The following is a 72,089-nucleotide window of genomic DNA, read 5'->3' on the forward strand; positions in this document are numbered from 1 at the left end:
TTGCTAAGCTAACGCTCGCTACAATAGCATTTGCAGGCTCCATCAGAAACCAGCTCTGGCTCCATATCCAAACTCCAGGCTCGGTGGAGCTAGCTAGCTAGCTAACAAAGGCTGAAACTACACTATATCCAAAATCACAGGCGAAGCGAGCACTTATGAGCACTTATGAGCATTTATGAGTGAGGAGTGAGTTGAGGCTCAGCACTGTACAAGAAAATGCATCAGCAAATAATCCAACAGTTTAAAAATAATGTTTCTCAATAAGAGTTTGCAAGTATTTTGGGGTTTTTCACCCTCTAGAGTGCATAATATGAATAAAATATTCGCAGAATTTCTGAAAAAAAGCAAGGCCGAAAGCCACAACTGAATGCCTGTGTCCTTTGAACCCTCAGATAGCTCTGCATTAAAACAAGCATATTGTGATTTCTGGAATAAAGAAGAAATTTGTGGTATTTAGTGCACACGAGGCATCACATTTGGAATGAGCACATATTTACAAAAAACAGAAAAGCTCATAAGATAAAACATCAAATATTGTGTCTTTGTATTGTTTACAATTTAATACAGATCAGACAGAATTTACTTATCCCTGCATTCTGTTTTCATTGGCATGTCACACACTGTCCCAACTTTTTTGGAATTAGGTTTGTTTTAAGTTAAATTGTTATACTGTATTTTTTGTGAAGAGCCCCATTTGTACATAAAATGCCACTTAATTTGAGTTGGTAAGAGCAAAAACTGCCCCACCACAAAAAGAAACTACTTACTCTGTAATGTAAGCCTTTCACTTTAAGAGCAATGAAACTTGAGACATCAGACTACCTCCACCCACAGTCATATCAGTGACACAGGCACTGACAGGATTTCCTTATTCCAACAACGAAACTTAACAAACATTATCATCCTATATTACAAAGTTTTCTTTTGTTGTGCATCTATAAGCTTGCTTTTAATATGGAATTACTTATTATAGGCATTGTTTCTGATGGACAACTTGAGGGCTAGGGCTGGAATGGGTGTGCTTTGAGCTGGCTACTCTAAATGACTGGTAAGGTTGTGATAAATGTATTATCATATTAATTATAAAATTTGTTATCTTCTATAATAACCAAAACCACAAATGTTGCTTACTTGCAGGCAGGCATGTGCTTGTAGTTAAATGTTGGTTCTACACAAAATTTCTGAAGTTTCCAATGATTTATTCTTGTGTACATAAAGGATAATTTATTGGTGCTTATATATCCCATCACTATGTTATATGGCAGTGCACTGAAGATGAAATGTTGACTTTTTAGCTAATACTAATTTTGTGAGTTCGGCACGTGGTGGTAGTATGTGGGAAGAATGATTGAGGGAAAGGGGAGAACTCGGGCTAGAGTTAAGGGCAGTTTTTGCCTGTAGCCAGAGTTTGCACACTTCGTCACAGGAACGGAAGGTGAGAATATTATTTTTAATTAATTTATAGGGCGTTAGATTGGAAGAAGGAGGCATGTTCCTCCCCCCAAAGTTCAGTTATAACATAACTACATTTACTGTACATTTACTGGTTGTTAAATAAAAAAACAAATAAACCAATCCGGCATTTCTGCTGTCTGCTGTCTGTTGAGCAATAGTGACTAAAACAGAAAAACAGTGAGCTTTTATGCAAGTGCAAGGAAAGATACAAGCTTTGGACTTTCAATCACAGTCCAGAAGTCCAAATACAGTACAACAGAAACAAATTAACATAGATTAGGCAAACATCATAGGAATAACAACAGAAAAAAAGAATTACAGAAGTTGTACACGTTTTTGAGGGCTGCTGGAGCCTGGTGGAAAAACATGCTAGGCTCAGTGGTTAGACATGGAGGGGAAGGCAGGCCCAAACCAGTCAACTTCACCAGTCATACTAACTAACCTGTCTGAGGGTGAGTGCATCTGGGAGGCAACTCCTTATTAATGCCCATGGTTTTTGGAATGGCATATCCACCAAGCTCATATGGGTGTGGCGTATAGATGTCCACATACTTTTGGCCATAAAGTCTGCAAAGTCTCTATGTATGTATATACATATACCAACTATACCAGATGTCATAACAATATTGAAATAACATTGATATAGTAACACTTAACAATAAAATGATGTTGATATATCAACTCTAAAGACAAATTGAAAACCTAATGTCTTAACAACAATGAATTGATGTGGCCAATGTGGAGACAAGATTTCAAATTGATTTTAATGTTGTGACAGCATTTTCCTGTTTACCACAACAAATGGTGTAAATAACCTTTAAGGCACTTTGTGTCATTCAGTACCCCAGCTGATTTGGAAAGTAGAAAGTCGTTAAAAGAAAAATGGTTCATGTCTGCAGCACAACTTGAGTAATTGGGGAGAATGGGGTAAGATGAGCTGATGGGTAAGATGACCCCAAGTATCTTAGCAACCATAAACAAGTTTAACTATGAGACAGCATTTTCAAACTAGTTTGTTAAGTAAAACCAAGTTGATTCATATTAACAGCTTTGGTGGTCGTCTCCAAAATAAGGACAAAATTACACCATATAGCTAAAAACTTAAATATAAACATGAATTCATATAACAGTATGCATTTCAACAGGAAGTGATCTCTACCAAGGGATGTCACCCAAGTGCAAAATACAGGTGGTCCTTAGACACCTTGAATGTCACAAAATCAAGAATTTGGGGGTTCCCTGAAAATAAACTTATGACTTTCTGTTTTCCATTAGGGTAAATTATATGCTCAATTAGAAATTCAGAAGAAAAAAAAATCATCGTTTAGCCTGCTTCACCCATGAAACGACAAGCTTCTGTTTGTGGTATTCTTAACTACTAGAAATGCAGCACTGGTCTGCCTCAGGGTGGTGCTGCAGCAGATTTGGTTATATCTTAGCAACTGTAACTATGCCTGGGATACCTCTGAAAAGCTTTGCAATATGACACGGTGTATTGTTAATCTGAAAACTTGCCATATTTCCCAATAAATTGGTGGAAATCGTGAACTGTTACACATTTCCCAAACCAAAGACAAAAGCGGAGATTTGTAACATCTCAATTAATGTGGAAGTGCACATTACCCAACACAGAACCCCCCCTGAATAGGAGGGAGTGTATTGCACACTGTCACCACATATCATACAACATTGAACATAACCTTTTTTGGCAGTATTGTTTCAGTGTTTTATAGCTAGGCTTAACAAAAGCTTATTGGTTTTAAAAGTAGTCTACCATGGATTCAGAAAGCATTCAGATCTATAGACTGTTTCACTTTGTGTTGTGGATTTGATTTTGAGTAAATATAATTGCAGTCATACGCCTTTTACCCAATAGTGACTTCTTGCCACTCTGCCATAAAGGCCTGATTTATGGAATGCTGCAGAGATGATTGTCCGTCCAATAGGTTCTCCCATCTCTGCACAGGACTTTTGGAGCTCTTTTAGAGTGACTGATGGGTTTTTTCTTATCTCCCTGACCAAAGCTTTTTTTGGTTGGATGCCCAGTTTAACCAGATGGCCAACTCTAGGAAACTTCAAGGTTGTGCTAAGCTTCTTGCATTTTAAAATTATTGAGGCCACTGTGGTCCTGGGAACATTCAAAGCCTTAGATTTTGTTTAATATCCTTGCCCTGATCTATGGCGTGGGGAGCCACAAACAGTTCTTTAGAAGTCATGACTTGGTTTTTGTGGGCCCTTATAGACCCAGATGTGTTCCTTTCCAGACAAATCAATTCAGATTGCAACAGGTGGAAGGATAATTAAAACAAACAAGATGCACCTGATGACAATTTGGAGTGCGATGGCAAAGGATGTGTATACTTCTGTGAATTAGAAATTACAGTTTTTGATTTTTAATTAATTTTAAAAACTCTAAAAACATTTTTTCACTATCGTTATGGGTGATGAAGTGTAGATCGCTGGGTAAAAATGGCAATTATATCGCATTCAAAATCGCAATAAATTGTGCAAAAAGTCAAGATGTCTGGATACTTTCTGAATCCACTGTATTAATAAAAAAAAAAAAACAAAAGACAAACTTTTTTTCAGATTGAACATCCAGTAAATTTTTAACTAAATAACAAATCTTGATTGCAAAGGAGGCACAACACCAAGTTATCACAAACGCTGTTAGCATGTGTAGCTGTTTGTTGGTTTTGATGACCCTGAATCTTTTACTAGAGAGAAGTGGCTGGAAGAAGTTATGTCCAGGGTGATAGGGGTCATCTGTAATTTCATTCTTCAACACCCTGCTGTTGTAGATGTCCTGAAATGTTGCCATACTACATCAAATTATCCTATCTGCCATTCTGAATGAGTTTGGCTCATGAATGGAGTGGAGGAACCAAAGCAGATGGATATGGATGATGTGAGGATGGACTAGATGATCACTGTGTAGAAGTGGATCATTAGACTCTGGCGCAGGTTGAATTTGTTTCAGTGTCCCAGGAAGAACATTCTCTGTTGCCCTTTCTTCGCTTTCTTGATGGAGACCGTGTTCCTCTCCCACTTCAGGCCCCTGGATATGGTGGTGCCCAGGAATCTGAGTGACTCCACAATGGAAACCACAGAGCCAATGATGCTGAGGGTGGGTAGGGAGGGGGGTTGCACCTGAAGTCCACCACTATTTCCATAGTCTTTTGCATGTTCAGCAGCAGGTGGTTACTGTTGCACAAGGACATTGTCTGCAAACTTGCTGTAGAGAATGAAGAGAATGAGTAAGAGCACACAACCTACTACACCGATACTGAGGGTCCAGGGGTTTGATATGTGTTTTCCAAGCAGCACCTGCTGCCTCCTGTCAGGAAATCCACAATCCAAAAAAAAGATGGAATCTGGCACAGATAGCTCACACAGTTTGACCTGCATCAGCTCTGGCACTGTATTAAATGCCAAACTGAACTCTACAACACAGAACTTTAGTGTAAGTCCTAGGACTATTGAGATGCCATAGCATGAAGTGCAGGGCCAAGTTAACTGCGTCATCGACAGACCCATCAGCTCCTATATGCAAACTGCAGGGGATCTAGCAGAGGGTTTATAATGGCCTTCAGGTGGGCTAGGACCAGGTGTTCAAAGACCTTAATGAGTACAGAGGTTAGGGCTGCTGGCCTGTAGTCATTTAGTTTAGTAATGTTTGTACTTTGGAGAATAAAATGACTGATGTTTTGAAACATGAGGGAAAAGCAAAGTTCCTGTGATGTTTTGAAGATGTTTGTGAAATTGCTTTTGTTTGGTCAGCAGTAGTTTAGGGTGGATAGAGAGACTAAAACTCACTTTTTGTCTGTTGAAAATGCTTGACGTCCTGCTCATTGATGGTGAGATGGGCAGAGGTGAGAGAGCCAGGGTGGGGGAGGAGGGCAGGGAACTGGGAGACAAAGGTTGAAGTGTTGCGGGACGGCAGGGAGGCGGACCCGAGTGCAGAGAGGAAAATCTGTGAAAAGGGTCTTAAATGAACTAATGAGACAATGGAATGATTCTGCACTTTCGGGTTGAGGTGGCTCAGAGCCAGGCTCAAACCGCCTATGTACTGAATGGCGGTCTGAGGAATTATAGCTGCGCCACCAGGAAGCACAGGCAAAAACGGGAAAACCACCTCAACGAATAAAAAAACGCCAGGAAAGGGCAAACAAAGGGGCGCTGAAAGCAGTGTGCTCAAACAAAGGCTGAGATAGAAAAATGAAAAAGATAATCAGAAAACAAAAGACAGTTCCACTGTGATTATGAGAGGAAGGTCAGCTTTATGTTTCAACTGTTCTTCTTTTTCTTCTTTCTGTTGTTTTGGGGCAATTTCTCTTTTTTCCCAGCCCTCTTTTCTTTTCTTTTTGTATAAATACCCACCTGGGCTAAACACCTTACCGGTCACCCCTCTACAAAGGTGTGACACAGGGCTGCTGTTTGCCACAGCCCTAAGTAGAGGAGCCCACAGATGTGCCAGGTTGGGCCTAATCAGCCCAAGGGCTTCTGGGAATTGGAGTTCCCTGAACTTGTGGCACCTCGCCGCTGTCGCCCTCTGCTAGTGGCCAGCGGCACAGGCTGGGCCTTTACATGAAGATTGTCCTTTGTGTATTCAAATCTGTTGTAGAACTGCTTTAGAACTCAGCTTTTGTCATCTTGTAGCTGGGGATCTCTTGGAGGCCTTTCCAGACTGAAGTTGGGTCATTAGCAGCAATGTGGCTTTTCAGCTTTTGCGTATTTACTCTTGGCTGCTTTAATTCCTTTCTCCAGCTACTCTGGCCTCTTTGTAGAGAGTTTTATCCCCACAGGATTTCTGCCTCCTTTTTCCCTCAAAGTTGTCTGAATTCAGTTGAAACTATTATTTGTCATTGCTGTATTTCAGCTGTGCTTTCGTTGAAATGCAGCTGTGTTTGCTAAAAGTGATATGACATTATTGTGTCTGTGTTTACACACACACACACACACACACACACACACACACACACACACACACACATATATATTCCCATTATATTTTTGTATTCACAAATGCAAGAAAATCTGCCACACTTTATAGTACTGTTAACTGTGGTACTTGTTGTGCCTGGAAACATAATAACCTGGTTCAGAAACTGATGGAAGGGGCAGGCTGGAAATATAAAAGCGGTAGATAATGCTATGATTTAATTTGCAAATTAAAGAAGCAAAAGACAATTAAACAGACAAACTTTCAACTACTCAGTATCATCAGTGTGAAAGCAACTCAGTAGACTTACTGATGGTAGCATGTATCTGAAACATTGAAGAATTTTCTTAACTTGAAATAAGATGCTGTAAGATAAGATTTCTAAATTAAGATTTGCTTCTGTAAAATCTAAAAAAAACTTATCTTGACCTCTCAGATCTTAACTTAAGACAAAAAGATAGGAAGCTTCTGTAATATAGCCTCAGAATCATAATATTAATTATTAGCAAATGAACCTCTAGCATGGCAAAGGCAGAGATTGTAAAGGTGTTGAAGGTAAACTGTGAAAATGGTGTTGAAGGTAAACTGTGAAAATGCAGTTTGATTATTTCATGTCTTGTTTATTTGACATACATTTTGTGTGAGCACTGTCTTACCACATGTGTAAAATGGTTAATGCAAAGTACAATGCAAATCAATTCAGTTCATGTATGTGTAATTGTATCTGTAACCTTGGTTAAAACTACATATAACTGAAAAAAATAATTAGAACAAATACAAATAAATGCATTTTAAAAATATATTTAACAAATACCTTTTTGACCATTTTCATAAATTGCAAAAAATATTTGATATACATTTGGAATATATATTTTTCCTGATGTGATATAAAAGGAAAGGCACAGTCTTCTATGAATGTGGCTGGGTTAAGGCTCAACACTTTGCCAAAAATGCATCAGCAAAAACTCCAGCAGTTTAAAAATAACATTTTTCAGCCAGAAATTTCAAGGACTTTAGGTATTTTATCCTCTACAGTGCATAATGTCATCAGAAAATTCAGGGAAAAAAACAGGGAAATTCCTGTGCATAAAGGAAAAAGCCAAAAACCACAATTGAATGCACTTGACCTTTGATCCCTCAGACAGCACTGCATTCAAAACTAGCACGTTTCTGTGATAGATATCACTGCGTTGACATCACCACGCAAATACTTTGTTAATAAACACGGTCATCAGTAAACCATTGTCAGTGAACTTGGTATGTCGCTGTATCCGCAAATGTAAATTAAGACTATACTATGCACAGCGGAACACGTATGTCAACAGCGTCCAGAAACGCTGCTGACTTCTCTGGGCTAAAACTAATCTGAAATGGACTGATGCACAGTGGGAATGTGTCTTGTGGTCTGACAAGTCCACCTTTCAGAGTGTTTAAAGAAATAATGTACCTTGTATAACAGAGGAATGGCAGACAAATACACTTTCAAAACTGGATCAGTTTATTAGATGTTGTTAAAAGAGTAGGTAAACGTGAGTGGTAAACATGCTCCTGTCACATCTTTGTTGCTGATATCAAATTTGGAATGAGCTTATATTTACAAAAAAACAAAAAAATAAACTAAAACAAAAATTATGTTTTTCTGAAGTTTTAAATATACTGCAGATCAAACAGAATTTACTAGTCACTGCTCTCTGTTTTATTAGCATTTCACATGCAGACTCAACTTTCTTGAAATGAGGCTGTAGAAAAGCATATTTTAGGAATTGTTTCTTTTTCTTAGCAGGCTGCAAGCAATACTATCTTACTTCATTTTGACACACAGAAAACACCAGTTTGCAGGAAGCAGTCTTAAATTTGCAAAGCATATTCTCAAAACAGGTTTTATGATTTAAAAATGTAATAATTCTGATAATTGTTGTAACTGACAACTGTTTTGTGTTTGCTGACAGATACTTCACCTACAGTACTTATTTATTTATTTACTTACTTATTTATTTATTTACCTTTTTCTTTATGTCTCTCAGAACAAAGCTACCATGTCTGACTACAAACATCATCCAATTGAAAAATGGACAAAGGAGCATGTTCAAGCATGGCTTTGTAAAACTGTTCAAGTCAAGCAGAAATATGCAGACATGTTTGTTAAGCAGGAAATATCAGGTGAATGCCTACTATGCTTTGAAAAGCAGGATATAGTAGACATGGGAATAGAATATGGCCCAGCTGTTAAGATCTGGTCACAACTAAAGAAACAGAAGGCACTGTCAAACACTGCAGCATCCTGCAAACAAAAGAAGCAGAGACAAACAAGCAGCACACCTGAAGCAGATGCCTCCACTAAGACAGTGAGTCCTCCACAAAGACATCCTATTCAGAGAGCAGAAAGAGACAATCAGGTATGCATATTCAAGTTGGTAATTTCTAGGCTGTCAAATGATTAAATTTTTTGTAGTTAATCAGGATGAATCACATTTGTCTTGTTTACTCAAATTTAACCATATTTTTATTTCTACTTAAAAGCAGTGCATTTTGTTATAGCTGTATGAGTGGAAAAATAAGCTTCATGAAGATGTATTTATTACTTTCAATAATTAAATAACATTATTTTATCATGTGAACCCAGCCTGAAAATGGAAAACATGTGTCCACACAAAATGAACCCAGTTTCTATTTTCATCACTGACATACAGTGATAGCAACAGTGTCTGCATGTACCAACATGTTTTTTTGCTTGTAAACACACATCAGGCTTACAGCACGGCAGTAGCTGGACATAACTTGGAACAATATGAACCATTTAAAAGCTGTATTTGAATAAAAAGGCTAAAGCCATGAGAGCAGCTGGGCTGCACTAATATGGATAGTTCAAAGGGTCGAACTAGAAGAATGTGTTAACAGAGTTAAGAAGATTTGTGGCGTTAATAAATGTAATTTATTATATATAATTAAATATGCATATATATATATATATATATATATATATATATATATATATATATATAAAAAATTAAAAATAAGCATTTTTATACCACCATTGCTAGAAAAAGATGTTCTTTTGCTGCTTTGTAGCCAAACTAATGTTAGACTTCTTACCCTGTTAGTTCATGTCCTTGGTTATATTAAGCATGATTCATCATACCATACCATTTAAAAGTCAAAATTCAAAAGTCAAAGTTATATTCTAAATGACATGTTCAGTAATTACCAAAGTCTTTGCTTGGCATGATGCTTGGCTTTGGAATAAGAACACTTGTTACTAGTAACACAACATTTCAGACTGATAACAAATACCAAATTCCCTTCTGTTTATATAGATGCCAAGTATTTTTACATTACTTCTTCATTGTCTGGAGGATCTCACAGATGAAGACTTTAAGAAGTTCAGAAGATACCTAAAGGAACCTATACTGAATGAGTGCAACACGATTCCTACATGTCAGTTGGAGAACAAAGAAAGAACAAACATTGCTGACTTAATTATAGAATATCATGGGGAAGAAAATGCCCTGAAAATCACCGTCTGTATACTGAAGAAGCTTCCACGGAATGACCTTGTGGAAAGCCTTACAAAAAATGTTGGTAAGATAAATCAAGAAATGAGCTTTGGTTCCATTTTAAATTAGGCTCTGATCCTTTTTGCTGCTTACTAATTTGCATAGTTGTTTTGTATAAACAGTCCATAATATTGCATCACTATTGAGCATTTAATGCATATGTGTACTTGTATTTGTAGACCAACTCCAAGTTTCAACAACAGACTCAAAGAGAGAAGTGAAAAGGGAAACAAATCAGGGTGAAAAGCTCAAGAACCTGCTGACATGTGGAGCATCAACACTGGGTCACTACAGCCATTTTATCATCATCATGAACAAAAGTGATCCTGACCAGCTTGAACATCTACAGTTCCTTTGCAAACTAAATTTGTTTTGTGTTTTGGACTTTGATCCTAGTTCAAACACTAATGGTACATGCAAACTGTACAGAGAATCCCGTCATGCAAACCTGCATTTCCCAGACCTTTTCCAGGGGGAGCCAAGTGCAGTGATCAAAAATCTAAACCTCTACAACCAGACCAGTTGGGTGTTTTGCAATGGAAGGCTAGATGTGAACTCTGAATCTAACAGACATCTTGACTACCAAAGCTGGTTGAGAATAACTCATAGGGAAATAGAGCAAATGGTTTCATTTATCTACAGACCTGAAGTCCTTCCTGGTAGGAGATGTCTTGTGATATTCCTTCTGCTTTCTACTGTCCAGTCAGAGAAAGACCCCATTTTTGATACATTCATGACATTTCACAGGCAGTGTGGAGGGGAGGAGAACATCATCCATATTTGTAAAAATGAGCACACATTTGAAAAATGGCAAAATCTCATTCAAAAGAAGTATGAGTTTGATCTCAACAAACAGTCCATTTATGAGTTGGACTTGAGCCAAGTTAATGGACTAATAATGAAACTGGGACCACACTCTCAACCCTGTGAAAAGTTGCTGCCATCAGCTGGCTCTAGTTATGTCATTCTGCAACAGAAGGATGCAGATAGAATGACTACGTTAGACATTTTGTGTGCAAATGAATGTGACAATGTTCAGGTTGAAAACAGCTCTGAATTTCAAAACTTAAAACTTGAGGTTGAGGAAGAATTCTATAGAGGGGGAGAAGTCAAGTGGTTGAACTTCTACTTCTCGGAGAAACAAAAAGCAAAGCCATTCATCAAACGAGACAAATATGAAGCTGTGATGACAATGGTAACATCTCAGATTAAGCGTCCTAAAAGCACATGTGTCCTGGTGAATCTTTTTCACCATCCTGGATGTGGAGGTACAACTTTAGCAAAGCATGTGATGTGGGACCTTAGAAATCAGTTAAGGTGTGCAGTTCTGAAGGACAGCTCTTCAGATGATCAGGTGGCCTCGCAAATAATGGACCTAATGAAGCACGGGAAAAGTGACGAACCTCCTCAAACACCAGTGCTATTGTTGGTAGATGATTCCAAAGACACAGAAGCTGCGGAAAAGCTGAAGAATTGCATTCGCAGGAAATTAGATGAGAATTGTGTAACAAAGCATGAAAAGTGTACCAGCTCACTGGTTATCATTTTGAACTGTGTTCGCACTCATTTCCCAAAGGATCAGTACAAATGCTGTGAGACACAAAGTCAGTACATAACAGCAGAACTAACAAAAAAAGAACAAGATGACTTTGAAGAAAAACTGCAAGAGCTGAGAGAAAATCATAAAAGGCCTGAGAACTTCTATAGTTTCATGATCATGAAATCAAACTTTGACAAGAGGTATGTTAAAAATGTGGTCTGCAATATCTTGAAAGATCTGGACATAGACACCAAACAAGCACAGCTCCTCTCCATCATGGCACTGCTGAACTCATATATTCCTGACTCACATATTTCTCAGTCAGTCTGTGAAGACTTTCTTGGAATGAAACCATTGCTGTGGGGAAAAGAGACCGTTCTTGAAAGGATGGAACCTTACTCAAATTTGCTTATTGGATCAAAGGGTGGTCAGTATGGGGAATACTCTGCCATCCGTATTCTACACCATGACATAGCCTGTGCATGCCTGGAGGAACTGGATTTGACATACAACATAAAGAGGAGTGACATTACTATGGATCTGCTGCACTGTGATTTGTTTTTCAAAACTGGACTGGGAAAAGATGCTTTAATACTTTCCATTCAGCGCATGTTGATTGAGAGGCAACGCAATGTGAAAAATGAGAGAGACACCCAGTTCTCCCTGTTGATTGAAAAAATCCACAAAGATGAGGGAAGACAAAAAGTTCAAGACATCTTCATGAAGGCATCATCAAGATATGAGACAAGTGCTTCCATCCCCCAAGCCTTGGCACGATACCTGTACCTTTATGACAGAGATTTCTCTCAAGCCCTTGATTGGGCAGAAAATGCAACAAAAATCACAGAAAATCCATTCACTGTTGATACAATAGGACAGATCCACAAAAATCATTTGAAGTATAAAATTCAACAAGAGAAGGAACAAGAGATGCCTCATACTCCAGAGTACCTTGATGCCTACCTTGAATTGGCTAAAAAGGCAATCAATGCCTTTCAAAGAGCACAGAAACTGGCAAAGACTGAATATGAGCCTTATGAAGATTACCATCTTGCGAAAGACTCATACAACCAATCTGCAGACATGGGGGTGATAGAAACAGCACTTATAGTCTTTGAAATGATCAGCAGCCTCCCATTTTTTGAAGGAGAAGATCCACTGACAAAAAGGTACTTGCAGAGCTTCCTCAAAGGCAGCATTCCTATTACAAATGTGTATTTCGAGGATAATGTGATAAATCTTAAATATGTTGATGTTCTAAAGAAACACGAACAGTTTGTTCATGGGTTAAAGAAGCAGGCAAAGACTAGTTTTGAATTCCTTGACAGTTATTTTACTTACTTGAAGAGCAGAAAATTTGAAGAGGAGTTAGACCATCGGTGTAGAAGAAAAGTGTCAGAATACTTCAAGGAGTATATTTCAGTTTTCTGCTCTGAAGCTGAATGGTCACAAGAGCAAGCAGGTAAAAGATTTCTTCGAGAAAACATGGACAATGAAGCACGCCAAATGTTTCTGGAAGAACAGAAAGCTGACACTTTTGCTGGGCTGCTTCAACACTTGGAGAAGGAGAGTGCAGAAACCATGGAGAAAATAACAGAATGTTACACATTTTTACATCAGCGTTTAAAGTCCAGAAATCCAAAATTCAAAACAAACTTCATACTGTCCAACTTAATCCTGCACTTCATCAAACCCAAATCAAAATGCACAATGAGGGAACAGGATCTCATCCATCTTTTGAAGGAAATGATGCAAGAAATAGGACTTCAGTACTCATCTCCAGAACCTTACTACTTGGCGTTACTGTTACTTTGGCCATGTTCGTCAACACCAGATATTGATAAAAATATCTTACTCTATGTCAGAGCCATACGCAGTTCCTTTCATCGTCAACTACCCCATTCGTTGCGCAGGAGAGGAGCTATTTCTTATTTTTTGCTGGGGAACAAGTCAGGATTGGAAAAGCTTGTTCCTAAAGCTAAACTGTACGACTCAAAAGACCCAAAAGAAAGCAACAGGCTTTGGCAGAGTGGAGAGATCTTCACTCTGGAGGACATCAAAGACCGCCTACACCGCGTATATGGAACTGTTGAGCAAGGGGAAGTTTACTTTGAGCACACTAAACACAAAATCCCAGTGCATCCAGCCTTGCTTGGTGCAGTGAGGACTGGATTCAGTACAGAAAGGGTGTCTTTCTACTTGGGCTTTTCCATGACCGGTCCACTTGCGTATGACATTCGCTATGAAAGCTAAGTTCATTGAAGAATTGAACTTAGCTTTCATAGTTTTTTGAAGAATAGGAGAGTTTGAAGAATTGAAGAATAGGAGAGTTTACTAATGCAAGAGTGTAGAATTTTGTATTCTACACTATCTCACAGTGCCTCTAAACATGAAGAACTGAGGACAGTCAATGAGAGGAAAAATGCAGTTTAGATGCTGAAAGAAGCAAATTCAACCATAACACAGAAATTAGAGACGGAAATATTTGCGTACCTTCAGAAAATGATAAAAGCTGTGCTAATTGGCTGCCAACTGCAGAATTATAAAGGCTACTTAAGAGGACAACAACTTTTCACCAGCATCATAAATAACATCCCAGTTTTCAACAGGATGAAAAGTGCTGAGATCATTCTGCTGATTTCTGAAACAAAGTTTAACGCAGACAAGAAGACATTGTAATGGGAAGGATAAAGTGCAGAGAAATAAGGTGGGGGGGGATCAACAATGAAAAAAAAAAATCTGTTGATACTATTAGGACACATCCACAAAAAAAGTCATTTAAAGTATAAAATTCAAGAAGAGAGATGCCTTGTACTCCAGAATATCTTGACGCCTACCTTGAGCTCCTAAAATAGCAATCAGTGATTTTCAAAGAGCATGGAAACTGAAACACAGCAAAGACTGAACATGAGCCTTTTGAAGATTACCATCTTACTAAAGACTCCTACAATCTGCAGACATGGGGGGTGAAACAGTGCTCATAGTCTTTGAAATGATCAGCAGCCTCCCATTTTTTGAAGGAGAAGATCCACTGACAAGAAGATACCTGCAGAGCTTCCTCAAAGGCTGCCTTCTTAATAAGAGAGAACAAGTTTCTTCATGGGTTAAAGCAGCAGGCAAAGACTAGCTCTGAATGCCTTGACAGTCACTTGATGAGCAGAACATTTAAGGAGGAGTTAAACTAAAGATGTAGAACGTGTGTCAGACTCCAGTCCTCGCGGGCCAAAACACTGCAGACTTCAGTACACTGCCTCATTAAATACACCTGATTCAGCTCATCAGCTAATCAGCAAGGCCTTCAGGAACTGAATTCAGAGCTTTAGATGAGGGTAAATACTAACAACCACAGCACTTTGGCCTGGAAGGTCCCCAGTTTGACTGGTGTAGAAGGAAGATATCAGAATACTTCAAGGAGTATATTTCGTTTTTCTGCTCTGAAGCTGAATCCTCACAAGAGCAAGCAAGTGAAAGATTTCTTTGAGAAAACATGGACACTGAAGCATGGAAAATATTTCCGGAATAACATAAAGCAACAATTTTGCTGAGCTGCTTCAACACTTCACAGAGTGAAGAAACCATGGAGAAAATCACAATGGGCCACATTCACCAATCATTCATAAGAAGGAATTTCTTAAAATCCACTTCGCATTTTTACGAAGATTCTAACATTCACCAGGGTTTTCTTATTTGGGATTTGTTCTTAGGTAAGAACAGAATCTACACACACTCAAGAGCATAAAGGTGCGAACAGTTCTGCTCTTTAAGAACACGTCATGAATCTAACGTAGACTTTTTCTTAGGACCTTTCTCAAGAACACATTTAAGAAAAAAACTTGGGAATGTTATAAATTTTTGCATGAACGTTCAAAGTCTAGAAAGCCAAAACTCAAAACAAACCTCATACTATCCAGCTTAGTCCTGCATGTCATCAAACCCGAGTCAAAGTGCACAACAAGGGAACTCATCCATCTTTTGAGGGAAATGATGCAAGAAATGACAATTAACAATGTTATATTACTGCATGTAATCTGTCATGACAACAAATGACTTGCCATGATGTGTAAGCCATGGAAATATCAATGTAATGTGGTGTTCAATTACAATGTTACTGGCTTTTTATGGTAGCTTAGTGTTGATTAATATGGATATACAAGATCATGTATTGTGAACTCTTTTTGTTTATGAGTTATAAGAAGCAAAGGAGCCTATTGAAATTTTCACTTTTATTTACTTAGCCTACATTTACAATGTACTTACATATCTGAAAAATCAATCTTTTTTTAGATCATTTTAATTTTTTTATCCAGCTTTAATACTTTTTCATTTTGTACATTGCAATGTCTTAATACAGAAAAAAGAAACAGAAATTGATTTTTCTTTATTTTCATGACAATATTTGACAAAAGTTGCGGATATGTTGTTTGTGAAGAATTCTTGCTGTACTATGAAAAGTTCAACCAAAAAAAGAAAATTTCATAATGTTGTATTGTATTATGTGACATTTTGAGTTTAACATCTCGAGGTCTCGGATGTTTCTTGATCTGCAGTTACATTTAATGTATGTCATTGTACACAGATTGTAAATAAAAGTTTTTTTTTTCAGTAACATATTGAAAGCAACATATTCACTCACCAATTTATTACAATCCTTGTTGGTCCACCTTGCTGATGTATAGTTACAGACTACAGGCCACGTCTGTCCAGCTCTGGTCCTACAAAAGTCCTAGTCCAGCACAGTTTGGTGGTTTTCCCGATCAAACACATATAATTCTTTGCAGCAATTCACTCTGCAAAAAATGATATCTTGGCAGGAAAAACACATCATTCTACTCAATATATCTTGCATTCCTCAGTATGAGATTTGTGGGAATATTATAAAGTTATTCAACTTAGTTGCTTAGATGCTTTTACTCATTTGTCATTTAGAGAAATTGTTTCATTCTATTGGCAGATGATTTTGCTTGTTTTAAAACAATGCAGATGATTTTGAAACAAACACAATGATCTGACAATAGAAGACAATCCTTTATTATAAAATGACTTAAAACAAGCAATGAATGTCTAGAAATAAGTTAACCAATCTCATAACATCCTTACAACAATCTCCTAATGAAAACGCTGTTTATCTGATGGGGACAGTTTTGGCAGTCCACCAGGTCTTCCAGGTGGTTGTTAGAAGTTTTCTCTGTAACTTTTAATCATATTTTTAAACTCTGTTTTTTTTCCACTGATTTTCATTGTCTTTCTCCTTTCTTATACAAGTGGATTATCTTATATCTAATATCTTCAGACATATCTCCTGAAAAGAGTGGTCTTTAATCTTTTAGTGAGTTTTTAAGATTTTAGTTTTATGCATTATTCTGACATATCTATTCGACTTGTAAAATATTCATGTCTTAATCTTTTCACCCCTGCAGTAGTTTGTAATAAAGGGGGTGGTGAGGGTTTATTAAGAATATCCACACAGAGGCTGCACTGACGGTAATGGAGAACTGAAGAGAATGCAAATATGCTTCCACTAGATGTCAGTAGTGCACCAAAAACATTACGTTGTCCTGACTGGTGACAGCCTATGCAGTCTTCTCAGTTCGGCCTTTCTTGTGAAGTTTCATCCTCAGCAGATAAAACATAAATGACACAGAGTGTAGAAATACTGGCTACGACAGGAAGAACCTTCAGAGCAGCCAGGAAACTGATAGGGAGCTATAAGGAAGGAAAACAACAGAAGAAATCCCCACTAAGTGAAAACACTAATTTGGTTCAAACAACTGCACTGATTCAGCTTCTGGGCACAAAGTCTGTTTGAGGCCTTGTTACAGCTAAAGATGTTCAAGCGCCAGAAAATCAATGGCAGCATCCGCGTCAGCTTTATTTGTAAAACATAGCTCAATATTATATTATTTAGCCTCATCAGTTTACTAGAATTCATGATTTTACATCATTTTCATATTTTCATTCATCAGTGTTCTCTAACTACAATACCCAGCATGCATTATGTAAATATGTCATACCATTGGTAATCCCTGTGGTGACAACCAATCGTGACTGCTAGCCTAGCCACTAATCTATAGGCTAATACATACAACCAAGCTAGCATTAGAGTGCCTCTTGGTGGTTGGTATAGTGTAGTGGGTAATGCCTCTGTCTTCTATGCTGAAGACTGGGGTTCAGTCCCCCACCTGGGCAAGGACCCTACACTGTATCAGTAATAGTCCTTGGGCAAGACTCCTAACACCATCTTTGCCTTCCTGTATAAAACGATCATATCGTAAGCCGCTCTGGATAAGAACGTCTGCCAAATGCCGTAAATGTAAGTGTTACCTCAGTCACCAAACAAAACTGTAAAGAAAACAGTGGTTTTATCTTTATTCAGCACAAAATAGACACCAAAGACAAGCATTTGACCCTTTCAGCCATACAGAGGGAAGGTATCTAGATAGCCAGGTACCTTGCAACCTGTAGCTGTTAGCTTGTCCTTATCATTTCTGTCATTTGAGTAATCCATTCTCTCCCTTGTAATGATGATTTGAAGACAGTTACTGCGTATAAAAAATATTCAGCTCCCTAGCAGTTGTGTTTGCTATCTGGCTCCCTTTCTTTTCTTGCAAGTAAGTGAAAAATATATATCAAACAGCCTCCCCTGCAAAAAGCAGGTGTAGTTTTTCAAAGGTTCCTCCCACCTTCAAGATATGTCATTATATGGATTTTTTCAAACAGGAAAATCTCAGTCTACAGACTACCGCCGCTGTAGTAGGTAAGTAGACATGTTTATAACAGATGTAGCAATAGATAACTTACCATAATGGCCGGAGTTTCTTTTTCTGGATCTATAGGCTACATTTCTGTGTAGCCAACAGCCTACTGCCTTGATACTTCTATCTTTAATCATAATCACAGTCTTATCGTAAATCTGGAACTCAACCCGACTGGCCAAATGACAATTCCAAGATAAGACGCCCATTTTTCGGTCCACCAGCCTAGCTCAGAGTAAACCTTTAATGTCTACAAGAGGGGTGGATGAGCCGAAGTTGTCTGACCGTGCTGAAGCCTCTGGAGCCGAGCCAACGCTGCGTCACATGAACCTCTGCACTGGGAGGATGATTCCTTATGCAAGATTGGATATGAGATAATGAACTCGGTGCCGCTATGATGTTCCACTTGACTGAGCCTCGTCTGTCCAGGATCTGCCTGGGAGCTCTTGTTCTTTTCTTCACGGGGCTGGCTTTGTCTTCTTACTGTGGTGCCCGTTAGTGTCAATTAAGTTATTTAGGGTTTAATTCTTTTGGTGTAACAGAGCCAGTTGGGCTGCAGTTCTGAACCCATCAATGATGGATTGAAAAAACAACCCTAGTTCAAGGACTTTTAGGCCCCCTACACTGAGTAATAGACTTGATATTGTGAGAGGTTTGGCTTTAGTATGCAGTATTCATACCTGTTAATTATATATTTAGACATGCTGAATTGCACTGCATATACACTTAGTTGCCAGTTTATTAGGTACATCTCATACCTACACTCATTGACCATTTTGCTAATGAGTGCTTTCCACCATTTAGGTGGACGAAAGTATATAGAATTACTGATTGCAGCATTCCACTTGTCAGCCTCTCTCTACCCTGTTCATCATGAAGGAACCACCATAGGACCATTGCTGACCAGATATTAATTGGGTGGTAAACGGAGGGCCACCCATACTACCTTGCCACTACCATGTCAGTGTCACTGCTGTGCTGTGAATAGTAAACCATGCAAATATCTGGACAGTGGAGGTCCTATGGTGGTCTCTTTCCATTGATGAACGGAGTAGAGGCGGCTGATCAGTTGTGAAGCATCAGATGGGCTGCAGTCAGTAATTGTAAACCTACAACCTACAGTGGTGAGCAAAAGTCAGAGACCACCCTTTATTTTATTAACTTCCAGTCAAGACCACCATTGGCACTGACAGCCAAGTCATTTTTGATTGTTTTTAGTTATTTTTCATCAGATACTTCTAAGATGAGCCAAGACCTTAAATTGAATGTGTTTGCAAGAAGCAGAAAATGCAACCAACTTCTAAGACTGAACTTTGGAGGTGTGGAAAAATATCCCTGCAGGTTTCTTTGAAAAGCTGAAAGTCTCCTGAAAATGAATGGAAGGTGTAATAAGGATAAAAAGTGGACACACTGTATTGAGTGGTCATTTTGAATAGAAATTAAATAAATGAAGGTTGGCATGTCGCTGCTGTCAGACCAAAACCTTGTGTCTCCAAAATTGTAACTTTACAGGAGAAGGAAAAAACATACTTTACTTTTAATGTAAGTCAATGGAACCAGACATTTTTCCAAGTAATTTTGGGCCATTGCTGTTGGTCCATTCATCTTGAAATTGACATATAATATAAAGAACAGTAGGTATTTTCAAAACCTGAAAAAAACAAGATACAAGGTTTTGGTCCAATGGCAGCAATGTACTGGATGAAATAGATGATTTTTGTTTTAATTTCATCAGATTCTTTAAACTAAACACATTATCCACAGCCAAAAATGTCAACCTCTAACATCCCCATTCTTTATTGCACTACCTTCCCCCTCTTTCATATGACCATGATGACCTTCAGCTGACCCTCAGCTGGAGCAAGTGGAAGCCTGGTTTTAATTGTACGCAGCTTGTCAACCTGTGCTGGCGGTTGTTGGTCATGGTGTTATGGACTGATGCTCTCTGTCAGGAGAGACTTCTCCACTGCAGGGATCAGTGTCATTAAGAGCCAGGTTCCTGCTGGGGGTCACTGATCTTCCCCCATCCTGAGGGTCCTGAGAGGATTTCCATAGACATTCAACCTGACAGAGAGACACACTTAAAACCACTGACCTTCATCTTACATCAACGCTGTGGGAGGGAGATCATTCAGCCTGACTGGCGTTTTCTCGCCTCTAAGATTCATTGATCTGTTAGTTATCTTTAATGTGTGGACATGTTCTGTAGGAGGTGGTCAATGCAAGGTGACTGTCAGTCCAGCTAAGAACAGTTAAGAAGAATCGTTACTGTATGTGAATTTACTGAGGTGCTGCAGCAGCACTGATAGGATAGAAGTCCTCATCTGACCTGAAAGATCAATATCTGAGACGATCAAGGCAGATTTTAATGGATCGGTATCGGCTATAAAAGACTTAATTCAATTCCAGTCCTATCGTAAAACTATGTCACCCCAGTGTGCCCTGTTTACGGTAGGGCTGGAAATGTGGGTCGGGATGATTGCTCACATCAGATCAGGGCATCATTTCCCAGACACAGTCATGTGCAAAACTCTGGGTGCCCCAGAACAAATTACACAGTTTTTGTGTTTTTTTTTATTTTCTAAGTGAAAATAGTTTAAAATATTCTCTACAGAGAACACACTGCACATTTCTGCACATGCAGAATGATTGTTTATTTGCTGAATTTAACATATTGGGAAAAAAGCATAGAACATAAATTATAAAATGAGCCATACATTTTGCACAGGGCACATTTTATGTTTTACCTTTGCACCAACATGTTAAATCAGCAAATGGACAGAAATTGTGTATTAAAACATGGCCTGTTCAAATGTTATGGCACATTATATTTATAAATAAATAAATTTAAATTTATGTTAAACTCAGCAAATAAATAGAAATAGGGCACTTAAGTCCCACATCAGGACACAGTCCTCATCAGGCAAGCAGAGCTTTTATAACCTTTAGCTCCATTTGGATATTTTTTTCTCAAATCAGATTTTGATTAATGAGCAAAATGTCATACATCTGTAGGATTTTTGATAAATAATATCTGATATTTACAGTCGAGTTGCCCCTCTAACTCCTTAAATGGCCAGGGCCCAGGTATTCTTACACACTTCTATATCCTGAGAATAGCTCTGCCAGTTTAGACTGAAGTACATGTAGTTACTCAATAATAAGCCTTAGTATGTAATAAACCTGAGGTTTTAAGGGATTAACAAGCTGGTTGCAAAAAAACAAACAGAAAATCTGAAGATCTGTTATTGTTTGCTGTGTCGACCAGAGGAGGATGGGTTCCCCTTTTGAGTCTTGGTTCCTTTCAAGGTTTCTTCCTCTTGCTCTTAGGGAGTTTTTCTTATGTAAATGTGTTTTTTTTATGTAAAGCTGCTTTGTGACAGTGCCTGTTGTAAAAAGCACTGTATAAATACACCTTGACTTGACTTGAAGGTAGAGTGCACAGTGTTCTATTTCTTTTGCCCCCCCCGCCCTTGCCAAAGTCTGTGCGCCAAATCTAACACGAAAAAAAAAAAGTTTAGACCCCATTTTTTTTTTGTTCTCAGAATCGTGAATATCCTCCACTTTGCTGAGTGATTGATTTTATGCTGATACATCCTGTTTGTTTGAAAGGGAGTTGACTTTCAGTTTGGAAGACTGCTTACTAAAAGATTTTTGTGTTGAGAAATGCAGTGTTACATAATGTCCTGCGGCTAAGGAGTGTATATTGTTCTAGCAGATATTGTTTGAATTCTCGCTCAAATATTTACTGAGAATGCGGAAACATCAGACAGCAGAATTGCACTACTTCCATTGTGGATAAACGTTCCCAAATGAAATGTTTAAACATTACTGTCAGTGGGGAAAAGTGGTGAAGGTGACCCTGAAACAGTTCCCTGTGGTTCCTCAGTGAAAACACATTGTTCCCAAAGAGTGCCTAAAGAGTTCATTGGAACAATATCATAGAATAGTGGTCACTAATCCACCTCTTGGAAAGTCTAGCTTCCTGCAGGTTTGCCTACCAACCCAAATCTAACTCACCTCAGTCAAAGATCAGGGGTGGGGTTGATCAGGGTTGGAACCCTTCATTTAACTTCTAATCAAAACACCCAAGTACAAGTTATTCATTTTTCAGGAAATATTTCTGAGGATAGTCCACTTACATAAGGAAGGAGAAACTCAAATAAAAACAGGAGTTTCCAAAACTTAAAAAAATTATTAAAAGCTTCAGAGAAAATGGGGCTCCTAACAACCACCTGGAAGACCTGGTAGACACCAAAACTGCCCCCATCAGATAAAACAGCACTTAAAGCTTTCATCTTTGAGAGAGAGGAGAAAATCAAGCTGCTTCAGATCTGAAAACATCCACAGGTGTTTCTGTCCATCCTTCCACTGTGAGAAGACGACTCAGCACTATGAGTCTGAAAGGATGTGTAGCTGTTCAAGAAGCTCTTACTGAGAAAAGGAAACAGACTCATCAAACAAAGAAGCTGCTGGTGTTCTCAGAACAATGGACTGACCACCCCAGAGTCCTCAACATCACTGAATGTGTTTAGCATTACTTGGATTGTGAAAAGAAAATGTAAAACCAACCTCTAAGACTGAACTTTGGTTCAGGAGGTGGAGGTGTGGCTGCAGATTTCTTTGAGAAAGTGAAAGTGAGTCTCCTGAAAAGAGTGAAAGCTGTAATGAAGGTAAAGAGTGGACACAGTAAACACTGAAAAAATGGCATTTTTATTTTCTTTCTTTTATTTTTATTTTCTGCTTTTTCTCCTCATGCGGAATGTCTTGTACTTAATGGCCATTTTGACTGGAACTAAATAAATGAGGGTTAGTCTTTGACTTTTGCACAACACTGTAGATCTCCAAGTGCAGGGCAGCCAAAGAAGAACCATTGGTTGCCTAATGAATGATTATTTAAAGGACATATGTTTCTTAGAAAAAAAAAACAATTATTATAGAGCATTTACATTATGTGGATACATTTACATGATGTCTTTGACTCTTATCATTAAAATCAGTTCTAAAGTATTTGTTGAGCGTGCATATCCATGTAAAATGGATCAGCTCTCCGTGTTTCCTATCACTGTATAAAATAAGCTCCATGCTGTCTTCATGCGAACTGACAATTCTGTTATGTCAGATAAGAGACACCCACGTTAGCTAGCATCGTACTGAGTCATCATCTTACCACATACCCACTCAGAGAGAGAGAGAGAGAGAGAGGCCAGATATGCTCTCTTGGACTGCCAGTCATAGATGGCTGTGGCATCTCCAGGGATTAAATTTGAGATTTCATCTCATCGATAGGGCCAGTGCTTACATGGTTGCACCACTTGAGAATCATGTTATTAATGTGGAATAATATATTACGAGGTTCAATTACCATCCATTAAAAGGTTCTTTAGGGTAGAGTCCCTCAGGAACCCCCAGACCAGGCGTCGGCAACTGAATGCTGCATGCGGCTCTTTTACTGCCCTGTTGCGGCTCCACAGCAGAATTAGATTTTTAGGTAAAAATAAAATAATCCTCCTTCGCAGTAAAATAAAGCTCTGCTGATCATTCAACACAGTTTTAACAATAAATGGTATTTAATTCTGGAGTTACCCTTTAACCCTGAAGATTGGCATGCAGATTGCTGGTCACATGGCAACGCAGACAACAATCTCACCCAGCTAGTAGCTAATACAAGGCAAAGAGATTTAAGATGAACATTAATAATTTGGAGACAAATGGACTTATTTGCATTTATAATCATTCCAGCTGGTTTCCTGATAAGTTTAATCTACAACAAGAAACTGTCAAACACTAAAAAGTCATAGACTCTTTTTTAAGTTAGTTTCTTGTTCACCAGCTTGTGTTCTTGCTTGAAAATTCTTGTTTGAATTTTCACGTTCCACCTTAAATGGTGCAACAATTAGCTACATAGTTACATTCTGGCACATCAGGCACCATTTATGGTGGAACGAGAAAATCTGAACAAGAAGCTGGCGAACAAGAGGCTGACTTCAACCTCGGAAGAAAATCAAATGTTAGGAGACATTTTACTGTTTACTGTTCTACTTTTGAGGAAAAATTTCCTGCCGGAGATGCGAGTAAAGCGGCTATAGCTGAGCTAAAGCTTAAAGCAGAGCAAAGTAAGTCTGCATTTTTGTTTATATTATATTTTTTAGCTTATACTAGCACATCAGCACATACTGAGACATATTTACAGCCAAAAAACAAGTTTACTTCAATAAAATGGACATAAAGTGTTGTGGCTCCCAAGGTGGTTAGTTTTTTGTTGAAACTTGACAAAATGGATCTTCTTACCATTCTGGTTGCTGACCCCTGCCCCAGACCATCCACATTTTTACTCCAACCCAACTCAGGATCCCTAACACATAGGGATAGTGAAAAAATGTGGACCATTTGGGGGTCCCTGAGGACCGATTTTAGAACCACTGCTTCATGGAACCAAAAGTGTTTTGTCTATGATACCACTCTAAAGAATCCTTTTGGCATCTTTGATTATTAGATTCTTTTTTAAGATGTCTACATCCATGGAATAAAAGATGCAGTTTGGAAACTGGAAATAAAAATCTTTTCAACTGAAATGCGTGGAAACTTCTTAGCCAGTAAAAGCCTATTGGGCCATGGGCTGGCTGGCATGTGGAAGATCTCAGTGGCTGACGTTTCGGGACCAGCGCCTTGTCTTGTCTGAGCAGCAGCCTCACCTCCTCACGCAAGCAGAATCACAGTAGTGCATCACTATGATGTATTTTTCATTTTTCCAGGATGAAAAGTCCAGCCTATTTTAGCATGTGAGCTCTCACAGAGGTATGTTTACTAAAGAATCCTCTCTCCATGAATATCGGACCCATATTCTACTCCATTTACGTCCTTTGGAATGTGTCTGGCTTCAGGCCAGATTTTGTGACAAAGGCAGCGTCAGATGTCTCTGTGGATTAATTAGGAGAATATTGTAATACGGTGGTGCTCACTGGATTTCCAGCAGTGTAAGTGAATTTATCCTTTGAATAATGTGAGAGGAATTTTAATTCGAGCATTTCTCACTCACAATCGAAGGAGAATGGAAATGTAGCATGCAGAAGATAACAGTAGCATAGTCAGCTACGTAAAGATGGGTAAAATGTCATGAAAAAATCTTTTTTTTGCAGTTAATTTGCTCAATCTCACAAAATATGACAGAAATGTTATGTAGATATTCAATTCTGTATTTTCAAACCACAAAAGTATAAAACTATAATATATTTCATCAGCAAAGCCCTTTAAAAAGGATGGAAATTTTAAAAGCAAATAATGTTAAATTATAGCTCATTTAGTTTAGGCATCCACCTCATTTCAGAGAACCTCTTTCCAGGTGGCCACTGAAGTTAAAAGAGCAAAGATGGCTAAGAAATTACACATGAAAGAACTTTGAAGATTATTGGATGATAAGAAATCCATTCCTGGGCAAAAAATAGGCCAAGCCCAAAATGGCAAAACAGTAATGTTTTAATGGTCTTAACAACTAATCAGTCAACAAATAGAAAAAGTAACGTAATATGACAAGGATGAGATTTCTTTAAATTAGTGATGGGCTGATCCACATTTTTTCAGTTCCGATCCGACTCCGATACACAACTGCCGGTACCGATACAGATTCCACTACAAGAGCTCTTTTTACTTTTTTTATTATCGTTATTATTGTTGGTATTGTGTATTAACATTACATCATAAGGCTGAAAATAAGGCCGGAATAGACCACACAGTGCTTCTAGCGCATCTAACTGCGCCGCTAACTGTGATGACAGTTGGTTGTACAGTTCGGGTAGAGCGGTCTCTGAATCTCTGAAATGTATTTTCTGGATGGAGTTTATATCTGGGTTCCAAGTTCTCCAACAAGCAGCGTAATCTGCCATTTTCCACTACAGATAGCAGTAGGTCATAGAGTATAACAAAATTCAGCAACTTCTCTGTGATCTCTTTAGCCTTTAGGTTGTCTGCTGGAAGTTTCTTTCCTGGAAAGCATCTATGAGTGTCGCTGACTGGTAACATCTTCCTGTCTGTTAGCTAGCATGAACTCATGGTACTCTTTTACGTAAAGCCTCTGCAGGTGCTTGATTAAATTGATTAAAAAACAAACAACATTTTAGTCAAACCAACAGCTAATATTATTTGCGAACTCAGTTACAGACTGAACTTGCCATTGGTTCATGGTAAGATGTGGAATGCAATATGGATCAGTGACGTGCCTCATGGTATATTATGTTACGGTGGGTTCATGGTCCAGAGCAAGCGGCTGACTGGAATATGGATCGGTAAGTGATCAGCCCTGTCCTGATATCTGATAAGTGAATGACGTCAATATCGGACCTGATACCGATATAGGATTGGATTGGACCCATCTCTACTATAAATGTTGAAGTTTTGTGTGTAAATTTGCAGACAACCTTTTACAGAAAGAAGAGTCAGTATTTTTCCGCTCAGCATTGACAGCTTCAAACAGCTAAAGAACACTGCCAAACTAGTTTGTGTTAAATCTAAAACCAAATATAGGGTTTAAATCTGGACTCTGACCAGGCCAAAACCATCAGTAAGAACCATTACATGTTGGGCTTGACCCAATTTTTTGCCGAGGAGTATACACCCAGTACAAGATTTATGATAACAGGTTGGTGTGGAGGTATGGCAAGTTTAAATCATCTCAAATATGTACGCATAGTGATGCACTAACCTCTGGTGAGGACAACACTAAACCTTAAACCTGTTTGTTGTGGTGAATTCTGGCAGTGGATGAGGAGGGAAACACCTGCACCAGTTCCAGGGTGGTCCTCCTGGTGTTCAGACGGACCTGTAGCTCCAAAATCTCCTCAATTCCCTACTCCACTCTGTTGCTTGGCTATGACTGAGCTCAACTCACTGCTGCTTTCCACATAAACGGCTTCTATTGCAACGTAATGAGCAAGCAGCTGGGCTTCAGCCTGCACTACTAATACAGCTTCACCGCCAACTGGATGTATTTCCAACTGCAGTAACTTCAGATAATGGTTAATTATGAAAAATTGTTTGGGAACAAGTATTTAAGTACTTGTTTGTAAACAACAACAAGCTGTGAAAGCTTACAGAATGTGATTCAGACCTAAAAAAAATGAAGTTAACTTAGTCTCACCCGTCTTTACCAAAGGTCCTAATAAGAGTGATAGAGTCCATAGATATAGCCATTCAAACTGAACTCATTTTGCAATGAAAGGATTCCAAACAATGAGAAGACTTTAAGCAGATACGATCTGATGTGTTTGCAGAGCAGATATTTATAGACTTATGAATTAATGAAATTTAATTGAAGTTCTAATGATGTGAGTCGAGTGAGTGTGTTTAAGTGTGATTATTAGGGGAGATATTTCCCAGAGCTTTGCACCAACTGAACAAATGTATGCATTCAGTGTACTGTTGGGGCTCTTTGTTCATGACATTTGCGTAAATGAAATCTGATATAAAAGCTAGTGAGCTGACATTCAGTTGACAAAATTCATTTTGGGACGGCTCTAAATGACAACCCAGTCAGTATCTGCAGACCGGTAGCTCTGACACTTTACGCGAGGGTTATCTGAGGCTTTCAGCCATGACAAGGAAATTACATGCATGGCATGTCATCAGCATATGGAGGCCCAAACCCCACAGGAGCGCATGCATTTACACATTAATTGCTGTCATTCCATTCTTCTCTTAAAGGCAGTCATGGTTATGTACGTTATTCCATGAGAAGAACAAAGAGCACTAAATTAACATACAGTAAATGGACTTTGACGTGAATTGTCATATGAATATTGCCATCTTGGCATCCGTCACCAAAACAATAGCCTTTTGAATCTCTTTCTTGCTCACAAATCGATACCATATTGGGCCAACCGTGCGAGACAATCACCCCCGTCTCTTCCTGCCGTGTCTCTTGGCAACCATTCAAAGGACGCGGCAAATTATCCGAAGCAATTAGATGTAGATCGCTGAATGGCTTAAGATGACTCTGATAGGATCTGCACATTAGCATGTATCAGTTAAGGCCAGGATCCATCTTGGAAGCTCTATTGTCTGAAAGGCGGCCGCGTCTCTGCGGGGATTACTAAATCAATATTCCTGGCCAGGGTTTAACTCCTGCCTTGATGAGCTCATTATGGTAGGTGCCAGAATCATATTACAATGCTGACCTCCAAAACACGTCTGAAAGTAATTAAGCTGACAAATTAGCCCCGGTTCCCCTCAGGGAAGGGCACGAACAAAAACATACAAAACGCTCCAAAAAACCACACGTAAACACGCCCTGGCAATGAAGCGGATTTGCATACTCAGATAGCAATTAAACAAGCTCTTTTTAGAGTAATCAAACCTCCTTATCGTTCGCTTTGTGTGCTTTGACGCACTATGAGGTGTTAAATGTTCAATTAATCTGCAATGACAACATGTTCGCTGTGTGCTAACACAATTAGCAGGTATAACACAAGATGAAATCTCAGAGTCAAAGTCAGCTGCATATCATGCAAGGCAAAGTTCAGTGTTTTGTGCATTAGGCTTGTTTTTAATGACATGCTGTTTGTATTTATTCAGTACAGCGCAAGAGGAAGCGTGTTATCAAGAATAATATTATGGTGGTGATTTGGCCGCAGGCATGAGCTGAATGTGAGAACTGTGAATCATCACAGCTGTGAAGTTATTCACAAAAAAACATGACCTTAAGTGTTTCATAAAGCAATAAGCCACTAGAGGTCATGTGTTACTACAATTTTATCACGGGATTGTTTTCTTAAATTGCCTTCCCTGTGATAAAATTGCAGAAACGCACGTCCTGAAGTGGGTTATTGCTTTTATAAAATGGCGGCCAACATAAAATATAATAAAATATACAATTTTAATAAATAATTTAAGTTACTATTAATGATAATCAACATAAACAAGCATTCCACCAAGAAATGTAGTTCCTTTAGAGTACGGTATCATTGCAAAGCAACCATAGACCGCTGAATGCAGAGAAGAACGTTTGGTCGCCCATCGCTGTATATTTCGGTCACTTCATGAATTTTTAAAACTTTTTAAAACTTTTTGTCACATAACAATAGTGATATATATGATAACATGATACATATGATAACACAGCACTGCTTAAACAAAAACTTTTGCTTTATAAGTACTTTTTGGTCACCCGATTGCCACCACAAGTCTTATTTAGCGTCAATCCAGCGACGCCCTCTTCTCACACTGGGGCTGAATCTCAAAAGTCTCCTTGCTCCCTACATAGTGCACTACATAGGAATTTAAATATTGGATCCTGCACCCCAATGGTGCAAAATATAGCTAAGAAATAGCCATTTGGGACTCAGACACATCCATACTCCATAAATAATGCACTATTTGACTGTAGAAGCTAGAATTTCTACACTTTCATAGCTAGCACACTATTTAGGGAGTACAGAGCTGTTTGGAATTCAGCCTTGGTTTGACACTAACGTTACTTCTACTTTGGACATTTGAAGCATGTGATCCATTCAAGTGACTTTTTTTAGACTTCTACACTGCCGTTTTACAGTGAGTCATATCGTGAGTACTTTAATTTAAGCCTGTGATATTAATGTTGGAGCTGTTTTGGCTGTTGGCTATCTTTTAGGCTGTTAGCTAGCTGATCGGCTTAGATCTAGTTAAGAAAATAAGTTGGCAGCCCCTCAGTTGAAACAAAAACCGGTTCTTGCTTCATCAGTACCCTCGGTGGTTCATGCGAGTAGCATTAGACTCAAAGATTATTCCATTAGCAGCACAAGGGTTTGTTTCGTGCTGTGATGTAGTAATGTACAATTCAGTTGCTGTGCGATGGTCATAGGTGTGCCTATATTGTGGCTTTTACAATGGCTTTAAACACGGCTCAGCCAAACAGATTTAGTACCAGAACTGTCTGTTTTATAATTGCTTTTCTGCAATGAAAGAAGCCCTGAAGATTTTACCAAATGTGCTTTAACATTAAATATACAGCGACGCCTTCCACCAAAAAAGGACTACCCTGTTGCCCTAAAACTGTGTGAATATCAGGTTGAGCTCCGCTTTTTCAGTATTTTGTAGATGAAGCTGAATATTGTCTTGTTCGTGTCTGTCTGTAAAGCATTTCACAGCCCATCCTGTTTGCTGAACTGCATTCTGTCCATTTCTGGCCAAATTGAGTTTGTTTAGCTACCATCTGAAAAGCTTGTTTGGGAGAATGACAAGATTTGATGTTGTCCTGTGGTCACTCTCTTCTTCAGAATCTGATCAAATGACATGCAGGTCAAATATTATCTTATAGAAAATATCTAAGGCTGTGTTTAGTCCTCTGTCCTATTCATTCTACATACGAATGATGCAGAAATACAGACATATCATCAAATTTGTGGGTGATTTAGTCATTGTCAGCCTGCTATAGGATGGGGAGAGATCACATGGTCCCATAGTGTTTATGTTTAATGATAGGTCGGAGAAGGTTTTGGCTTCAACCTTTCAGATTTGCTGCTATTTTACCATCATCAACTTTACATATAAAAACTCAGAAGACATGTATGGTGGTTTTGGATAGTAAATAAAATGGCTATATTTGACCCCTGGTTCCTATCACCACCACTGTAAATAAATCAGAGTTGGTAAGTTTCTCTACAATGAACCATTTCATATCAAACCACTCTGAATGACCTGGTTTACATCTCAACCACTGAATTATACAGAAACGTTGAAAAATCAGACCAGTGGAAGGAGTGCAGAGAGCAATATAACTGAGCTCAACTGAGATGCTCACTCATTTGAAGCCTTTGCAATGTCATTTCCCCGATACTTTGTCAAACTGCCTCCATTATGGGTCAATGGTGATGTAGACTAATGCTATCCCAAACTAAATCCACCAAGCATTAGAGCCCATTTACCAGGAAGTTGCCAAGACTTTCAGTGGGACCTATCAAGGCTTTCACTGCATCCTGAGGTCCTTAGAGACTCCTACCATTCCAAGTTTCCCTGAGGCACTGAATTCCATTACCAAGGCACCGTTCATCAATCCAGTCGATGGCCCAGTGGCAACTCAACCCACATGGACGGTGCCATAGCCAAAGGGACTCTCTCCAACAAAGGCCGCCAATACAACTCAGTAGCACTGCACTTACTCTAATGAGCTGTAATGGGAGTTGCTTACAATACCTTAAGGTCTTTCACTGAGTTCTTTTAGAGAGGCACTCTATCAGCCATTTGTCTGCCGTCTTCCTTAAGGGGAAAAAAAAAGGAAAACGAGGCATGTCTCACAACATAAACTTTCAAGGTTACTAGGGGCTTATTTAAGAGTGGTCTCATCAGTCTTCATATGTGGAAAGTGAGATTTGATGACTGTACAGTTCTGGTTCCAAGCACATTTTCTTTGACATTGTAACAACAGCAGAACCCTTTTTGGTGCTATATAGAACGATTTTCAAAAAGGTAAGAGCCATTTAAGAGTGAAATGGTTCTATGTGGAACTCATGGCTTTAAATAGAACCATTTCCTTTACTAAAGAACCCTTGAAGAACCATCTTGCTCAACCTCTGTTTGATTTGAACATTTTGGAAAATAACAACATGTAAAATATGAAATGTGCCTTAATTTTTGAACAGGCCACATTATATGTTATATATTTTCCAGAATATGTTACATTCGATAAATAAACAGTAATTGTGCATTAAAATGTGCAGAACTGTGTTCTCTGTGGAAGATGTGTTACCTTTTTTTTAAATTAGAAAATATTTAAACAAAGGCACTGTAAACAGTTTTGCGGAGCAATGCCACAAAAGAACCACTTTTGCACTACAATCCCACATTTTGTTTTAGCTCAAATAAATTAAGTCTGTTGTATATAAAATTCAGTATATCCCATATATTACTCAACAATTTTAAGTTAAGGGGACGTTTTTGATGATTTTGTACACTCAAATGGCATTTTTAAGTTGAATTAACTTATTGCTATTTTGTTTTGTCTGTTGCTATGACAACTTTGAAACCTTACATTAAAAAATTGATGATGTTTCTGCTGGTTTTAAGTGTTTCTTTCTCACTAAAGTTGCTGAACAAATGTGTGAAACTGAGTGAAGCTAAGTAAGCTGTAAAATACAGTTACATGTTTGTTTTGTTAACACAATCTTGTTAGATTAAACGTATATTTCTTTCCCATTGGCTCCTGGCTCTGTCTATTTGCATATTGAGTGTTTCAATTTGTTTTACTCACCGTCAGTGTGCATTCTACCCAGGCTACCTTTCCTCAAGCGTACGTGATATATATATGCTTTACTCAACTGCCTGACATTGTGTTGTTGGCTAAGAGCGAAAGTTATCGTTCTCTTTGCTAATGATTGAGCATTTGTGTTGATCAGTGACCATGTTCATTGTAAAGGTTAACTCTTCAGTGTTTGTGAAAGTGGTCAGTATCACTTAATTAGAAAAAAATTCTCAATTGCCTAATGAAACATATGGTTAAATTGAATGATCAAGAAGTTAAAATATTTAGAATTTGTCAGTTGCACAAACGTTTTTGTTAGCCTGACACAAAAATTATAGTCATTCTAACTCAAGTTTTCATTACATATTACTTAATTTTTTTAAGGCAACCGGTTTCCTCAAATTTTTTAAGTAAATTCAACTTATCCAGGCTTACAGTGTGGTTTATTAAAAAATAAATGGGTGGTTCTTTAAAGAACCATTTCTTCTAAAAGAGATGTGACAGCTAAAGTTTAAAGAACACATAAAGGTTGTATCTAGACTCATACCTCTAAGCAAAGAACCATTTAGGAACCTTCAGGCCAGTTTCCCAGAACCAGATTAACCTCAAGCCTGAACTAAACAGAATTTCCGATAGTGATTCACCATGGAGACTTCAACATACTCCAATACTAGGCTTAATCAATGTCCGGGAAACCAGCCCTGTATGTTTAACATAAATAACTGAACACGGTTTTGTTATCCATTCACATGGCACGAGCACATTCACAGAACAAACGGCTGGTCAGATGACTTTTACCACGTCTCTCCACCTTAAACCCAAACCATTTCCATTACCTTTCATCTACGGCCAGCAAGCCTGGACCACAGTGCTAGCCTGAAACCACAAACAGTGTGAGGTTGAGCGAGCAGTGAAGATTTCAGCTGATCTCTGAGCCGTTCAAGCTGGCCTGTTTGATCTCTCTGCACTAGAAGGACTCAAAAACTGGATTAAATATTACGACTAAAATGTGTTTCTGTAAGATATGGGCTTCCATTAAAATGTAAAGTGGATTGACCATATTCGCAACATGGCAAGATTTCCTGTGAAGTCCAAATAAATAATTCATTCAAATCCATCAAGGATAAAAGTAAGAGGATGTGGAGGGGCATTTGCTCCATAAATAAACCAAATTATTATTAATGCTGAGAAAAGATAACTTGTTGGCTTTTTAAATTACGGCCTAGCCTTTTATGTGAGAGATTTACAACCTCGAAGAGTTAATGCGTTTATTTTAGCCGTGATCATTTCACACGTTACGTAACCTTACTGGAACTTCGGCTTTGTTAAGACTAACATTTCCCACGTCTTTGAAACGGAAGTTTTACAGAAGAGTCATGAGTGTCTTAGCTCTCCACAATGGTGGCCCATTTCGCAGCTCTGTTGCACTCTGGTAGAGCATTTTCCAGGAATTCTTGTGGCATCAGCATGATGGCTGAGGTAATTACTGACCTCACCCTAATGCTCAGTAACATACAGTGGTCACCATTGTTCATCTGTGGTCATCATACTGGATAGTAGCACAGATCATCAGGGCTCTGTTTAGTTTCCCTTTCTGTATGCCAAATGCCATTTGGCTAGTTCTTCTGTAGTTCCTCTGTAATTGACCATAGAGCTAAAGCAGCCCACATATTGTCCATGTAATGGCTCAAGTGGTCTGCAGCAATACAAATGCTTTGTACCAGACAGTGCTGTATGCATCTTGCAAAACCACAACATATTACTGTATTATTTCAAATATTTAAATTATTACAATACTTTTCAAATGTAATTAAACTATTACATGATTATTACATAGTTATAACAAACGCAAGGTATTTTTTTTGGTTTTTTCTTTCTTCAAAATACAAGACTGTAGACAACAATACCTAATCATGATAAAACATCACCTATTTAAAAACACAATTGTGGTTATCGACGGAATTTCTCCACTTGTTTTAATGAACTACAAGAAATCATTTACATTGAATGAATTACTGAATTACACCATGTTTTGCTATAAGCAATAGCTGTGACTTCTAACGGTTCATAAAATCCAGCTTCATTTTATGTTTAACAGGAATCCATTTAGTCTTAAGAAACTCTCATTGAGCACCTTCAGGTCTGACCTCTTGACCTTCCCTAGATTAGAGGTTTCCTGGTGGGCTCTGAGGTGCGGTTTGGTCACTGAGTAATCAGAGAGCGGCCTGGCTGTCCCTGCATGTGGGTGAGAAGCCGCTGTACGTGAAGACCTTTGAGGCCACCATAATTAAAGGAAGTGTACAAGAAGAGCTTCCTTCCTCGTGCTGGCGGAGGGAAACCATCAAGCAAGGCCAAGGCCACTCGTCTGTCTTCATAGCATCTGGTTTTAAAGAACATGGCCAGATTCCTGGTATTTCAATCCTGGCCGACGTGTATATTGGAGCATTTCATGGAAGTATTGTGATGCTTGCAGTATGTTTGTCACTATTAACCCTTTAACAAGCCATGGGCCTAATGTTATTACACACTTCTATAACCTAAGAATAGCTCCATTGGTTTGCATTGAAGTCCCTGTAGTTACTGAATAATAAGCCTTTGTATGAAATAAACCTGGATTGTTAAGGTTTTTTTAAATAAAGAGTTTGATGTAGCATGTAAAGTAGTGGTTCCCAATCCCAGTCCGGGATGCTGAATACATTTTTGTGTTTTCCCTGCTCTACATACCACACACAAGAAGAGTTGAACAAGCTGTGCTAGATGAGACTTGAGTTGCATCCGAAACCATATCACCATACTAACATACTAAATGGTACATCAAAATAGTACATCAATAGTAGTTCAGTAATGTAACATGTGAAGCATAATCTTGTAATGATAATACACATCTGGGGACAACTTGTTAAACCTATAGTGCTGTGTATGCCCCATCTAAACCTCACCCCCATCATCTGGAATACAATCAGAAAACAAGCAAAACAAGCTAACTCCATTGTTAACTTACAGAACTGTTTTCCACTGCAAGAGTTAACATTTATTTTTACCACGTTTTCTCTGTGCATGCAACACACATCTACTTGCTTAATGGGAGTTTTTGGGGGCTTTTCAGCCATGCTAACTTGTGTCATATTCATGGGATATTGGCACACTTGTTGTCCATCAGACATTGGGACTCATTCTCCAACTGTTATTAAGTAGAAATTTCTTCTTAAAACCCACTCATGCAGTTTTCACAATGATTCTGACATTCACCAATGTTTACTTATTTGGGATTTGTTCTTAGGTAAGAACAGAATCTGCACACACTCAAGAGCACAAAGATGCGAACAATTTGGTGGTTTAAGAATCTGACGTAAACTTTTTCCTAGGACGTTTCTCAAGAACACATTTAAGAAAAAACTTAGGAAGATTTTGGAGAATGAGGACCAACGTTCTCTGTCAGACAATGATCTGGTCATAATCAGAATTCTGCTGTTATCTGATTACTCTAATGGTCATGTAAACAGCACAGTCTGAATTCTCAGATCAGAGTAAGGTCTAGAAATCTGATTAAGAAATCTGTTAAAGAGAGCTGGATTTTAGCTCAGTAATGAGATTTCTCAGCGCATGTAAACTCTTACACTGATTTCTTTCCGATTTCTCAGTCTGCACACAGTCTGCAGTACAGGAAATAAGCAAGCAGTGTTGCTGCAAGAGGCAGCCAAACACTTTTGGGAGCAGCGCTGAAACCAACTACATGCTTGACAAAATGAAGGATTTAAATATTCTTCATCTTCTAGATGATGTAAATTTATAGTTTCAGGTAAAGTGGTGTGATGTTTTTTTAAAAAGGCCGCGATATGAAGCTTGAGTTTTTTACGTTATGTTTACATCACGTCTTTGAGTTGAGTTGAGTTTATTGGCTGGTTGCAAGGCAGAAATCCAATCACTGCCTGACTCATATAGACCTGGACTTTCCCCATTATCTGATTACTCAAGTGCATGTTGATCAGATTACTGACAAAATCTGATTTTCTGCAGTTATCGGATCATTAAGAATTGGATTGAGAAATTTGACATTTGCTTTGTTTCCGCCCCAAAATTTCTCATGATTGTCCCCAGATAATTTCATTATAAGGTCTGGCCCTAAAAGACTAGATTAAGACATCGTTATAGTATCGAAATGTTCTCCATAGGGCCCATGTATGGAAAAACAGCCCATTTTGGTTTTGTGATGTCAAGAACAGCTCACAGATTTACAGCTATCCACCTACTGAGCCTACAGGAGTTTAGCTCCGCCCATTCACACAAAGTTATAAGCAGTGTTTCAGCCTGGACTGCTTTTGGATGAGGTGCCATAGAGTGTAGCCAGTAAGAATAGAGCTAATTTAAATATATTAGTCTTAAAGCAACAAAGACAGTTTGTTTAATTCTAGAGAGGTCAATGAATTATGGCTGTTTTAGGTGCATAAAACCACACAAAGGTTATAATTGGATCTCAGGAAAACAATAAATACAGGAAAAATATACAATATAATTTAAGAACACTAATTACTTGGTGCGAGTGTGCTAGGAACTTCAGGTATGAGGAAAAATGTGGACTGTTGTTTTGGTCCACATCATTTAACCACTTAAAATCCCAGGCTTATTACATACTAAGCCTTATTATTCAGTAACTACAGGGACTTCAGTGCAAACTGGCTGAGCTAATCTTAGTTCTTCTTAGTTATAGAAGTGTGCCATAAAACTTTGGGCCCTGGGTATTTAAGGGTATACCGGACCAGTTTAAATTAGCTTATTCCACTAATATTTGTAATGTAACTCTCCATATAATGAAAATTCTATTTATAATACAAATATACACACTATTTACTGTAAATCTATTCATTTTTACCTGGATGTACATCTTTGTACATCTGCACTTGCTGAATAAAGTTTCTACTTCCAATTAAACACTGCAAGTTTTAAAGCTGGGGGTTGTGCTGTGCTTGCGGTGAGTCCAGTACACAAAATAATATAGTGTTCCTGGTGCGTCAGTGCCGTCCTCCTACTCATTGAGTTAGATGCATCTAAGGGATAGTTATATGTACCAGTGCTCCCTGACGTTTTGTCATTTTGAACAATGAATCACTTAATGAATGCTTCCAAAATATCTGGACCCAATTACCCTCGGCAAAAAGTGAGCAGGCTGTATGCTCACTGTAGGCGATAAACAGGCAGTTTAGCCATCCTCATGTGATGGCCTGACGAACAACACCCACCCCCCCCACTGTCTAAAGGGAGGATGAGGATATCGGCTCCTTCCGACTGTGGAAATCCTCTGAAGTGAAGTAAATATAGTTGCTGAACTCTGCACTCTTCCTCCGGCAGGGGAGGAGGAGGATGTCACTTTTTCCTCCAGCACAGTGCTTGCGAAAAACGGACGTTTTGGTTTAACTTCTACATGATATGACTTCAGGTCAACTACCATGGGGTTAACAAAAGGTCAATGGCCCTTGTTTATCCAAGTTGCATAGAAATGAGTGCAGAGGTGACCGTCCTGAACGATGTTCAAACTACTCCCTGGTATTAAGATTCTGCCGTACGATGATAAAAACAAGCATTGATTTTGGTGCAATTGATCAGTCAGCTTTAGTGTGTGAAAACATGCACACAAGAACCTTATTTATATATATATATATATATATATATATATATATATATATATATATATATATATATATATATATATAATTTACATGAAGCATGCATTAATTTATGCAGGCCAGAGGTACAGTATTAAAATTATAATGATTGAAAAGACCTAAATGTTAAATGAGCAAAATGTAGCCTTTTTTCAGATTGAGTGATTGTGTAGTATGATCATTTTCATAAAACACTGGCAATAATATTGCAATGTATGAACTCCTACTGTACTTGGTAAGCAGTGTTTTGTATTTTTAGAGTTGTAGTTATTTACTGTATCAGTAGCATAAGGCAAACATAGAGCATAGAGTTGCAGCATTTGTTTATATCAATGTACATGAAAAATATAAGTGCACCTACTTTAGTACAAGGATTGTTGTGTGCAAAGTTATTAGATCTATCATTGATATTTTCTATTTTAATTGCTATTTCTGATTTTTTTTTGTTATTGGCAATAATTTTGATTATTTAAATTAGACATTTTTCAGGTTAAGGTACCAGACATGAGTTTGAATGCACATACACAGCAATGAAGAAATGAATGAATTTCAAAACTGCCTGTGGAATTTAAGCTCCTTTTACGATCACATTTGACCATGCACAACTTTAATGATAATACATTTATAATTGACGTTTTCACAAGCCTAGATTTCTAATAGATCTTAACATCAGGTAATGCTATTTTAACTAAATATTAATTTAATTATTCAGAGTCCAGCACCCCTGTGACCCAGGAGGATAAGCAGCTTAGATGATGAATGAGAGAGAGTGAATTAAATTAACTTAAAATATTATTTTTTACATGTTTTTTTTGTTTTTTTTTTTACATTTGTTTATTTGCAGACATGAAAGATCATGAGAAATGTAAAAGGTTCAGAAACCAGCCTCTTGTATGGGGGTCCAACGGCATCTTTCCTGAGACTATAATACAGGCATAACATTTGTAGATTTAGTTTTGGATTGGTTTCAACAGCTATGAACATAAAAAGTCACAATCATAATTATCTAGGTATTTTGTTAAAAATCTGTTGTTTACCATACCAAGGTCAAAAAGGGTCAATGTTTACAAAATTTGGTTCTTCAGAGACCCCACAAGTATTATAAACAGAGACCACTCTAAAAAACCTTTCCCATCAGTTGTGTTCTACTGGCTAAACAGCACATTTTGCTTGGACCCCAAAGATTGCCACTTGGAATGGAAACTAGTCGTCTTGGTTGCGAACAATAATAATGCTCGCTTGTTAACCATTTTCACCCCTCATTTTGAAAGCTACTGAGGAAAGAAATCTGAATATGCAAAACAGAAACACTTTCTTCATTCAAAATGGTGAAAAAGTGACAAGTTGCATGCATGTAATTTTAATTTAATAACTTTATTTATTACAAGATTAAACAGGAATGACAAACATATGTTAAGTACATGTGGACCACTCGTTTAAAACAAGCAGGCCACAAGGGGTGATCATAATCTACCTCAAGCCAACATAGGCCCACAATCCCTGGAGCTATGCTCACTCTATAAACTGGTTTGCTGTCTGTTCCGTCAAGCTCTCAGTATACTGCAAAATATGCCAGTCACACGAGGGCTTTGTAGGAGTTGTGAGTAATGTAGGCCAGTCCATGCTAATTTCTTTTGTGATTCCTGAGCGAGTTCTGTTGTTTAGCATACGGGAATTGTTTTTTTGGAGCGTGAAATAGGTGTTGCAGGTATATCTGAGGGGGAGGTTTGTTGATAAGATCTTGTGAGTGATGCACATGTAGGGGATGCTACATTTCCTTTGCTTTTATCTTGCGCTAAAACAGCCTGAGGCGACAAAAGATGAATCACGTGGATTAAACCCAGTCGATCCTGAAACAGCAGTGGTTTATTTCCGGCAGTGAGCTGGACGCCCCCTGGCAATGAATTACGACGTGAGTGGCAGGTGCTAGCTGAAGTGCGGTAGCAGCATGTGGGGTTTAATTGGCTGGAACAAACTCATTTGGTACATGTTGGAAGTTGCAGTAGACCTCGGAAGACATGTCATCATTTTGTAGTTTGCCGTTAGCATCAAGTCCACGGTCAGCAACTTGAGTCACATGTTGATGCTGCGTCTACATTGCTGTGGCATGGCCAAGCACCACAATGGATCCTATTTGCTTTCTATGTGAAGTGTTGGTTCCATCAAGCACGGCTGCATGATGCGTGATGGGACCACTGTGTCGGATTTAGTGGATGTTGTGCATCAAAAAAGTTGAGTGGAGCTGAATTTTTGCAAAGGAATCCGATCAATGCGATGTGTTTACCCATCCAGAGGGCAGGTGGTGTTTGCATGGTATGTGTCTGCAGTTTATATTGACCACTGACATAATTCCAACCAACCAATCACATTTTAATTTCTAATGAGTGGTGGCAATTTTAAGAAAATGTCTTCTGGAAGTCCTAGCTATATCATTGGGCAGTGAGTACAAGTGGTAGCCTGAAAGCGTTTTGGTCAGATGTTAGAAATGGAAAACAGCGGCAGCCTTAGGGCTTTGAAAGCGATAAAACAGATACAAGGTAAAAAGATATGTTAGTATATCTGTTACAAGCTTCAAATATCAGTGTTTAATCCAGATTAGCCAAACAAAATTCACATGAATCACTGTTAGGTTGGTGCTAGCATACTACTAGAATTCCATAGGGGTGCTAGCAGAAATGTGTAGGCCAGTCAAGTTCTTCCACACCAAACTCACCCAGCCATGCCTTTATGGACCTTGCTTTGTGCACTGGGGCTCAGTCATGCTGGAACAGAAAAGGTTCTTCCCCAAACGGTTCCCACAAAGTTGGAAGCATACAATTGTCCAAAATGTCCTGGTCTGCTGAAGCATTAAGATTTCCCTTCACTGGATCTAAGTGGTCTAGACCAACCCCTGAAAAACAACCCCATATCATTATCCCTCCTCCACCAGACTTTACAGTTGGCATTATGTAGTCAGGCAGGTAACGTTCTTCTGGCCGGATAGAGAAGTGTGATTCATCACTCCACAGAATGTGTTTCCACTGCTCCAGAGTCCAGTAGCGGCATGCTTAAGCAGTGTATGGCTGAAACGCCTGAACTCAATAATTAGGAGGTGTGTCCCAAAACTTTTGTCTATATGGTGTATGTCACATAAATGTCCATATGTGACAAATATAAGTTGGATACGCTGTTCACAAAAATCATTTTTGAATCAAATGAAACCAATGAATCATGAATCAATTCGCTTTGCTGACAGCACAAAGATTCACACCCCTACCTAGCTCTAATATGCTTTGCCACTGCTATTCAGTCCCGGTGCCTTATGTTTCGAACACAAAGAGGGAACTCCAATGTGCAGGAAGTACCACACAGAGTGATGGAAATGTAGGAGAGTGTTATCTATATTCATTAAGCAATATGCAACTCAACTTCTCGAACAGTTTCCATATTGAACTGTGACCCAACATTAATCCAGTGTACAGCCAAAGCCTCAGCACCTTACTGAGCAATCACACTCTGAACTAAAGCCTTTGGAGGTCAATATTAGTCTTTCTTGGACTGCTACCATAACTTAAAAATAGGTTCACATAACTTTATACTGCATCCAGTGGCTGTGTGACTATTCACTGTGTATACATAATGTGTGGACACAGCATTAAAGGGAATAGATCACCTCCCTTCTTGCTTAGACCCACATGTCAAAAGCAACCTGAGTAAATATTTTCAACCTCATTTTGTTCTGGCATGAGGTCAGCAGGGAGTCCCTCACAATGTTCAACAATGGAGATTTATGTGTGTAGACATCTATTAGTGAATGAAAAATATGCTAACATAAAGAGGATGGATATCAGAGGGAACAGTCCACTGGCAGAACATATTATTTCTTCTCCCAGGCAAAATAAATACACTGTATGTTGAATGAATACTATTTTATAATGATACCATTGAAACAAGGTTAAAACGTTCAGCATAGTAATAATAAATTCCATCTTAACCCCAAATGTAGTCAATCAGCTAACAAACTACCTCAAACCACTGTCAAACTGCTTGATTATGTGGTTCCTGACACTGTATGAAAGTATTATGTATAGCTGAAACAGTTGTAGCAGCCATCTTTTTTTCCTATTTTTATAGATACATTATACGGCCAAGGTACGTGTGCACCTCTCCATCACCCCTATACAAGTTGTTGGTCAACCCATTCCAAAACCACAGACATTAATATGGAGTTGCCCCCCTTTGTGGTTATAACAACCTCCACTCTTCTGGGAAGGCTCTCCACAAGATTTTGGAGTGTGTCTGTGGGAATTTGTGCTCATTCAATCAAAAGAACATTTGTGAAGTCAGGCACTGATGTTGGACGAGAGGGCTTGGCTCGCAATCCACGTTCCACTTCATCCCAAAGGTGTTCAGTGGGGTTGAGGTCAGGACTCTGTGTAGGCCACTGGAGTTCCTCCAACAAACTGTCGACACAAAGTTGGAAGAATATAATTGTCTAAAATGTCTTTGTATCCTGTAGCACTGATGTTACCCTTCTAAGGGGCCCAAACCCTGAAAAATTAGACCATTATCCCTCCTCCGCCAAACTTTACTATTGGCACTATGCATTCTGGTAGGTAATGTTCTCCTGGCATCCGCCAAACCCAGATCCGTTTATCAGACCACTAATAGTGAAGCTTGATTCATCACTTAAGAGAACATGTTTCCACTGCTCCAGAGTCCAGCATTGGCATGCTTTACACCACTCCAGCTGACGCTTTGCGCTGTGCATAGTGATCTCAGGTTTGTCTGCAGTTTCTCGGCCGTGGAAACCCATTTTATGAAGCTCCAGACACACAGTTGTTGTACTGATGTTGCTTTCAGAGGCCGTTTGAAACTTTTTATATGCTTTGCGCTTTAGCATTCAGCAGCCCCACTCTGTGATCTGTGAGTTTGTGTTGTCTACCTCTTATTAGCCGAGATGATGTTGCTCATAGATGCTTCCATTTCACAATAATAGCACTTACTGTTGACCATGGCAGATCTGCCAGGACATTAGTGCCCATGTTTGTCTATGGAAATTGCATGATTTTATGCTTGATTTTATACACCTGTTAGTGATGAGTGTTGCTGAAACCCATTGAACTCTGTAATTAGGAGGGGTGTCCACACACAGTGGTGTCCAAAAGACTGAGACTATGAGAGAAAGTGCTTCTATTTTGCATTCTTTTGTAATTTAACAATGTTTTTCATCACAAATTACATTATCTGCATAACAATTTAAGTGAACAGTAGAATCTTTAAAATTTGAACATGCACTTGAGCTGGCATGGACTTCATACCTTTGAAGCCTCTGATGAGTAGATTAGATCCACCTGAGAGTCGTCTGAACATGTGCTTCAGTGGATGAGATAAAACAAAAACTGACCTTTTTTGTACAGAGGCCTTAACATGGTCAATGTTTGCTTAAAATTTGCTTCAATTTGAATAATAATCTAGAGATGGTGCAAAATCTTCAAAATTTCTTCTTTGTTTATCTTGTTATGACTTTTCTTTGTTTGAAATTTTTCTAAATTCTAAAACTGTTGTTTATTTCCAGGCTTAAAGGGAAAAAACCTACACTTTTGGACCTCACTGTACATTTCGCCATTCAGTGTGTCATGCTGTAATGACAGAGGCATGTAGGTCGGTTGCTGGTGCAAGATGGCTTTATTTGGGGCAGTTCAACACTCACTGTCACAACAGGCAACACAGCCAGGCATCATCAGAGGCAGATCCATATTAAAAAAAAACAAAACAGAAAGACAAGGCGAGGCGAGGCCCAAAAACAGGAAAAGCTGATACAACATAACACATCTCGGAACTCAGGTAAGACACAGAGACAGAGGGGTATGTGATAGGGAGTTAATGAGTCCTAAATCCACTGCAGGTGTCCAGGTGTGGTGTGAGTGAGCGGAGCCAGGGAGTGTCCAAGTGGAGTCTCCCCAAAAAGGGGGGCCACATGATATACTTCATGCTATACTTCAAACTGCTAGGCCAAATCTGATGTATGGCATATTCAGATTGCATCCAGATTGATTTTTGATAGTGTGAACAGCAAAAAAACACATGACTCCAGCCGATTTCAGTGTCTTTTGCGCCACTCGCAATGCGACAAACAACGACAATGTCAAATCCAGAGTGCTGGACAGAGAAGCAGCAAAGATTCATGCTTATCCTGGAGGATTTTGCAGAATTTGGTGGGCGAGATGATGCACCTCTCATCTCTCCTGCATCCGTGTTTGAAAACTGCTTCAGCAGCGTAGCTACACAGTTACTGACGCCTATGTTGTTACCATAACAACCCACGCAGATAGGCTGGTTATGTCTGGACACGCAAATCCGATCTGATCACTTGTAAATAACAGTGCGGACAGTCGTCTCAAAAGATTTGCCTGCAGTCTGAACACAGCCTTGTTCACACCCCAAGCAGCGTAACACATTAAGTGTCCATCACTGATGACTCTTAATAATGACTCATCCTACATCCTTTATGCACACCCTTGTCAGCATTCTCACTGTACTTGGCCAAAGATCTAGTCTTGCTTTAGCAATGAAGGCCTTCACTCTTACACAAAACGACAAGCAATTCCACCGAGTGCTAACGAAGAAGAGATGCTCAGTCAGAGTGGGGGAATTCTGCTGGTTTTTCTCCAATGGTCACATTTCGCTGACATATCTGGGTCAACACATTAAAGAGAAACACCCAAAGCCATAAAGTCCACAGAAGGAGTCTCTGACGTACGATGGGCTGAAATCGAGTCATAGACACTCATAGATTACAGAGAATCTAAACACCTCAGCGAACAATGAACAGTCAGTTGTGTAACCGCACAGTTGCGTGACTTTTGTAGATTTGCCCTTATTTACTCGCTTTGCCTTCTGCATAACAGAGTAAACATGTTTAGATGGACACGCTTAACAACATCCTGACAACGAGGACGTGAGTCTGTGTTTGTCGGCCTGCGACAAACAGGAAAACAGACAACATGACAGCTAACAAGGCACAAGGGGAAAAAACAAGCCAGAAATGACAGCGTAGAAGCTGGATCCCCACTGTCAGCTCATGAGGAGTACTTGCTTTATGTATATAAATATAGATAACGGTTGGGAATTGGCGCAGTATGAAAATTTCTTATCATGGTATCGGTTTGGTAGTTTTTGGTATTATTGTGGTGTTGGTAAAGCATGCCGAACATGTTAATAAAGAACTATTTCACATTGAACTCATCTCACCGCAGGTTTATATTAACATGCACCAAGAAATCAACTACAATTGAAATGAGTATGAAATTATCACTAACACTGCTACTGTTACTGTTCAGATTATTATTAGAACTGCAGGAATGCGTGTTGTCCTTGTGCATGCTTTGCAGTGCACTTCCATTTTTAAAAAGAAAGCAGCTTATTCGTGCGAGGTTATCAGAAATCCTGAAATTTGAAATAGTAGGATTACCACTGGGTTTCATTCAGTTTTGAAAAACACTAAATACTAAAATAAAGAGAGCGCTATAATCAACATTTATATCAATATATTCCCAGTTTTTGGTAATGTGCGAGCAACTGGGCTTTAGCCTGGAGCTAAAGATGGCTTATGGGGCAATTTTTGGAAAATATGTAAACAACATTAAAAAATTGTGCCATCAACAATTAATCATGTTAACGTGTTGTTAACACTTTCTCTTTGACAGCCCGATGTTTTCTAGAGGCTAAATGTATTAGGCTGCGTTCACATTACAAGCCTCATTGCTCAAATCCGATTTTAGCCCAGATCCGATCTCTCTGACACGGTGGTTCACATTTGTCAATCTGTCATTAATGTAAACGAACTGGCACCCTGAAATAACCCGCATGCACACATCCTACTCAGTAATGTCACGTGAATGAATCATGTGTCACGTGCATCATCAGCAAACAAACTAACACACAGAATGAGCCTTTGCTGTTATTGGTGCGAGATGGAAGTGAAAACAGTGAGATGTGTTGTTTTCCACCGTTTACAGGCTTTAACGTCTGTTTGGCACTGCTGCCATGGTAACGCTGAATGATGGCGCAGGGGCAGTGGAAAAAAGCACATGAATTCCCATCTGAGCGTCACATGAAGTTCGCATGGCCACGAATCGGATATGTAGCCGATCTAGGACCACATATGAAAGGCTATGTATTCATTACAAGCCTCATTGCTCAAATCCGATTTTTTGCTCAAATCTGATCTCTCTGACATGATGGTTCACACTCGTTTAGGTAAGTGATTCAAATCTGTCATTAAAGTGGACGAACCGGCGTCCTGAAATGACCCGCATGCGCACATCCTACTCAGTAACGTCACATGAAAGAATCACGTGTCATGTACATCATCAGCAAACAAACTAACGAGCAGAACGAGCCTTCACTGAGGAGATAATTAACTTTGATCAGCTCTCAGCTTCATTATTAGAGCAAGATGAAGGTGAAAAAGTTGAGATGTGTTGCTTTTCCACTGTTTACAGGCTTTAACGTCTGTAACGTATGCGCAGTGGAAAAAAGCACAAATTCCGATCTGAGCGTTCACATTAAGGTTGCATGGCCACCAATCACATACATATCCGATCTAGGACCACATATGAAAGTGGCTCAGGTCGGATTTGAAAAGATCAGATTTACGTGTCCACATAGCCCTGAAAACATCAGATCTGAGTCACATTAGGACAAAAAATCTGATTTGTGCCACTTCAACCCGGTAATGTGAACGTATAGCTTAGCCTCTTATTCTCCAGGGTATAATTTGGTTTGTCCATCTGAATTTACATGACCAAATCAGAGGGGGCAAATTATTCAGTAACTGCATGAAATAAATGTACATCTTTATTTTATTGATTTATTTGTAAAAGCTCCCCTCAAATTAACAGAATGTGTTTTATGATCATACACATATTACTATATGCTTACAATTTACTGCTGAAAGCCAAAAATCTTAGACGCTCTTTGTATTATTTTATAAAAATAATTTTTACAGATCAGATCACTGAAGAGACGCCATCTATGTATAGTTTATAGCCCAGATTTGTGGAAAAATGGGTCGACTTTCAGTAGACAAAAAAATTGTGAGTTCAGCTTCTTTTATTATAAGGGTTTAAAATTACATCACCCATCTATTTAACTGGAAAGAAGACAGTTACAGCTCTCATATGACACCACCTTTTGAATGTAGCTTATATTATAGTTATGAACAATATGACGTTATATATGACGAATATATATATGTTGAATATGACGAAGTGCGTTTTGGAACCACCGGTGGTCTCAAAGAGTTGAAGAGGTTAGAGTTTGCTGAAAAAGTGTTAAAATGAGGCAGACTTTTTTTGTCTGATTAAAAAAATGAGTCCATGGCCTAACTTAACTTTATCAGTTAAAGCATTTTATATACTTTCAGACACTTTATTATGTTTAAGTGTCAATACTTTCTCCCTTTCAATTAAATATACATTTGAAAGTATGGATACTTTGTCAACATCTTATTTAGTTCAAAGTGGAAAATTGCACTTTTAACTGAATAGGATTTTGACAAAGTATCTATAATTTCACTTTAATACAGTCTCTCTGCTTTCTCTGCCCCCATAAAGCTGAAGGACATGAAGATGGAGCAGAGCAAGAAAACCTAGAGCCATTCTATTCCCACACCATATTTGGACTTTATTTATCCACAGGTGTGTTTGAGTTCTTCATTTTTCTCACCAACAGCTCCTGCCAACATAGTTATGCCTCCACAACCTGTAAGTATTTAGAAAAAATTACAACGGATTTGTGTGTCAACAGAGTGTGGAAGGAAGCCAGCACATCTGTGTTATGGCCCAGTTGTGTCTCAAGGCTAGAGTAAGAAAACAAATTCAGATATACAGTGCAAAAGTCAGAGACCAGCCTTTATTCATATGATTCCCAGTCAAAACAGCCATTCAAGTTCAAACAATTTATTTTTCAGGAGATATTCCTGAGGAGACTCCTAATAACCACCTGGAAGACCTGGTAGACACCAAACCTGTCCCCATCAGATAAACAGCACTTAAAGCTTTCATCTTTGAGAGAGAGGAGAAAATCAAGCTGCTTCAGATCTGAAAACATCCTCAGGTGTTTCTGTCCATCCTTCCACTGTGAGAAGACGACTCAGCACTATGGGTCTGAAAGGATGTGTAGCTGTTCAAGAAGCTCTTACTGAGAAAAGGACACAGACTCAAAAAAAGAACATTTGCATTGAATTACCAAAACTGGTCATCATGGACTGATGGGCCGACTGTGAGAAGCAGAAAATGCTAAAGCAACTTCTAAGACTGAACTTTGGAGGTGTAATAAAGCTGTAATAAAGGTAATTACTGAAAAATCTGAAATATTTGGTTGTTGATGCCTTTATGTAATTATTTGTTTAATGGGCAGTACTGTGTGCTCATTATGAGTAGAAATGAAATAAATTAAGGGTGACCTCTCACTTCTGCGCAGTACTGTATGGTTTACAGTCTCTCTCTCTCTCTCTCACTCTCTCTCTCTCCCACTCTCTCTCTCATACCCAAAACACACAAACCAGATCAGTCTCGTTACATTTCTCCATAACTGAAGAATTAAGAACCAGATGTTCACCATAAGAATTGAGTAATCTTTAAAACAATACAATGATAATTTCGCTGTAGGCCGTATGCAGTAAAGTCTGAATACTGCTTATGAAGAGGTGGTTTCTTACTTGTTGATTTTTGCCGTTTCCAGAAGTTCTAGAAATTCCTGTCCTGCCTTGCTCTACCATGTCGAAGAGAGCAAAGTATCACAGTTATTACCACATGGAACAGTTTAATGTCTTGTATGAAACTTAGGCCCAATCCCATTTCTTTTTTTCCCATTTTTACCCCTACCCCTTGTTTTCAAGTGTCCCCTTGCCCCTTGGAACTGAGTCACAAGGGGGTAGTGGTTGACATCTTCCCCTATGAAACAGGACAAACCTCAAATAAAAAAGAACATTACTTCATTAACCGGCTACTAGTGCTGCTCTGTAGGCGACTCTGCCTGTCTACAGTGATAGCAGAGGAGGGTAAAGTTCAGCAACCTCACTGCTGGGCTTTAGTTACATTTAGGGCATAATATGGCTTCAAAAGGGGGGATGAGCCAATTATTTATTATTGCCCACCCGTAATTCTTCGGTGACATAAAGCTGAAGTCAGATATTCGCCAGCTTCTTGTTCGAATTTTAGCTAGATAATTTAGCTAGCTACTGAGACATCAGCATGCTACTAGCTTTTTTTATGCTTGTTATGAAGAAAAGTACCATAAAACATTGAAATGACATTAAACTAAAACAATACAATGGTTATCATAATTGTTTAACAGAGAAAATTCTCACATTTGAGGGTTTCTTTGGTCTCTTGCACAGCCATCTTACCATTTTTATCATAACACTCTGTTTGGAGTGCCTGTGAAAAACCTCCATTTGGAGGGCCATGTATCACTAACACTTCGCCCTACCCCTCTATCTCAACAAGAATCACGACACCGTACCCCTAGGCGTGAAGGCACAAAACAGAGGGGTAAGGGCTAAGGGGTAGGGGCAAGAGGTGAAATGGGATTGGGCCTTACTACTACTTTTGGAACTTACATGCTTAAAATTCATTAGGGAATGATCACAAACTATAAATAGCTTGGCTATGCAGTGCAGTGCACTGACTTGACTTCCACGGAAGAACCTGTTCCATCTATTCTAAGGAAAATGCTTGGTGTAGTTGGCCGAGAGTGGGAAAAAACACAAATCCTGGAAAATCTGTCATTGTTGCATCAAGGCACACTGCATTTGTGTAGCTTACCTTGAAATCAGTTAAGATCTTTGAGGCCTGTTTGCTAAGCAAGAAGCATTTAATCACACATGACTTCTCCTAAAGGCTTCCTTTGAGGGAAATGCTTTATTCAGGAGTTTTGAGTCTGGTTGAGGGCACTCTTTTATTTTACTGGACCAAATCAGCTCCTGGGGGGCTTGCTATTGACTGTAGTCTTACTGAAGCATTGCTGGAACGTTACTCAGACGTTAAATGACAAGTCGTCATTCAAGGACATTTCCAGTCATCACCAGTTTGTCAAGTTTACTCATGAGTGAACGCTTACTACAAAAGCTTGGGGCAACTTAGGGCTGCAACACAACTCCGGTTCGGGACTTTTTTTCATATGACCTCACTTCAGTCATGTCGGCAATGAGGTAAATCTCTCCTGACAGTTGGGACTGAATCTGTGACGCTTTGAATATGTCATTTTTGCCATCTCATCTCCCTGTGGCTGTTGTTTCATGTCCTTGGTGTAACTTTCATGTAGAACAGTGAAGTTGTAATAGTTAATTTTGTGTATTATTGAGCACATTAAATAAGATATACAATTTTTGTGCTCACAAAGCCAAGCCTTGGCTTCCATACCATTCCATTCCATACCTACACTCTTCAAAATAAAGGTGCCAAAATGGGTTCAATTAATGGTTTCTTAGAGAACCATTTCTGTAAATGAAAAAAACTTCAGTAAAGCTTAAAGAACCTTCCACATCATGCAAAGGTTCTAGGAGGAACCCTTAAATTCGTGTATAACCTTCACAATATGTGAAGGCTCTTAAACTTTTAAAAGGTTCTTCATAATCACTCTTTTTCAAAATAGTGTTTGGGAGAAGCAGAAGAGGTTTTTGTACACTCTTAGTAGTAAGGGTTCCTAAATAGTTCTTGGCTTGAACCTATGGTTCTAAGAAAAACCTTTAATTGGTATAGAACCTTTACATATGAAGGTCACTCACACTCAATCATCTCATTAACATCCACTGAAAGATTCTTGATGGAACCAAAAGTATTGCAAGCAACTCTTTTTGCCACCTTTATTTTTAAGGAACAGCGTGCAGGGGTGGCCTAAGATTTCAGACACTGAAATTTTTGGCTGAAAATGGTCAACAATAGTGCTTTCTGTTTAAAAAATAAAACAGCCAAAAATTTTGACTGAAAATAACAAAGATTAAATAGGCCAACAACAAATTGTCAACATTTGTCAACAAACATTTCATATACAGTTGAATGTACATGTTTGCTTCCTTAGATTATCAGTAAATAATTCAAAAAATGTAACTCTGCTATACTATGAATCTTGAAAAATAACATTACATTCTGATTTAAAGGTGTTTTCTTCTGAAAACTTTTCATGTTGTAACTTCCATGTTAGAGCAGTTCAGTATAAGACACCATTTATCTTTAATATCAACCTCAAAGATTTGTATCCCCTTTGATAGACATTCAAAGAATTCAACTTGAAGATCGCTGCTGTCGGACAAATCCTCATATCTCCATTTTTGTCGGTTTTCAGTTTTTGACATAATTTAAAAGTACCTGCTGCCCTTTACATTTTGTGCAAATTCCATGATGAATGGACCCAAAATTACTAGGAAAAAAGTCTGGTTCCATTGACTTACATTAAAAGTAACATATGTTTTTTCTCTCTCCTGTGAAGTTATCATTTTGGAGATACAAGGTTTTGTTTTCACAGCAGCGATGTGCAAAATTACGTGTCTGAGCTTTAAAAATCAATTCCAGCGCTTAATACTTGATGAGTGGCATCAGGTGTGTTAGGTTAGGCTTGCTTGGTTAAATTTGCAGGCAGGTAGGTCTTCAGGAGTGAAATGTCTAAGCAGTTTGCTTAGAGCAAGAAAGATATGATCAGAAAAACAGCTGTCAAACAAAGAAATGACTAACATTTCATAGAGATGGAGAGGGATATAAAAATATATCAAAGCATTCTGGCATATCAGGAGCAGCCATGTTTTGGAATGGGATGTTCAATATGCTCATATAAGTGTGATGGTAAGGTGTCCATAAACTTTTGGCCATATTGTGTAATTTGAATGGTAATGAAAATGAGAAGTAGTGATTAAAACACTGTTTGTTCCTTTAACTCTACTGCACAAGTCAGCGCAGACACCTTCAAACAGTTCAACGGTAAAAAAATAATGAAATGTCAGCCACATGGATCATTTCACAGTTTCTATGAGAGATATTAGACAGGAGATTTCTAATCACTGTAAGATCCTGCTCGAGAATACAGCGAAACAGCAGAAGCAGAAAGGAAAGTCACTGCTAGCACGCTAATGCCATCGGTAAGCACAGTTTCAGAAATCGTGTAAAAATTATTAACAGCCAAAGCGCAAAGTATAACTAAAAATGGTGGAATTCACTCCCTCGGATGGCCAGCTGTTCTCTGTTGTTGAGGATGTTGGATTCCGTGGCACATACGGTAGCCCACATACTGTAATCGTTTTAATAGATTTATTCTGGTAAACTGTTTTTAATTATTGTCAGCTTCTTTTGGTTTCAGTTTTCAGCTATGTGTTTTGGCCAGTTTGTTAGGGCTATAGGACACGTTCAGTAGAGACAAGTTTAGTTTTAGGATTTTGTGTTAGTAAGTATTCTGGATTGTGGTGATCCAGTTATACCAGTCCTTAAACGGACACTCTGGCCAAAATGAACCACCACTATATCTGTTTTAAACAACTCGCATCCTAGCAGTGCTGTTCTATTTTCTGCAACCATGTTACTGCGTTAACTGTCATCAAATCATCATTACAATGAAGAGATTAGATTACTCAATCAACAAAAATGACAACAATGTATTGAATCAGCTTATAGATCAGGGGCTATGCTAGCCGTCAGGATTGGGTGACACCACAGGGAGTCCCAATGGCTGTAGGATGTATTTGCATAAAGCAGGCTGGGTGTTGTAGTGAGAGATTAACAAAAAACATAAAAACGATCATTAAGAAGTGAAATCTGTCAAACCGATGAGGCTGAAGGAAAATTCTGTATTACTGCATAATACAACACATAGTATAACATAGTAATAAATGCTAGGTTTAGGCCGAAATGCCCCTTTAAGTAACATTACGGAGGTAGAGGTGGTCTCAAGGAGAAGAGGACTACAGATCATTTTGAGCAGAATCGTTTGTAATATGAGTGAATTGGTTTGCACATACACAGAGAAACACAGCCAGTACAGCCCCATGAACTTTAATTTGTATTTTCTATATAACCTTCATTTCCAATAGAAAAATACCAGTTGCTTTCTTTCTTGCACAAGCGAAGCATTGTTTTCGGCATGTGGCCCTCTTGAATCAACGAGACAAAATGGGAAATCTCCCCAACATGTGTTGCCACTTAATTTTCCAAGTGGAGCGTAAAGTTTCTGAAATCCCTCTTGGGCGGACGCTGAGTGAAAGCCTTTATGTAAACGTAGCAAGTGAGCGAGTGAGCGAGCTCTAGATTCTAAAGTACAACACAAAGCAAGTCAAATGCAAACAGGAAAACATGTCCACTTGGAAAATTTAGTTTGTTAGCTGTTTATTTTGTTAGTCTGGCATAACTTTTCATTCTGCCAAGTAGAAGCATATAGAAACTAGCGATTTCACAGCACTGTGCGAAAGTCAGACATACTATTCACTTATTGAATTTCAAGTCAAAATGGTCATTAAGTAGAAGTTATTCATTTTTTAATGTCAGGGGAAAAAACTGAAAACATACAGAACTGTGCAAAATGCTGGCACCTAAACACACTACTTAAAACCTTTTATATTGGCAGGAAGTGTGCTTTTGCTAGTAAAAACACCATAAATCATTAAAGGAAATGCAAATAAACATACATACAGTAACAAGTGACAAGAATTTCTTGTTTAGCAGTTGATATCTAGTGAGCTAGCCATCACATAGATCATGTTCAGTGTTCAGTTTTATCACTAGCAGACTTGATTTAACATAATGAAGTACTGATTAGTCAAACCAAGCTTGACTACAAATAATATTGGGCTGCTATGAGGAAAGGCTTGGTTAAATGAACATGCTGACATATGAAAAAACACTATGTATTAATGTTATCTCTATTCTAATATTAGTGTTTTTCTGAGTAAACTGGCCAGATTAAAAAAGCTGTTTAAATCTAATTTTCATAGGTGCCTAAAACTTCTGCCTAGTATTACATAGAAGCCTTGACAACTAAATGTAATTTTTTCCCAGTATTTAGCACGTCAACACTTTTGTTACAGCTTCCGTTCTTTTCAGGAGACTTGCTTTCAGTTTTTCAGAGAAATCTGGAACCACACCTCCAAAGTTCAGTCTTAGAAGTTGGTTAGAATCCAAGTAATCCCAAAAGCGTTCAGTGATGTTGAGGTCTGGACTCCATTGTTCTGAGAACACCAGCATGTACAGAATGTTCTTTGCTTGATGTGTCTGTTCCCTTTTCTCAGTAAGAGCTTCTTGAACAGCTACACATCCTTTCAGACTCATAGCGCTGAGTTGTCTTCTCACAGTGGAAGGATGGACAGAAACTCCTATGGATGTTTTCAGATCTGAAGCAGCTTGATTTTCTCCTCTTTCTCTAAGATGAAAGCTTTGTGCTGTTTATCTGACGGGGACAGTTTTGGTGTCTACCAGGTCTTCCAGGTGGTTGTTAGGAGTCCCATTTTCTCTGTAGCTTTAAATAATTTTTTTAACTCCAATTTTGGAAACTCCTGGTTTTTAATTTTCTTTGACTTTCTCCTTCCTTATGCAAGTGGATGATCTTATGTCTATATCTCGTGAAAAATGAATAACTTGTAAATGAAGGGCTGACTTTTGCCCAGTACAGTAGATCAACTCTTTCACCTTGTTTGACTTCCAAACTTCTAGTTACTTACCACCTCCTCACTGCTACTTTGCTGTGTTTTTGTGTGGCTGGTTTCGTTTATTAAGGAGAAGGCTTTCTGCGTCTCTTCCGGCTTGCCGAAATCCAGTCCGAAGATCTGAGGAGCATGTTAAAGCGGGATGAAGTTCCTTCACATCAAACGTAACAAGGTAAATATGTCAACTTCCTGAGAACACTTTCGATTCAAGACATAAGTTGGAGAACACTAACATTCTGTCATGTCTGAAGTATCCTTCAGAACCGCACCTGACAGTTCTCCTACAGAACTGACACAAAAGCATTAGCTTTACAAGTGGAGGCTGCTGTAGGGCTTGTGAGGTTGATTTTGAAGACTTTTCTTGCTGCTGTGCTGTGTGTCAAAAAAGGCTTTACATCTCATAAAGGGTTTCTAAAGGTCTCTTCTTCAATATGGTGGCAAACCTCTTCAGCACAACTGTTTGATAATTCAAAAGGCAGTTGCACTAAGCTTCTACAGAAGTATTTTGAGAATTTTAAAAATCTTGAAATGAAGTTATTTATTTTTGAAGCAAAAAGACAACCTCTGTAGCAATCTAATCTTAAACGTAATGCACAGTTACTTTATATTTGCTTAATTTAACAAATAGGAAAAAAATAGTAATTCTGGCATGTGCAAATGTTTGGACACCCAGTTTCAATGTCATTAAGAAGAGCCGGTAAAGGGGAATTGTGGAACACAAGGCAAGATCTGGAAGGCCAAGACAACTCTTAGATAGAACTGCTCGTATGCTTGCCAGACAGGCAAAGCAAAACCCCCATATGACAGCAAAGGACCTGCAGGAAGGTTAAGCTGACACAGGAGCGGTGGTGCAACATTCTATTGTGCACCATTGCTTGCGAAAACAAGATCTACATAGAACAGTCATCAGAAGGGAACCTTACCTGTGACCTCATCACATCTGAAGCATGCAAAACAACACCTAGATAAGCCAGAGGCATTTTGGAAACAAATGCTGTGGATTGATGAAGTAAAAATGGAACTCATTGGTCACAATAAAAAAGTCTGCAGAAAAAAGGAGCAGCATTTGATGAAAGGAACACCTTGCTGACTGTTAAGCATGAATCTGAAGCTGAAAAGAAGCTAGTTCCTACCTTACAGTCCCCTGACTGAAAATCTGTGAGTAGATCTTATACATTCTGTGCATGCAAGACCCAAAATTCTGCAGACCTAGAAGTATTGGCTACAAAAAGCATTTGCAAGTTGTGATATCTACAAAAGGGGGTGTTACTAAGTACTGAGTTAGTAGGGTGTCCAATTTTTTTTCTAAGTAACCATGCATTGATATTTGCAATACCTCAGCCTGTTTAATTTTAAGGGATAAAGAGAAGTTGTAAAACGTTCATGTAAACATGGATTATGTCTGTTTTTTGTACATAAACATCTAAACGTCATATGTGGGTGTGAGTGGAAAACTTAAAAACAAGAAGATTGTTGGATATGGGACTTTTAATATTCATGCTTCCTTATAATTTTAAAGTATATCATACTTTGCTACATTGAATCAAATCAAGTTCGTATGTAGAGTCACTTTCGCATTCAAGAACTTGAAGATTTGAGTCCAGATTTATTGATGGTGTGAGCAGCAGGGAGTGGGCATGACTTCCTTCCATGTGATGCTGTCCTCATTAATCCTGCATTCAGGTGCTCATTGGAAGGTCATGCATAACAAATGGTCAAGTAGTAAACATGACTTCACCTCGTTCAGTTGTTTGCTGAAAGATAAGCTCACAGCATGGAAAAAGGAAGCATTCTTCATTCAATTATGTGGGAACAAAAGTTGAAATGCATCTCATTGAATATTTATCTCCTTCCAGAATCCCATATGTAAATACAACTTTGTCAGCTTTTTGAATGTAACTGGTATTTCCAAGTTTCCGGCACCACTCTAATTCAAGCAAAAGCCTCACTGCACTCACTTTCTGATCATTAAGCCACACGGTATAAAGAGACAATCTTAGAACTGCTCAGTTATTTCTCACCCAATAAACTAAAAACTAAAACTAAAGGTTTTAAAGCCGGGGTTACAATACATGACCTTTACCCCGATTTTAGCCCCGATTCACAGTCTGGCTGAGTCTGTGCTAGTTGGCTCTAGTCTGCAGATTTTTGGATCAGTCAGAGTCGACAGTTGGAGAGAGAATCGAGTCGTGTGTGAGAGGTGCAGATCCTGGCCTCCCGATCGCGTTTCAGACCAGTCGGAGTTTATCAAACGTTTGATTTTTTCAACCCGACTCTGAGTGTAATCTAGTTGTGTAAACTGGTCAACGACTCAATCTGAATGGATTCCTGAAACAGCCAATGAAAAGTGAGAGCGCGAAAGAAGAAAATACAGCAAGCAAACAAAGAAAAATGGCAAAAAGTCGCTCAGGTGTGGAGCGAAGCTTTTTAATGAGCTGAGTTTGAGGCACGAGCAGAATTGAGTTTATGTACGTCTAAAACTCTAAAGTACGTCTAAAAAATACCACACTGATCACAATTTGAAATCAATGAGCCTCACTTAAACATGTTTACCTGCTGCTTCTTTAATTTACCAGAGCAATTGGCAGAGAAAACAGCAGCAGCAGCTCCACGTTTGTTTATTTGGGACTCCTGCTAACAAGTTTGCACGAGTTCAGTGAGCTCCGTTTGGTTCAGCAGCAGCTTAAAAGTTGAGTAGTGTGTGACCCCTAATCGTTTAGTGTGTGATGCCAAATATTTCAGTCGCCCCCAAAAAATCAAATCAAAATCCAGTCGGATAGTGTGAGATGCCCAGTCTTTGTATAATCTGTTAAGACTTTAAAAGTGGTCTAGTGAACCCAAGACTTAACAAAAAATGTAAATAAAAGGGGAAAAAGAAACTTGAAGAGCAACAATCAATGACCATCAAGGATTCCTGTACTTCTAAATAAAAAACAAAGCAAACACTGACATTCAAGTTATGTTGGAAAACAAATATAAGGAAATTAAAATAATTAAAAAAAACATTAGGACAGTCCGAGTTAAAAAACAGGTCTAAATAAAAATAAAAAAATAAGTTAACAGGGAACAATTTCAAAAATTGCATTTTTCTGCAAATTTAAGTGCACAATTTCTTTTCATTTGCTGAGCTTAACATTTTCGGAATAATACAATATAAAAGATAAAAAGCGCCATAACTCAGAACCTTTTATCTAATATCATTTTGTTTTATTTGATTTCTGTTCCCTTATTTTCACTTAAAATTACATTTTATGGTAACTCTGACAAAAGTGTTAATATAAAAACAGATTTGTTACATAACTAGGACTCATTTGCATCTTGTACAGTGACTGTTATATATGAACAAATGTATTGAAAACATAGGTTTGCAACTGCAATGCAAGGTTGACCAAGCTGTCCAGGTTATTGCTCATGCTTGCCTCTGACACTGGAGATTGATGATATAACTGGGGCAGTGAGAGTAGATGGACAGTGTGAAGACGGTATTTATCCTCAGCTCTGCAACAAAATGAAAATCACCCACAGAAGAAACATAAACACTTCGGCACGAATCGTGGTCTGATTGCTCATGATTGAGGGGTGTGATAAGAGGCATTGTATGCAATCTACATGCAATCACATGCGCTCGCATACAAACACAGGCTTTGTTGCGATAAGGCCGCAGCAGTGGCTTAAACCTCTCCGCACTGTTATTGTACTTTCCTTTGTTTGAATGCAGTTGTCTTTCTTCGACCTCAGCATGGGTCCCGGCTAAGGTGGGCCCCTGTTGTGAAATCGCAGCGGGACGAGCGCTGACAACAAAGTAAGAGAAACAGACACTTGTGCATCTCACGGAAAGGCTGGTTGGAAGTCCACCTCAACCCCGCACCCAATACTAGCCTTTTTTTCAGGTAAGGCGCTGCCTCGTAACAAAAGAAGCTCAGGCTTCTGTTTATCTTCACATTCCTCAGCCTGCAAAGGTTTATTATTGTAAATTCTGGTGGCCCAGCGAACGATGGGAATAGCTGTTTTTTCTTTCTTTCTTTCTTCAATAAATAGTAGTGCCAGTGAGTGTGTTATCAAACCCATATGTTTCCACACATGTGGTGAATGACCTCCCCCACTGGCCGGCCTGCCTGCCTGCCTCTCTTTCTGTCGCTCTCTTGCGCTGCTTAGCATAAAGAGCATGGGGTCTTTCTGTTTTGTCAGAACAAACTTACACCAGCTGTGACCTGCAGTCTCTAGAGACACATCAAAAATGACACAAACAGAGACAGATGCCTCAGAATCCCTTTGGTATTGGTGGAAATTAAAGGAATGTTTCAGTAAAAAAAAGGTCGATTATTTTCCACTTCCAAATGTGGCCAATCAGCCAAGACATATTTGGTGCTTAATTTGTGTTTCTTTAATTTAGAACAGAAGCTACAGGGCCAGTGTTGCTAATTACAGTCAACAGATGTCCATATCTTTGTATGTCGCTGTTGTCGAAAAAGTGTCTCCAAAATGGTAACTTTACAGGAGAAGGAAAAAACCTACTTTACTTTTAATGTAAGTCAATGGAACCAGACTTTTTTCCAATTCATTTTGGGTCATTTATTTTAGTCCAGTCATCATGAAATTTACAAACAATGTAAAGATCAACAGGTATTTTCAAATTATGTCAAAAACTGAAAAACGTCAAAAATGGAGATACAAGGTTTTCTTCCAACAACAGAGATATGAGTGGCAATGAGGGACAGGGATGCAGTCTCACTTCCTGCTCTTAAAAGCAGGGCTGTGGCTAAAATAAGGCTTTGCCTGTGGACTAAAAGTCTTTGTTTCTGTAGTGAAATAAACATTTTTGGATTAAGTTGTTATTTAAAAATTTAACTCATGATAAATCTAAATCTAAAAACTCACTTTGAAAAAAAACAAAAAACAAAAAGATATTTTTAAGAACAACAATGAAAGAAAACGGAAAATAATGAAAGCATTATTTTCCCAAGTGTAAATTTAGGGGTTAGGGTTTGGGACAGACACTTCCCAATAGAAAATAGAAAATAAATGAGGATTTTCTATATTTGTAGCTTGTTACTATCCCAATTAATGCCTAGAGTTTAAATACATCAAAACATAATCCTTTTTTTTGTTTTTGCTGTGAGACCACAGTTTGAACGCAAGGCAGAATGGTAAAATTCAGACAACAAGCTGGTGAATAGAAAGCCATCTTCAGCCTTGTCATATCTATTTCACCAATGAAAAACATTGTTACATATTTGGCCTCATTGTTATAGTTATATATTGTTACATATTTGGCTCATATTTTACTGTAAACTCGCTATGTGAACGTGTAGAGCTGTAATTAACATAGTTTGTCCTGAAAGCTTTGAGGATGTGTTGCTGTTAGCACATTAGCAGCCATGTGCTAATCCTAGTTTAGCTTACATTGCGCTAGCTTCATGATTTACAGCTTTGGCAGGGGCTGAAATTGAAAATAAGACAGAACTAAAAACTGATCGTATGTCAGACTTTTTAATTACATATTCCTTAAAAATCCATCTGTGAAGCAGGAGGAGTGTGTTGTTCTGTTAGCTGGGCTGGTTGGGAAGGCTCTGGTTATATCAATGGTTATGCTAGTCTGAGGTGCCAGAATGTAGGTGCTGCACCATATAAGGTGGAACAGGAAAATTAGAACAAAAAGCATTTTTATAACTCGTAATAAATCATAATGAGTTCTAAACCACACTGACAAGTCTGCACGACCTTATTGAAGACATGGAGGCAGTTTAAGAGAGGTTTTGTCATAGTATTTACAGAAAAGATCTGGGTTACTACTAACTTTAGTGTTAGCAACGTTAGCCTCATAGCTCCAATGCTAAACTCTGGGTTGATCAACCACATCTGGGCTAAGTGAAAAACTGTGTGAATCCAACTTCTTCCTTTAACAGAAAGGTGTAAGATGGATTCCCTCACAAAAACGGACATTTGGACTTCAACACAGCAAAAAATAGTATGTTGCCAAGTATAATTATCTTAAATCTACTTAACAAATCTTATGTTTCTATAGTTTCAAGCATATTTCTTTCTTATAACAAGTACAATTATCTGCAAATATACTAAAATCACTCAAGTAAAAAAGTTCAGAAATAAGTTAAACAATCTCATAATAAGGTTACAATTATCTCAAAATGGGAAATATTATATATTGATCTTTTATTTTTGCAGTGAGTACTGGAAGCTATTTTGAATATATTTCACAGACAACTGAGGAAAAGACAAAAACCTGGTTAGTGCAGAATGTTTTCTGTTTTTTTTTTAGACATTTGGCAGAAGGCCTCGCAGCTTGTAGAGGAAGAATGATTTGCTATTCAACGTGCCGTTTTGATGGATTCGCCGCACGGCCCATTTTCACACATCCCTGCCGCCATGGATCTTCTTAAACGATGCGGAGAGGAGCTGGTTCTCATCGGCTCGCTGTGTGTATCGAGTAGTGAGGCACGAACAAAGACAGGCTGCTGGCGCTGGCAGCCCTCCAGCCTGCGAGCATTCCTCCTCAGGGCTGTGCCTTCACACTGCTGCTGACTGAGGCAAACACAAGGCTTTTTTAATTCATGATGGTGTTACAGTGCTTCGGGTCTGAAACAGATCATAATTTTTAAACGATTGGAATAATTCATGAGGTTTTGTTTGAGCTCAGCTTTGCTCTAATATCATGTTTGCAAAGTGAAAAAACGACTGCATGGGAAGTCAAGCAGAGGCCGGGCTTTAATCATAAAGAAGCGGCTTTATTAGCTGTCATGACGATCGTAAGTGTCTTGTAAAATGGAGCAGCGGACTATCATCAGGGAGATCTTACGAAATGCAGCCAGCGAAAAGCAACAGCAGATGATTCCCGTACGTCTGACAGTGTCATGCAGAGCCGTTCCTATTGCGAAATGGAGCACACAGCCACTTTCCACCCAACATTCCTCTCAGATTTCCTCTGAAGTGACGTTCCCATGTTTGCTATATCTATGTGACCTTTCGGCCTCCATATATGGTGGATCTACTCTAATCTCAAATTGGAAACAGTGACGTTTTAAAAAGAGTGAGTTCTGGGAAAGCTTGAACAAAACCACAACACAGTATGAAGGCCTGAGTCAGGGAGCTGTAAATGTCCCTTAATTTAGTATTGGGTTTGAGCCGGTTAGACAACTTAACACATTTTGGTTTTTGCTAAATAATTTTAAAAAGTATTTGAACAAGAAAATTTTTATAGAAGGGGCCAAAACATCAGTTAGAAATGAAAATGTAAACTAAACTAGAGCACCTACCATTTTTGAACAACTTGGCTGAAAGCAAAGTGAGTGCAAATGTTAAAATCTACCCTGTACACTCTTAAAAGAGATGGTCCTTTAGTAAAGACAATGGGTCTATATAGAACCTTGAACATTCACAGAACCATTTGCGTGCTTAAATATTTTTTGCATGGTGAAATGTTCTCCAGACTGATGGAGAATATGTTGCATACGGTTCTATACAGTATCAAAAAATGTTTCTTCTATCTTTACAAGCTTGACATCGTAACAATAGCAGAACACATTTTGGTGCTGCATATAACCTTTTCAAAAAGGTTCTATATAGAACCATACACAACACACTCTCCATCAATCTGAAGAACAATTTCACCATGCAAAGAACTCTTTAAGCATACAGATGGTTCTTTGAGTGCTCATGGTTCTATACAGAACCATTGTCTTTACTAAAGAACACTTGAAGAACCGTCTTTTTTAAAAGTGTAAGTGGGGTTGTTTGTTGTTTGGAGGGGCTGGTTGGAACAACTGCTAAGCCTACATAGTCACAGTTGATTCAGTTCAGTTCTTTGTTACTAGACACAATTTTCAACTTAAATGCATAAAAAATATATAAATATGATCAGCGTTGACTTAAACTTTAAAACAGAATAGCCAATATCAGCATGATAAAATTGGAATCTGTGGTATGTTGTTGATGAATCTGTGCATAAAAACTTCCAAAATATTTTAGTTTTAAATTTATTATGGGGGGTTTGGACTGCACTCATTGTTTACCTTGAAAGGCTTAGTAATACTATGTTAAAACTGCCTCCGCCATGTGGAAGCTCTACTTCAGCCTGACTAGCTCTCTGTGGGTTGGTTATGTGCTTTAAAATGATACATTAAATTGGAAATAATGTAGGTAACTTACACAAAAACACACAATTTTATGGTCTCCAGGGTAAATATTAGGAAATATCTCAAAATTCACAGAGAATTGCTACGAGGATATAGAATGTCTTAAACAACATTCTACTAGAACCTGTATAAATATATAAAATATCCATGTTACATTGTACACAGCATAAATTTGTGTCCTACTTCATCTACTTCTTCTTCAAGATCAATTTCATTTCATTTCATATTAGTTGATGTATCTTGGAAGAGGCCTAACTAAATGAACAAATTCCCCAGCAGTCATCAGGAAGTCCCTTAAGTATTTTTCAAGAGGTCTGTGATATAATTTCATCACCCCCTTACATGGTCTCCCCCAACATAACATTACCTGCTCACTTAAATTCCAGTGTGCCAATATTAGGGTCACAGCTGGCCACCACAGGGTTCTGTGTTGCATCTGTGTCTGTCCACCTTTATGTACCTGTTCACAGCTCTGGGGCTAATTAAAATTCCTTTCACATCAGGGTCAGCATAAATCCATTCAGCTTTCCTGTTGAGGCTCTCTCTGACAATAAAGCAACAAAGAGATTGGATGAATCACAGACTGTAGCATGTCTGTGTGGTGCAAGCTAAGCATTCTCTTTCTCAGTAATCCGGGAACAGGCTATGGAGCACAACAGTGTAATCAAGTCATTTGATTTAAAATGCATCGAGTCAAATATATTGTGAAAAAGAAATACTGTATTGTTTGAGAGACTATACTGATAGCACCAATTTTCATTTGCTCATCATTTGCTATTTTCATTGATTTCATTCCTATTTTCTTTTCTAGCTATAAGTAGTACAAGCGGTCTCTTTGTCTTGGCTTTACATGGTCATACTTTCATGCAACTTTAGTTGCTTGAAACCTACAAGAAACTAAATTGCAGTCGAATTGCAATGTAAACTGCTGAAAATTCTTACAGAAGGAGAGACTGCTTGCTTTCAAATGAAGATCTTGTGCTTCTAGTATAAGATGCGGGAGGCATCAAGTACAACAATAATGGCTAGTTAAATATTAATTCAAAGGCTTAACATACAGAAAACAAATATAAAGTAAATTTATAGTAAAGAACCACAGACAGCTAGATGAAAGGGCAATGACAGTTGAAAAAAAAAACAAAATAACATAATAACAGCAAGAACAATATGGTGTATCAAAAATACAAGCTGCTAATCCGGCTGTCTAGTGGAATAAATTAATATGTTGCATGCATATGTTGCATTTGTTGTTGAGTTGCTTCATGCAACAGTTGATATGCATAGATACTAGGTTGCAGACAAATTACAACGTGCAACTAGTTGCTTGAAAGTTTCAATGTGCAAAGCCAGACTTAGGCCCCCGGGGCACTAGGGGGCCCCAGTCATCATTCATTTATTCATCACCCAAGCTGCTTATCCTCCTGGGTCACAGGGCTGTGGGGGTGAGAAGGGGTTGCTGGAGCCTATCCCAGTGCTCACAGGCCAAAAGGCGAAGCCCCAGTAATCATGTAGTATTGATTTAGCTTATTTTAATTATTATTTTATATATATATATATATATATATATATATATATATATATATATATATATATACACACAATTTAGCAAAGGGTATTTTGTCTGTGGAATTATTTGTTTTATTGTCTTTACTCTTTAACTGCTTTCTTTTTCTGATCAAAATGATTGAAGAATGAATACTTTTCATTCGTGTGTACACCATATTGCTTTTTCTGGACATTTGGGGGCCCTAAGCGACCCACTCAGTCACTTAAGCGACGCACTCAGGGGAAACTATCCTGTTCATTCAGTTACGCTATGTTCTACTTCTGTCAAATAACAAGAATTAAGTTCTTTACCATTGAAAATATGGATATCTTTTGGTTATGTATTAGCCTCTATACTGTAGCGTTCTGCTACTGACGCCTGAGACTTAACAGGCCCGACTGAGCAGATGACCACACGCAAAGTCTCATGGTACATGCACACTCTGCTGAAAAGGGACTATTTATGTTGTTGATGTCTGTTAGTTGTGTATAGATGCTATTTGTGTTGTTTAGTGTCAGGGGCTGTGGGTTTTGCGAGTGAGAGGGGCTCACCGTTGGGGTACTGTATGTTCCCCTTTCTCTCGGTATGTTCAATAAAGAGCACTTGTTGCAGAAACGTGGCTACTCCTGCGTTTCTTCTTCTGCCGACGCTACAGTACTAAGAACTTGCTTCTGTTAATCGAAAATGAGTTAATAAAGCTCCTCCTTATACCTTTTGTTATCAGAAAAGTCAAATATTTTATCAAATTCAGATAAAATTTAGCTCATTTTAGTTAGAAGAAATATCTTACCACAACTATCTCCTCAGAGACGGCCTGCTAGAAACATTAACGGTTTTAATTTAAACATAAAAGAACGCAGGCACGTTCATATTTTTCCCGCCCATAATTCCTACAAGGCCCGCCTCCTGCGTTGTCGGATTGGTCAGCGGCCTCTCTCTTCGGTGCAACGATTGGCTACTGAGATCGACTACTAAATATTCCGCTTAAAGCGCTAGGATTGGCTAACACTGTTAAATCCGCTGCATTAATACGGACTCTCCTCCTCTGCCTGTGGGCGGGGCTCCTTGCTACCAGCCAATCCTAGTGCTGGGGGCGTGGCCTATCGTCATGCGGAGCCGCACTCTCCTAGCAACCTCTGACAGTCCAGTCAGAGAGAGAGCCCGCAGCGCTCTCCACAAGTTTCCAGAGCGGAGTCGCTTAACTTGGAAAGGAACGGACGTTTTCTGAGATTAGACCGTCGCTAGTCCGTTTCGAAGAATTTTAAACGTTAACGAGTTTCTGTTCACGCAGTTATTTTATAATATCGCATAAAACGTCGAACAAATATCACCTGAGGAGTTGGGGGAATGTAAAGTAAGTCGCTGTAACGTCTGGAGATGCTTCGGGCGAACTCGTCTTCTACCGGTTATAGTACATAGAAACTGGAAGGAAAAATGAGGTGCCCCGTGTCATGAAGTATCCGAAGATGGACACAAAACACGACATGAAGTGTAAAATGGTTGTGGTGGGGGACAGCCAGTGCGGGAAAACGTGTCTGCTGAGTGTCTTCGCCAAGGACTCCTTCCCTGAGGTCTGTCTGAGAAGTTCCCTCAGCTCAGGCTCTTTTAGCTTGTGTTGAGTCCGGCTAAGCGTAACTGTTAAAGGAGAACTCCACCGATTTTTCAAAATTTCAGCATAATTAAACGGTTAAGGCGTAAGCAAAGTCGTTCAGAGTGGTTTGGTGTGAAATGCTCCGTTCTAGAGAAACTTGCCGAGTCAGAAATGTTCAGTGTTGGTGATAGGAACCAGACGTCCACCTCTAAAAGCTCCCTCACAGAAAGTTATTACATGAAATGGTTATGAATGTGCTAACCTACCTGATGTTTGAGACATTGTTTTATGATAGTTTAGTGATAAAGTTTTGGCTTAAACTGAATTTTAATCAGTTTATTTTAATCCATTTATGGTGGGGTTATACATGAAGGGTGTTCTAGGGCAAAACAGTCCATTATTTTTTCAGATTTATGATTATTTTACCATCATCAGCATTCCATGTAGAAACTCAGAAGACATGTGTAGGTTCTCTGGTGGTTTTGTATAGTAAATAAAATGGCTGTATTTGTGTTGTAGACATTGCGACCCCTGGTTCCTATCGCCACCACTGGAAATAAGATAAAGAAATCTGAGTCTCTACAATGAACCATTTCACACCAAACCACTCTAAATGACTCTGTTTACATCTCAAGGACTGAATTATTCAGAAATTTTGAAAATTTACTGGAATGTCCATTTAATGTCTTGTCTCAACAAGTTCTGTTAGTACTACAGCAAGAAAAAGGGCTCATATTGCTTTTCTCTTGCCTTCGTTTCTCCACAGAGCTACGTTCCCACGGTGTTTGAAAACTACACAGCCAGCTTTGAGATTGACTCGCTGAGAGTGGAGCTCAGTCTTTGGGACACGTCTGGTAAGGCTCCTGCAGTCCAGTGAATCCAATAAGTGAACACAAGTGCTTTTTTTGTTGCAGATATAGACGCTGCCCAAATGTGGAAAAGGTTTCGGAACTGATTGCCCTCCTACATGTATAGCTCACCTTGTTTACAGAGAAAAGCAGTAAAACTTTGTTAAGTGAGAATCTAATTTGTAGTGGTTAGAGTTAACACCCGGTACAGGTCATTAGATAATGACCAAGGCCTTTATGAGTCAAATTTAGTGTGTTTAGAAGGAGGGCTGTGGCCCTCCACAAACCGAGTGCTTCACCCTTGCTGTAGATGCCCCAGATAAGATGCCGTGCCGAGTGACGCTTCACCTCAGGAATGCTGGAGATCTTGGCCAGGTTGGGATCATTTTAGACAGTTCGGGGCTCCACCCAGCTGCTATGTGTTTGAAAAGCTGTGGAGAGATTCACAGTGAGAACTAGGACATACATCATTGTTGACTTGATTAAGATTTATGAATAAAATGACATACATGGGGAAAAAAAACCCATGTGACTTTACATAGAGTAGGTTAGGTATGAATGTTTTCTACTATGAGCTTTGTAATCCCTAATGAGGAGGGCTGTTGTGAAAGTTTCATGGATACTACATTTAAATGTAGAATTACTTTATTTTAAATTATTTTATTCATGGTGCCGATTATAAATGTGATAGTATTAAAGGCTAAAGAATCTGTATCTCCACTCACAATTATGGTATTGGACAAATTACTAACACGATTAGTGTATCTGTTATTATGCTTGTATTAAAAATGTCCAAAAATGAGTGGAATTCCACAGAAGTGTTTAATGCTCCTAAAACCTACCTCACAGTAAGCTATTTAAGGAAATTATTAAAAATATGCTGTCTAATGTCTGAGATATTGATTTACGATAGTTTTAAGATATGGTTTTGGCCTAAAATATGCATTTTTTTAGAAAACATTCATGGCGGAAGGCTACATGCTGGGCATTGTAATGCAAAATAGGACCCAAATAAAGCTCATTTTCTTAGATTTACCACTGTTTTACCATTATCAGCATTACATACTGTATAAAAACTCAGAAGACATGTGTAGGTTCACTGGTAGTTTTGGATAGTAAATAAAATGGCTGCATTTCTTTCTGTAGACATTGAGATCCCCCAGTTCCTATTAACACTACTGTACAGAAATCTGAATTGGTAAGCTTCTGTACAATACACGCTTTCAGATCAAACCATTCAGTTTAATTCGTTCCAGCCTATATACTGAAGTAAATTGATCATGTCTGCTATTAAAGCCACTGAGTACTACAGCTCTACTAAATGTCCCCATTAAAAACACTTTAAGTTTTTGTCCTTATTACTTACTGCAGAGGTAAAGAGATTACCACCACCAACACAGGGTCTCCTAAAATCCTGAGAAATTGCCAGCTCAAGGTCTGGAGATGATTACCCCCAGTGCGTTGTTATTGGACTGGCCTCAACAACTGTCTGCTAACCTGCCAGTCTCGTCTGCCCCATTGGTTCACAGGAGTGGAGTAGAGGGTCAGGAGTTAATGCTAAAGGTCTGCCCATATATGACCTCCTGCTGATTGCAGTTTCTTTGAGGTCCCCAGTGGGACCGGCTGATGGAGAGCGTACTCCATCACACGGTACTCAGGAAGTGCTGTCATCAACCAGCACACTTAGTCTGTGCTTTTGTTCCACAGATGTAAGGTCACTCAAACTCTGTACGGGTCCTTAAACTAAATATTATTGTAAGGTAATACTGCTTGGATGATGATTTGGACAGAACAAGTGAAAACTTGTTTCACAAGCTTTACCAAGGGATATGTAGACTCAGTGTTTTGGGTTTTATTAGATTTAGCAAATTGTAGTGACAAGATAATCAGCATTAAAACGGAAAAAATATATTGATTTAAAACAGATGCTCCATGATTCTCAGACTTACCTTGAGACTTTTCCTCACTACTTATACAAGAAATCTGTTAACTTCACCAGACACTCAGCATTTTATTTAAATAGACTGTAAAAAAAAAAAACAAGACCCTTAAATATTTCAACTTGAGGTGCTGGTGACCTCAACTCTGTAGTCTGCGCTCATTTTGAGCCCCTGCTGGCTTTCTGGAGCAGAGTCATCTCCCAGAATAGAGCTGTAACCCAGTTAAGCTGGTGTGCATGAGCTCTCTCTATTTTTTAGTGGGACAGTGACTTGCAGAGGGAATCCCACTGTAAGAAAGTAAGACAGCGGTGTGGCGGAAGTAGGTATTGAATGTCCCAGGTGGTTTATGCGATGCAGAAGTAGACAGGTCCCATTGTAGATCTTTGCAGCATGGAAAAAGGATGGTTCTTCTGTCTGCAGTCTCAATTTCCCTCCCATGCGTTTCAGCAGATGTGCTATCCCTGTTGTTGGTTTTAAACACGAGCAATGCTGACATACTGAACATACTATCAACATAAAGCCAGTCTGGATCATATTATATTATGCGTCTGCTAAATATATGTACTTCTGGGCTTTGCTGCAGATTGGTTCTAATGGAAGACTGGAAGTGAATGGTATTTTACTAGGAACAAAAAAAAAATCTGAAATAGTTAATTGCAGAGAAACTTACCAACTCGGAGACTTTACAGTGGTGGTAATAAGGACCAGGGGGCGCCATGTCTACAACACAAATATGGTCATTTTATTTACTATCCAGAACCACCAGTGAACCTACACGTGTCTTCTCAGTTTGTAATGTTGATATTGGGTAAAATAATGGTAAATCAATTTTCTTTGGGGACTATTTTGTCTTATAATGCCTTGTATGTAATTAAACCAAACCAAAACTACCGTAAAATGGTGTCTCCACCAGACAGCGCATTCGTAACCATTTCCTGTGATTACTTTCTGTGAGGGAGCTTTTAGAAGCATTAAACGCTTCAGATGTGTTTCTAGAATGGAATGTTTGACATGAAACCCTTTTTTATGATTTTTTTTTAATGTCTCGACAATTGAACCATCCGAAAATTCCCTTTTAACTGCTCTGAAAGAATCTGAACTTGCTTGTTGTATCCAGAATGTCTTTGGATCAACCATATATCTCAAGTGCTTGCATTCAATGTATCGTTTATGCATCTCGAGAGCTGGCCGTCAGTGCTTGGAGGTGGTAACTCTAGCTAAGTCATAGCGTCTTCAGCCTGTTTGACTGTTTCACTGCAGTTCATGGATAAACCAAAGTAAATTGAGCTTACTGTAAACATTCTCTCAGAATAAACCTAATTAGGTTAAAGAATGCACCAGTCAGATAACCAGGCCTGTTGTTTTTTGATTGTTACGATAGCATTGAGAGTGCAGTGTAACACCACTGCAGCAAAGTTTAGTAAACAGTCATGGTCTGGTAGCTATATTTTGGAGCAATGTATTGATTCACAGACAGTAAAATTGCATAGATTAGATACGTTTGTAAGGCTATGTTCACATTACGAGCCTCATTGCTCAAATCCAATTTCTTGCTCAAATCCGATCTCTCTGATGCGATGGTTCAAACTCGTTTAGGTAAGTGATTGAAATCCGTCATTAATGTGAACGAACTGGCGTCCTGAAATGACCCGCATGCGCACATCTTACTCAGTAACATCACGTGAATGAATCATATGCATCATCAGCAAACAAACTAACAAGCAGAACGAGCTTCACTGTGAAGATAATTAACTCTGATCAGCTCTCAGCTTCATTATTAGAGCAAGATGAAGGCGAAAAAGGTGAGATGTGTTGATTTTTCACCATTAACAGGCTTTAACTTTTGTTCGGCGCTATGGTAACGCTGAATGATGGTGCAGTGGAAAAAAAGCATGTGAATTCCGATCTGAGCATTCACATTGAGGTCGTATGGCCACAAATCAGATACGTATCCGATCTAGGACCACATATAATGCTTAAGTTCATATTTAAGACATTATCCACCAGCTCAACAAAGCTCAAAACTTTCAGTTTCATTTACAGAACAGTTTCTTGTAACGTTCCCTTATTAACATAGGTCTAGGCAAAGAAATCATAACACTAATTTGTTCAGAAGCAACCATTCTATTGTCAGTATCACTCTCTGGGTTTGTTTTTGCTGGAGTTGATTTTCATGTAGATAAAAATCAAACAGTGGCATCTCAGGTTTTACACTCTGCTGTCTTTGTTTCAACATGTCAACATAGCTTTCCGGTAAAGGCTTTGGCCTAAAGCGTTCTTATAAGCAGTTGTTTTGACTTTGAGTAAAGTTTTGAAGTGATGTAACAGTTACCCATCATGGAAATGCATTTTCAGAAAATGAAGTGAGAGAATTTTGCTTATGAGTTTAACAGATCTAACCAGTCTAACAATGTCTAGCAGAACGTAAAACCCTGCAGGAAAGTCCAGTGCAGCGACTCATGTAACCGTTTCAGGGACACTCCTTGAAGAAAGAGCGCTTTTGTGCCGAGTTGAATATTTGTTGCTGTTGAAGTTTTAAAGCTATGCTGTTAACAGTGAAAGCGTGACCATGGTGAAAGCCATCGATACAGAATATCATCTTGACTACGAGCACAGTGTTCCACCTCTGATATCGTTTTTTTTTTAGTATTATGCTCTTCAGAATGCTTGACGTAGTTCACATGGACACAGATATGTCTGAAACTGCTGTCTTTTGTATAGAAATTAATGGCATATTTTTCCACTGTGACACTGGAACTTGCTCACTCTGTATGAAGATACACAAAAAAAAAGTCCAGGCAGCAGTTCTGAGTTTCATAACCTCTGGCGTTTCTCAGATGTGTGACGTTTAATGTTTCCCAGGTGTGTCATCCTCTCAGATGTCTTGGGAGAAACTCACCCGAGGCTATAATTACATACTTTCTGGTTTTTCCTCTTGGAGTTGGTAGTTTCAGAATTGATATCGCTCTAATGGTGGACTTTTCTTGAAATATATGACTATATGCAGTGTTTCCCACACATAAGCTGTATTTGATTGTTCCTTCGTCATCCGCATGACTTTGTGTTTGCCATCCAAAGTTGGTAACATAGGAGCGCCTTGGACGCGGAAGTGGTGCGGTGTAGAACCTCTGAAGTACAACATCCTTTGTCCCCACAACGTGACCCACAGCTTAAACTGTAGATGCTTTGTAAATGCTCACTCTGTCTTTAAGTAACATTTAAATAGATTTCCTTTA

General features: G+C 38.7%; 2 protein-coding genes across 4 annotated transcripts in view; both read left to right on the plus strand.

The window, feature by feature from the left end:
• Window positions 1–708: 708 nt before the first annotated feature.
• On the plus strand, window positions 709–14,376 carry LOC118808367 (sterile alpha motif domain-containing protein 9-like). Of its 3 annotated transcripts, none has more exons than XM_036571001.1 (4): window positions 709–1,048; window positions 8,422–8,793; window positions 9,712–9,976; window positions 10,131–14,376. In XM_036571001.1, exons 2-4 carry the CDS (start codon window positions 8,434–8,436, stop codon window positions 13,742–13,744), a joined length of 4,239 nt encoding a protein of 1,412 aa, XP_036426894.1. In that variant the 5' UTR covers window positions 709–1,048; window positions 8,422–8,433; the 3' UTR covers window positions 13,745–14,376. The 3 variants fall into 3 exon arrangements, with proteins under 3 accessions (XP_036426894.1, XP_036426902.1, XP_036426886.1); XM_036571009.1 differs by lacking the exon at window positions 709–1,048 and adding an exon at window positions 1,807–1,907; XM_036570993.1 differs by lacking the exon at window positions 709–1,048 and adding an exon at window positions 4,361–4,582.
• A 51,246-nt stretch (window positions 14,377–65,622) lies between these two features.
• Window positions 65,623–72,089, plus strand: part of rnd3b (Rho family GTPase 3b) — a 10,457-nt gene continuing 3,990 nt past the window's right edge. Inside the window, exons 1-2 of the mRNA XM_036571022.1 lie at window positions 65,623–66,045; window positions 66,832–66,919. Of these exons, the coding sequence (XP_036426915.1) occupies window positions 65,926–66,045; window positions 66,832–66,919 (208 nt within the window). The 5' untranslated portion in view covers window positions 65,623–65,925. The remainder of the gene's footprint in view (window positions 66,046–66,831; window positions 66,920–72,089) is intronic.

The sequence above is a fragment of the Colossoma macropomum genome, unplaced genomic scaffold (assembly GCF_904425465.1).
Source record: "Colossoma macropomum unplaced genomic scaffold, Colossoma_macropomum, whole genome shotgun sequence".
Lineage (NCBI taxonomy): Eukaryota > Metazoa > Chordata > Actinopteri > Characiformes > Serrasalmidae > Colossoma > Colossoma macropomum.

Coding starts and splice junctions, on each gene's coding strand:
- LOC118808367 (XM_036570993.1), top strand. CDS start 4,481: ATGGAGACCGTGTTCCTCTCCCACTTCAGGCCCCTGGATATGGTGGTG. Junction 4,583..8,421: donor CAGAGCCAATGATGCTGAGG/GTGGGTAGGGAG, acceptor TATGTCTCTCAG/AACAAAGCTACCATGTCTGA. Junction 8,794..9,711: donor GAGCAGAAAGAGACAATCAG/GTATGCATATTC, acceptor CTGTTTATATAG/ATGCCAAGTATTTTTACATT.